The 72,089-nt window shown below is 37.1% G+C and overlaps 2 protein-coding genes and 2 pseudogenes across 3 annotated transcripts; 2 read left to right on the top strand and 2 right to left on the bottom strand.

Moving 5' to 3' along the window:
* The first annotated feature begins 1,016 nt into the window (after positions 1-1,016).
* On the top strand, positions 1,017-40,290 carry NUP107 (nucleoporin 107). Of its 2 annotated transcripts, XM_033118552.1 has the most exons (28): positions 1,017-1,198; positions 2,926-3,017; positions 3,540-3,626; positions 4,282-4,397; positions 6,586-6,730; positions 8,240-8,343; positions 10,590-10,717; positions 11,396-11,444; positions 15,714-15,785; positions 16,258-16,346; positions 19,452-19,530; positions 21,043-21,156; positions 24,102-24,192; positions 24,336-24,412; positions 26,213-26,272; positions 26,949-27,094; positions 27,192-27,240; positions 29,701-29,770; positions 30,092-30,210; positions 30,932-30,970; positions 31,246-31,396; positions 31,719-31,831; positions 32,457-32,559; positions 33,020-33,180; positions 34,321-34,446; positions 34,852-34,965; positions 39,404-39,571; positions 39,936-40,290. In XM_033118552.1, exons 1-28 carry the CDS (start codon positions 1,191-1,193, stop codon positions 40,041-40,043), a joined length of 2,778 nt encoding a protein of 925 aa, XP_032974443.1. In that variant the 5' UTR covers positions 1,017-1,190; the 3' UTR covers positions 40,044-40,290. The 2 variants fall into 2 exon arrangements, with proteins under 2 accessions (XP_032974443.1, XP_032974444.1); XM_033118553.1 differs by lacking the exons at positions 1,017-1,198; positions 2,926-3,017 and having other exon boundaries at positions 3,555-3,626; positions 4,257-4,397; positions 39,936-40,284.
* Positions 18,135-18,565, bottom strand: LOC117029341 (nuclear nucleic acid-binding protein C1D-like; annotated as a pseudogene).
* A 4,131-nt stretch (positions 40,291-44,421) lies between the features above and the next one.
* Positions 44,422-58,003, top strand: SLC35E3 (solute carrier family 35 member E3). The gene is made up of 5 exons (XM_033118159.1): positions 44,422-45,039; positions 45,872-45,982; positions 50,091-50,249; positions 53,315-53,397; positions 55,721-58,003. Exons 1-5 carry the CDS (start codon positions 44,638-44,640, stop codon positions 55,905-55,907), a joined length of 942 nt encoding a protein of 313 aa, XP_032974050.1. The 5' UTR covers positions 44,422-44,637; the 3' UTR covers positions 55,908-58,003.
* A 3,443-nt stretch (positions 58,004-61,446) lies between these two features.
* LOC117029108 (histone-binding protein RBBP4-like) lies at positions 61,447-64,094 on the bottom strand (annotated as a pseudogene).
* Between the last annotated feature and the right edge of the window lie 7,995 nt (positions 64,095-72,089).

The following is a 72,089-nucleotide window of genomic DNA, read 5'->3' on the forward strand; positions in this document are numbered from 1 at the left end:
ATGAAAAAAAAAAAAAAACACAACACATTGGAATTCAATTGCCAGGAAACATATGGCAAGAACCTGAACCACTGGCTCACTTAGAATAAACTTGCCCTGGCACTGACAAAAATCATTAGGATCACATTTCATTTTCCATAAAAGAACAAGTCCACTTTTATACAAGAAAATTAGGAGATGGGAAGAATGAGAGAGCACCACTGCGGGTCTCGTCAAGTAAGATTATTGAACGAGGAGAAAATTAACACTTCGGTGACTACTATGTGCAGTGTACATTTGACATCTTGATTTTACTCCTCAAAAGAACTCGGTGATAAAGGCGTTATTTCCATTCCACAGATGAGGAATCTGCGGTGGCAGGGAGTTCGAACCTAATGGAGACCAAAGCCACGTGTTTTTAAAAAACGTCATGTTGTCTCAGCAGGAATAAAGTATGACGTTTCCCAGGATTAGAGCAGACTGTAAATGCCTACGGCAAAACATCGACTAATTCCTTCAGGGCCAGGATGTACTACTTTTTGTCTATATGGCACTTTGAAATAGAGGATAATACCATCACCTTTCCTGCTTTTTAAGACAGGTGATCCTGTTTTCCTTACTAGGGAAACATACCGAGTAAAGAATAGGCATATGGAAAACAATTTCAAAACCTGTAGGGGGTTTACAGTACAATTCAGTGAGTACTGTGAGAGAGAGGGACGAACCCCCGAGGTGTAGGGCAGAGTCTAAACGTCTGAAACCCAAATCCAGGCTCTTTGTCACAGGACATGACTTCACATTTTTTTCTAAACTATCAGTATACGTCAAATTTCCCAGTAAATAGTCCCAGGATAACCCGGCGCCTGGACCACGCCCACAAATGCCAGTCAGGCAAAGTGGCGGCCGCGCATCAAGGCTAAACCCGGCCCGGCCCCGCCCCCTGCCCGGTCCCGCCCCCGGCCCCGCCCCGCCCTACGCCACAAGCTGGCACGCCGTCGCGCCTGCGCAGACCGGACATGCGCTTGGAGGAAGTTGCGCCGGCGCTCCTTGGGAAAGTTGTTTCTTCCCCGACGACACTTCTTTTCTCCACGGCAACTGAACGAGGACTGTTTCCGGGTCGAAGGGTTTGCTTCCGGAGAGCGGGAAGGCTGAAACGCGGTGGCTAAACTGGATCCCAATTTACAAGGTTCCCGGTGGAGAAGGCTGTAGCCATGAACAGGTCAGTTCAGGTGGTGACTGCTGAGCTTGGAAACTTGTCCCTCCTGCTTGTTGGCGGAACGAAACAAGTGGAACTCGACTTCCAGAGGAAGCCAGGGAAGGCCCGGGTGCTGACTCGAGGACTTTCCCGGGCTGGGAGATTCTGCAGCTGATGGAAGAAAGGCCGCCAGGTTGGGAGAGGGATACGGATAATGATAATCCCTTGCGTTCCTACGGAGCTCTGTCATTGTTCTGCCATTTCGCGGAACATTTTTCGCTTCTGGGGTGGGCGGGGTAGGAGGTGGCCCGGCATTCGAGATGCTAGAGTGACCTGCTCGAGATCCCAAAGCCAGTCAGTGAGGCAACTGGGAATCTCATCCCAGACTTGCTGATTACAAGTTCCAGCGATCAGATAGTTACTGAGTTGAGTTCTTCCTAGGACCCTGGTACTGCGCTGGCCGCCTGCGACACAGATGCCTTATTCAAGGTTCTTGGCCTCGGGGTAGTCGCTGTGTAGTGGAGGAGACGATCAGGCAGTTTTCTACTGCCCTGTGGGAAAGGAAATGAAACAATTAAGTCTCCCTGTTACGGGAGGTATCAGGAAAACCTCTCAAAGGAGGTAATTTTCTAGTTGGTCTTTGAATAATAATAGCTAACATTGAGTACCTTAAGCACTTTGTATCGTTAGCTAATCTTCGTAACAATCCTGTGAGGATAGGTACTCTTTTCATAGATAACACTGGGGTTAAAAGAGGTTAAGAAGCTTGGTCAAAGTTGGGAAACTATTAATAATAAATAGAACCAAGTTGCCAGCCTGTAGGGAAGCTTTTCAGTGAGTAAGTGTTCACCAGGTGGACCAAGGGGGCAAATGTCCGCCTCTAAAAGAAGCAACGTGTACAGAGATGTAAGGATATGCCAAGTGCATGCTTTGTGTAGCTGAATGGTCAAATGTATGTTTGTATGGTATGGTGATGTTTGTAGCTGAATATAAGCGTGAACCGGTAAGCTGAGGTCAGATTGTACAAACCATGGTAGGAAATTTGGACTTGATTCTGTAGGCCAGAGGTAGCTACCTATCTGAAGGTTTTAAGTGGAGAAGCATATTAGATTTTTCTTTTAAAATACAGGTCTCTTAATTCACACAATTTATTTTATAGCCCTTGGGCTGAGAATGACAGGAGATCTGAAGCATTGTGACTACAAAGTGCTGAGACAGGAGACATCCTTAGTGTATCCTAGAGAGAAATAACTTGAAATATTATTTTCTCCAGTTTACTAGAATTCTTTTTTTACTTAGCCTCCCATCTCACCAGTTAAATAAAGCAATAAATTTCTTCATAGTTTCCATGGTTTGAAGTATTTTGGAAACCACAGAAAATCCTTTTTAAGAGATATAATCCAGTAATTTTAGGGAACTCCTCAATCCAACTGAGGAAAAATTTACCTTCATGAAGCAATTATCTAAAACAGTAATATAGATTCCAAGTGTTGAAATAATTGCAAAGGAGAAAATAACAGTGAGTGCTAGAAAGTCTTAAAGAAGTCTGTGCAGGTAAAATTTAAGCAGGACTTTGAGGGATAAGTAGGATTTGGAGCCAGAGGGCACTGTCAACAAAAAAAGCAAAGACATGGCTACTGGAATGATCTGTACCTTGACTGACTTGGGTCCTTTGCTCCAGTCCTGATGATGGAGTTCTTTGCAAGTGCTACATTCTCGTTTCATTCACGTGGGCTTGATTATGCTTTTAGGAGTGGCTTTGGAGAGATGTTATCCCCTGTGATCCGGGAGGCAGAGGTGACACGGACTGCACGGAAACAGAGTGCTCAAAAAAGAGTTTTAAGTATCCTTTGCATTTTAAGCATCATTATAAAAATTGCAGAGTGTTTGGGATCAGGATTATAGAATTTTCTTTTTATGAGAGACATTAAACACTAGCTATAATAATAAAATGCTGCAGAAATTATTTTTTTGACTCCCCAGATAATGTTATTTGGTAAATACAATGCTGAAATTCAGTGAGATTAGATTTATATTTTCCTGAAAATAAGGGTGCTCGATTTTACTGCTATTATATTGTAGTTAGCTTTTGTGGAGGTTAGATAGCCTTTTTAAATTTGAAATCTGACTAGGAACTCTTAGTGTAATGTGTAGTAATCTTAAGACATATCTGAGAAAGTAAGTGATGTAATTATTTACTCTTTGCATAGGAAAAAATGGTAGCCATAAAATACCTTGTCCTTTAAAAATGTATCACATATTTTGTATAGTGTAAATGTGGGTAATTCTAACTTTAATGGTGTCTTTTTTTTTTTTTTTTTTGGATGTCTTTTCTACATGGAAAACTTTTCTTAACTTCCAATAGTTCGGGCATCCCAAGATGAAATTTTTGCTAATACTACACCAAGAAACCAGGTTCTCCCTCGAACTCCCAGCTCATTTCGACCGCCTTGTAAGATTTTTTTAAAGCATGTAGTAATAATAATAATAATAATAGTAATAATAGCAGCTAACACTTATACACATAATAAATATATTTGGTTGAAACATTAGTAATTAAGAATAAATAATAATGATTGCATTTACTATTTGTTGAACTCTTACCATGTGTAAGGCACTAATTTACATACACAATAACTGGGACATAGGTATTATCTCTATTTTGCCAAAACTGAAAGTGAAACTAAGAAGTTAATTAATGCTGATAACATAACTAAGTATGTAAGTAATAGAACCAAAATTTAAATAATGATCTGCTTACTTCAAAACTCGTGCCCTCTATTCTATACTGCCTCTTCAGTGTGCTATTTTATAAAATTAAAATACGAAGAATCTATTGACTCATTAGTGTCCTTTTTTACTGCTCAGTTATGTTATAATGAAAGCATATCTATTTGTAGTAAAATTTTTCCTGATGGGCTCAGTAGTACCAAAATAAGTTAAATTTTCATATCATGGAAATGTTAATATTTAACATGTTTATTTGATTAGAATCTAAATAATTGACAACTGAAAATTATTTGTTCTTCATATTGTTTGTTTGTTCTGTTTTCATGATCAATGCTCATGCACTCTGGATGAGTTTTTTACTAACCTTTTATTTGTAGTTACTCCACCAAACCGAAGCTTACTCAGGCAGCCAGATATTTCCAGCATTCTTGGAACAGGAGTGAGGTCTCCCCGGTTTACACAGTCTTCACTGTTCTTGGGAAATCTGTCTATGGTATGTAGAAAAATGGGGCTGAAATTTTCTCCCTTTTTGTGAAAGTGTCCTATGACACTCTTTAAGAATCACTGTGGTACGGTATTTAAAATAGCAGAAGAAATGTCACATAAACTGTGATGTAGAATGATTTGACTTAGGTGTTTAAATACTCTATAGAAAAAAAAAGAATTGGATCTCACTGAAAAGAAGAAAAAAGAAGAGTTTTATTGGAATAGTAGAGTATTATGGCACATTTAGTTCCAAAAACAATATAAAAATGATTTTTCGGTATTTGGCTTTGTGCTTATTAAAAAGGCATAGAAGTTTTACATGCACTTGAAATTGTCTAAATTAGATGTTTTCTGAAGAGTGGTTTTGCATGTTAAGCCTCTCTTTATCTTAGAAGGTTAACTCAATCTTTAATATATTATTATATTGTGGATTTTTAGAGTGTTAATATCTAATAATGATCTAGTCATTGAACAATTTTACTCTACTTATGAAACTGGTTTGTTTTGGCAAGGTTTATCTTGTACTTAAAAATATGAGTGAATTGACTGCCCCTGGGTTTAAGCAAGAGATGATTTTTATTGTTTACTGCTTCAGAATTGCAAGATTAATAGTAAAGTTGTTACTCTCTTAAAGGATGAAATAGTATGTATTAATTATTATAAAACATTTGGAAATTACTTTGTAGTCCAAGGTATATTTTTGATTTGTTTTGCTAATTTTAATATTAGTTGTAAGTGGTGGTCTTGGATATTTAGGTTTCCCTGAAGGAATAAAATTACCTGTGACATTAATTTTGCCATATGTCCATCTACTAAGATTTGATTGTGGAGCAAAGTATTTTTCTGAATGCAAAATGCCATTGCTGTGTAAGATTTTTCAGTTTTATTCTTATATTAATGATAATGATAAATACCCAGAAGGGAGTGAACTATTAATCAATCTAAGAGCTGAAGCTAAGTTCTCCCCAGCCCACAGTTACTTCCTCATGAATATATAGGGTACTAGCACCCATGTTTAGCATTTTTTTCTTGGAGAGACTGATTTAAAGGTACATTTTTGTTGTTACTCATACCTGAATTTTAAAGGTGAATTTTAAAAAGCTTTTTATTAAAAATAGAAGAACAGAATAAGCCCCCATGTGCTCATTACACAGTTTCAACAGTTACCAACATACATGGCTGACCTTGTTTCATCTGAACCCACAGCATTTCCCCTATATTACTTTACAACTCCCAGACTTCATAACCATTTTATCCAGAAATACTTATGGACCTCTGAGACATAAGGACAGTTTCTGTAACGTAAGCACAATACAGACATGTCTCATTTTATTGTGCTTCGCAGATAATGCCTTGTTTTTTTTTTTCACAAATTGATGGCAAGACTCTCCACCAGCAAAAAAAATGTTTTTGTTTGTTGATTCAAATCAGGAACCAAGTAAGATCAACACATTGTATTTACTTGATATGTCTCTTAAGTCTTTTAATCCCTAAGTTTCTTCCTCATCATCTGTTTTTTTGTTTTGTTTTGGTTTTTTAAGGAGGGGGCAGCTCACAGTGGCCCATGCGGGGATCGAACTGGCAACTTTGGTGTTACCAGCACCACGCTCGAAATAACTGAGCTAACCGGCCACCCCGTCATCTTTTTTTTTTTTTTAATTTTATTGGGGAATATTGGGGGACAGTGTGTTTCTCCCGGGCCCATCAGCTCCAAATAGTCTTTCAATCTAGTTGTAGAGGGTGCAGCTCACTGGCCCATGTGGGAATTGAACCAGCAACCCTGTTATAACCCTGTTATTAAGCTCACGCTCTAACCAACTGAGCCATCGGCTGCCCCGTCATCTGTTTGTTTTTTGTTTTTTTTAATTGCCACTTATTTGTTGAAGAAACTGGGTTATTTGTCCAGTGCAATTTCCCCAAAGTGAAGAATTGATGTGAACTTAGAGCAGTAGGACCCCCTTACTTAACTTATCACTGTCAGCTTAAATATTACAAAATACGATCTTTATTGACTTTTTGTTAAAGTATGGAGCAGTACAAAGAAAACAATCAAAAAAGCCATACTCTCCTTAACAAAATAGCCCCTCTTGAAAATGGAAAACACATATATAAGGTTTAAAAAAACAGTGTTAATATGTTTATTCACTCAATGGTAATAGCTCCATTCCTCTTCTGTATCTTCCTTTTTTTATCAGGTAACTAATCTGGATGACAGTAATTGGACTGCTGCATTCTCAGCACAGCGTTCAGGCCTCTTCACAAACACTGAGCCCCATAGTGTAACAGAGGACGTAACTCTCAGTGCTGTGATGTTACGTGAGGATGATCCTGGAGAAGCTGGTAAGATGACTTGGAGCTTTGTACCAAACTAGCTTGTCATTTACTAAGGTCAGAGAAACTATCTCCTCCTATTCCTGAGTGTCATCATTAATTTTTTTGTTGTTGTTAATCTAATTTGTTACGGGACTGGCTAAGCCATTTGATGTAGTAGCTCTAGAAGGTTAGAACTTCACCTTAGTTCCCAGTTGGAAAAGGATCTTGCCATTTTATCCTTCAGTGTAAACAACCGCCTATTAGGTGATTAGACAAGTCTGTAATATTTTTATTCTTTTCATATTTGTGCTGTTGAAAGAGCTCCTCTTTTTCTTTAGATTTAGTTTTTATCTGACATTGTTGACATGTTTTGCTTTGGCCTGGATGCTGATGCTTTTTTTTTTTTCACATAGTATGTTGACCTTTCTAGTTTTAGCTTGGTTATTACCATTCCCCTTTGGGGGAAAAAATTGACTACAGTGTGTCTCTACCTACACATTGTTACATAGGTTTCTCATCATTTTATCAATATCGTAAGTTAACATGTATGAGTGCTATATATTGAAGATTAACCCCTTATAAGGTATGTGGTTTGTAAATATTTTCTCTCATTCCGTAGGATGCCTTTTCATTTTGTTGATCGTTTCTATCGCTGTGCAGAACTTTTTAGTTTGATGTAGTCCCACTTGTTGATTTTTGCTTTTGTTGCTTTTCGTATCATATCCAAAAAAGTATTGCCAAAACCAATATCAAGAAGCTTTTTCGCTATATTTTTTCCTAGACATTTTGCTTTATCAGGTCTCATGTATAAGAGACCTTTTAATCATTTTTAATCATTTTTATGAGTGGTGTAAGATAGGGGTCCAATTTCATTTTCCTGCATGTGGATATCCAGTTTTCCCAACATCATTTTTTGAAAAGATTATCCTTTCCCCTTTGAGTATTTTGGCTCCCTTGTCAAGTATTAGTTGACCATATATGTGGGAGTTTATTTCTGGAGTTTCTATTCTGTTCCATTGGTCTATGTGTCTGTTTTTATGTGAGTGCCATATTGTTTTGCTCACTCTAGGCTTTAGTATAGTTTGAAATCCGGAAATGTGATACCTCCAGCTTTTTTTTTTTCTTTTTCTTTTTTTAATGAGGGCGCAGCTCACAGTGGCCCATGCAGGGATTGCACCGGCAACCTTGGTGCTATCAGCACCACGCTCTAACCAACTGAGCTAACTGGCCACCCCAATTTTGTTCTTTCTCAGGATTGCTTTGACTATCCTGAGTTTTAGTTTTGCAAGATGAAAAGAGTTCTGTGGATGGATGGTGATGGTAGCACAACAGTGTGAATGTATTTAATACCACTGAACTGTACACTTAAAAATGGTTACAATGGTAAATTTTGTTATGTGTATTTTACCACAATATTTTTTTGAAAAAATACGGCAGTAAAAAAGGACTCACAGCTATGTTTTTAAGTTTTCAAACAATTACCTAGAAGTACATCACTTAATGTTTTTTGTTCCTTTTCTTTTTGATGTGTTCTAGCATCCATGAGTATGTTTTCTGATTTCCTGCAGTCTTTTTTGAAGCACTCTTCAACTACAGTTTTTGACCTTGTAGAAGAGTATGAAAACATTTGTAGTGGTCAGGTAAGTTAATTCACTCCATTGTTGGTCAAACTTCAGTACTCTTTGGTTTTTTTGAACAGTATCAACCTGTGAATTTCCATACTGTATTTAAGGGAGATGTCTTGGGTATATTGGCAGGGGTGGCATGGTTAGGAGGTCAGTCAGAATACCTCTGTTTTTTACATACTGAGGGTCCATATAAGGTTTATTTGGGGGACAAAAGGATCCTGCTGCTGTAAAAAAGGAAAATCCAAAATATAAAAAGAACCCTTAAAAGTCAAAAATAAGAAAATGTACAATCCAACTACAAAATGGACAAAACGTCAATAGATGCCTCATCAGAGAAGTTACACAAATGGCAAATAAGCTTGTGGAAAGATGTTCAACATTAGGGAATTGCAAATTAAACAGTGACATGCCACTGTACACCTACTAGAATGACAAAAATGTAAAACACAAACACCACCAAATGCTGGCGAGGATGGGAGCCGCAGGAACTCTCATTCTCATTCATTGCTGATGGGAATGCAGAATGGTACAGCCACTTTGGGACAGTTTCTCAGTGTCTTACAAAACTAAGCTTGCTCTTAGCACGTGAGCCAACATTCATGCGTACTCTTTGGTATTTACTCAAATGAGTTGAAAACTTATGTTTATACAAAAATCTGCATATAGATGCGTATAGCCGCTTTATTCATAATTGGCTAAACTTGGAAGCAACCAAGTGTCCTTCAGTAAGTGAATGGATAAGTAAACTGTGGTATATCCAAACAGTGGAATATTATTCAGCCCTAAAAAGAAATAAGTACCATGAAGAGACAAGGATGAACTCTAGATGCATATTACTAAATGAAAAAGCTGATCTGAAAAGGCTACACATCGTGTGAATCCAACTATGTGACATTCTGGAAAAGGCAAAACTTGGAGACAGTGAAAAGATCAGTGGTTGCCAGGGATTCGGGAGAGTGGGAAGGATGAAAAGTGGAACACAGCAGATTTTTAAGGAGTGAAATTATTCTGTGTGGTATTGTAATGGGTACATATTATACATTTGTCACACTTACATAATGTACAACATCAAGAGTGAACCCTTACGTAAACTATGGAATCGGGGCAATAGTGACGTGTCAGTGTAGGTTCACTGATTATAACAGGTGTACTGTGCTGGTGCTGGATATTGGCGGTAGGGGGTGAGGTTGTGCGGGTGTGGGCAAAGAGTAACAGGAACGCTCTGTGCTTCCCATTCAATTTTGCTGTGAATCTAAAACTGTTCTAAAAATTCTGTTAAAAGGAAAAGGGCTTTAAGAATCTATTGCATTCAAGAATAATTGAAATAATAGCCGACATTTTTTGAGCGTTTAATATTGTTTCAGTCATCAGTCTCTGAATTGTCCGTTATAAAAAGCAGTGGCTTCATTAACAGAAGCAATAATAATCACTTAGTGAATTACTGGAGTTAGGATTCCAATAGAGAACTTAATAAAGGAATGCGAGTACAGATAATACTTTTATTAAATACTGGCCTTAAAACAGAAGTAACATTGCTTTGTGAATACTTTCTAAAGGGAGGGAAAACCTGTTGTGATTCTTCAAGTTCTGAATGAGAATAATCCTGTTTCTTAATTCCCTTTGATAAAATAAGGAGGTACTATTCATAACCTTTGAGAAAGGTTTACAGTACCCTGGCTCCTTAAACCTTCTGATAAACAGTTTGTGTGTGTTTCGGGGAGAACATTCATACCTTTCATTAGATTTTCACACTTGCCTCAGTCCCAAAAAGGTTAAGAACCACTGTTTTAGAACAAGGAGGGACTTTGAAGTTTTGGTTAGACATGACAATGTTTTAGTGCGTATCTTAGGAAAATAATTTTCTTAATGTGTGGTATCAATTTTTCAAACATAATTTGAAGATGTCTTATTTTTAATTTTCATTGGTACTCCGTTCGTTCGTGTTATGATTTTGTCAAGTACAGGTTAGATTTAGCTTATCTTCTGATTAAGGAAAATGTACCCAAGGTTGTTGAGTCTGAAATCTAGAGTATGTTAAACTTATAGATATGTACTCACATAAACACACATTACTTCAAATTAGGGCCATTTCCAATGGGAATGTTATATTACATTCAGTTAAAAAAGACAGTAGATAGGCAGGAAAAATTTTGTAATACGAATATGTACATGTAATTAGTTTTAGCACAATCTACTTGAAAAATACAAAGTTGTTACTCAAAATTATAGAAAACCTTACATCTGTGTTTGTAATTCAGGTGAATATACTGGGTAAAATAGTGAGCCGAGCAACACCTGGACTCCAAAAGTTTTCAAAAACAGCCAGTATGCTCTGGCTTCTTCAACAGGAGATGGTCACGTGGAGGCTGCTGGCGTCTTTGTATAGGTAAAGTTGTGTAGGAGTTGTAAATGAAATAACACACAGGATACCAAGCCAATAGGCACATTAATTTAAAAGTTAGAGTAGGATGTGTTTGGAAATAGGTTCTGCTATTTTTGATGTCTATCGTTTCTAATGCCTTAGTTGTGAGGATTGAGTTAGGGAGGAGGGGAATATCCGGTCAAAAAGCTGGTAGCTACCACAAATTAGGTATGTATAAAGATTTAAGGAAAGCATTAAAAATACTGCAATACTTAGGATAGATTAAGAAAAACTGAAAGATCGAGTTTATGTAATGTGCACGTTTGAAAGAAGTTGACCAAATTGTCCTTCTCTCAGATGCTCAGTGGTTTCGACTCTCATTCTGTTGCTTTCTCATTCTTGAAAGAAAATCATATTTTATTTTTGTCATGTGAAACATTATATTAAAAAGTTAAGTGTATGCCTTAGCAGGTGGATGTTAAAGACTTTGTAGTGTGTATTTTTAATAAATACCAGTTTTGTTTAGGAGTCAATATCAGACTCAGAAGGCATTTACCACTGTATCTTGTTTTTAAAGCATGATGGCTAAGTTAATGAAACTCATTTTTTAGAATGTAGGTTTGTGCATATATATAGCTTAAAAGGTGATTTTATATATTTATGTGAAATAAGGCTTTTTTGTTGTGTGTTATTTTTCTCCAGAGACAGGATACAGTCTGCTTTAGAAGATGAAAATATGTTTGCAGTTACTGTAAGTTTTATAAGCATTTATATCTTATAAATGCTTAAAAATTAAAATGTTTTTTATAGTAGTTGATTTTTGACCCTCCATCTTGAGTTTTTTCATTTTTTAAATTTTACAAGTAAATAGAAGATATAATAAAAGTTAAAATAATCAAATAGTGATTTATATTATAGATTAAAAGGTAAACGTCCTCTTTACCTCTCTTACTGTTCAGTCTAACAATTTGGTATTGCATCCAGCCAGACATTTTTGTGTGCATCTTTATATATACATATACTCAAACAGTTTGGTTTTTTGTGTGGGATTTTTGTTGTTGTTGTTGTTGTTTTTTAAGATAAAATGAGAATGTCACTGTGAAATGCTTGGTTAAACCTTGTAACTGGCCACCATGCTGCTCTAGAGATCTCTTCCTTTAGACAAAAGGCCCTCAAAGGCAAAGAAAGGTGTTCTTCACTGTCTTTTAAATCAAACATTGAATTTTTAGGGAATTTAAGGGGGTTGTCCTTCAGACTGCTCAGCAGAAACTGGGGGCTTACTTTTTATGTAATCTGGGTAAAGTGATGCAGGATTCAGTGGCTTGGTTCCTAGCAAGGATGTTAGTCAGGTTGTTAAATCGTGCAGACTCCGCAGCAGCCCTGGAATGTCTTTCTTTCCAAAGAGACTCCAAGCAGAGGGAAGATAGAGCCTGAAAGGAAGGAGTCCCCTGGCTCTGTCTCATTCTGTAAATGGTCTCCCCAAATTTTTCTTTTCTTTCTCCCATCAGACTCAAGGAACCCAGCCACTTTGCCCCTTTTCAAGAGCCAGTACCTTTTATTTATTTATTTACTTTATTTTATTTTATTAATTTTATTTTATTCAGAATCATTTTCAAGCACTGTAACTCCAACCTGCCAAAAGCCACACCCGATTTTGTCTTCCACTGGATGGCACGATAGCCAGCTTTCCAAGGAAACTGAACATTCTCTAAACTTGCACCTCTCAAATGATTCTGTGCACGAGTTACCTAGGGATCTTGTTAAAATGTAGAGTCTAATTTAGTAGGTTTGGGGCGGGGCCTAAGTTCTGCATTTTAAACAAGCTCCCAGGTGATGCTGATGCTATTGTTCTATATACTACACTTGCAGTAGCAAAGGTCTAGATCAGGAGTGTCCAAACTTTTTTCAACGTTTTTCACCAAGGGCCATTTGCGGTAAAATACACAAACAGCCGGGCCACTCACTCGAGGTGAAGTACGTATTGCCTCACCTGGTTTATTTAAGTAAACTAAATATATTTTTGGAATTTGCTGCGGGCCAATGAAAAATGGATTGCGGGCCATAGTTGGCCCGCGGGCCACAGTTTGGACTCCCCCGGTCTAGACCCTGTCTCTGTCTCATCTCCAAAATTTACTCCATCAAATCTTGTTGACTCTTATCTCTTGAGTCTCAGCTCTAACCACTCATCTCTGTTTCTGTTGCCACCACTAACTGGAGCCATCATCGTTTTTTGCAGGGATTATGACAGTAGCTTTCATCTAGTCTCCTTGGCTCTATACACACATACGGTTTTTTTAAAATATATAGTATGATTTCATTTATACATTATACCGAGAGGTTTTTCATTCATCAATATTTCTTAGTTTTTTTATGTGTTTGTTTACCTTATTTTTTCATAGTATACCAGAGACTAAATGTACCATAATTTTTTCAGACATTCGACTGGACATTTTTAGGTTGTTTGTAGTATTTTTGGTGTAGTAATCAATGATGCAGTGAACATTCTTCATACTTATTTACGTATTCGAGTATTTCATATATTTCTGGAAGTGAAATTGTTGGGTCAAAGTTTGACAGCGATTGTCATTTACCTTCCTAATAGAATGTATGAGTTTACACGCTCACAGTTTGTGAAAATGTTACTCTGATATCAATCATTTGAATTTACCAGTTGGAGGGAAGGTACCTCATTGTTTTCATAGGCATATTATTGACCTTTCATAAGGTAGAGCATTTTTCATTCTTGAACATTTATTTTATATGAATTCTATATTCATATTTTTTGCTTGTTTTTTGATTCTTTACTCATATGTTAAATATTATCTTCTCATTTCTGTCACTTATTTTTCAACTTGTTTAAGGGGTCTTTATAAAGCAGGTATTTTCATAGCTAACTGATCACATCTGTCATGTTTTCCTTAGTTATTCATTCACTATCTTCTGTCTTGTTAAGGAAGGCCTTACTTACCTATTTACAAAATATTCTCCAATGTTTTCTTCTAAATCTAAATCTTATTTTCTATATAATAAGCCCTTGAATTCATCTGGAGTAAGTTTGTCTAGAAAGAGATTTAGGTAGAAAGAGATTTAACTTTTTTCATGTGGATATCTATTTATCCAAGCACCATTTATCAAACAAATATATTTATCCTATTCATACATGGATCTTCTCTGGTTAATGATTTATGTGTAAAGCTACATTTGGCCATCTTTTGGAACTCTTTTATTAGCTCCAGTAAGTTTTCCACTTATTTTGTTGGGTTTTCTGTATTGGCAATAATCTATAAATAGTGAGTTTCCTTTAATCCTTTATACTGTCTTATTTCCTTTACTTACCTTATTCCATTGACTCGGAGCACCCATACAATTATATCAGTAATAGTATGAATTTTTTTCCTTGCCTTTTACTAAGAATGCTTTTGTTTTACTGTAGATTAAGGGTTTTTTTTTTTCCTTATAATCAGCTAAGAGTTGGAACAGATATTGAATATAGTCAAATATTTTTTTTAGCTTCTATAGCTGTGTATCTGCTTTAATTTAATAATGTAATAGCTTGCATTAACAGTTTTCCTAATGTTGAATTATCCTCAAATAGAATAAACTCTTGAGTCATGATGTATTCCTAAATATACTAAGTTTTTGTAGCTTATATTTTATCTAGAACTTTCCCAAACATATTTTCTTTTTTGTGTGTGACTTACCCTCATCCAGTTTTGGTGTCTAGAATTGTGCTAGCTCTCCAGAACCAGTTCATAAATCTTCCATTATTTTTTTGTGCTCTGGTTGAAGAATATAGGAATTACCTGTCCTTTGATGGCTTGATAAAAATATGCCTTTAAAACCATAAAGACAAGATACTATTTTGGGGTTTAGTTACTTTTTATTTTCTGATTACAAAAATAATTCACGTTTGAAGCAACTATAGTGAAAAATAGGAGAAAATAAGTATACATTTTTATAATAAATGATTTTAGCCACACGTCTATTAATCTGCTTTTTCACCTAAAATATTTTATTATCCCTTCAATCTTTTAATTTATTTATTCTACAAATACTTATTTCCTTTGAACCAAGTTATGTGCACATCTAGGAAGATTATCTTATGTTTGGCTATTTATTGAACTTATTAGTTTTAATAGTTCTCCATTGATTGTCTTTGTTTTTTGGTAGGCAATCCTATCATCTACAAATAGTGATGACTTTGACAATTTTTCTATACTTATTACTACTTAGAGTTTTTTCCTGGTTTTATATATTAACTAGAACTTTCAAAGTAAAGGTGAATAATTGCAGGAATTCTTATTCTTTTTACCTTCTGGGTTTTAAAAGGAGTGTCTCTCTTTACGGTTAAATATATTTGCAATAGGCTTTAGGTAGATAGTCTGTTATGTTAGCAAAACATTCTTCTGTTTGTAATTTATCAGATGACATTTTGACATCTATCCAGATGTTCATGTGGCTTTTCTCCTTGAATCCTCAAATAAGATGGATTAATTGATTCAGTCACCATATATTATCCTTTTAATATACTGCTTAATATTATTTGCTAATATTTTTGTCAAGTTGTCTTTTAAAGTCAGTCATAAGAGCCTTGGATTGTTAAGTTTTATCGCCTATCAACTTCTGCTGTGTAGAATAAAAAGATTTTAAAGTTTTAAAATGTTAATTTTCTAGTATGTCACATGACTGCATCCATCTCTTTGTTATGATTTTTTTTTGTTTCATTTTGTTTTGTGTTTTATTTTTCCCTAAAACAATATCTCTGGGGAAAATAGAGTTTTTAAATTCCAAGTATAGCCAAAGAATTAAAATATCAAGTAAAAGTAGCCACAAATTGATCTAGCAGTTTGAAATTTATTTATAAAAAATTTTTCAGAGATGAATATGCCAATTTGCTATGTGATAAAATGTTTATGGGTGATTAAATATACTTATTTCAGATTCGCTTTTACTATTCTATTGAAATAATATTCTTAGAACATCTTTTTTCTTTCCTTCCTGTAAATATTTTTTCTAATAGGCTTTTAATGCTAGTGAAAAAGCAGTGGTGGAAGCATTATTTCAGAGAGATTCACTTGTCCGGCAAAGTCAGGTATGACTAGAATTTTTAAATATGTGTTTATAAAACATGGAGAAAAGGCAAATGAAATAAAAGAACTGAAGTTGTTTTAATTTAAAACTTTTTTCTTAATTTTCTCTTTCTAGTCTTTTTATTTGTAATTAAAAGAAATTAAGAACCTAATTATTTGGTTTTCAAGTGATAGCCCTGGTATTTCTAGGAATAGCCTGTTAAAAATTGTGTTATTCCTATAGAAAATTTCATTCTTTTGCCATTTTATATACATATATATACGTATACGTATATATATATATATATATATATATACGTATACGTATATACGTATACGTATATATATCTTAAAATAAAAATAGTGGTTGGAAAAATTGTTACTTGGTATTTTTGAATCAGAAGCTTTTTTTGAAATTAAGGGTACTACTTCAAATAAAATACAGATTTTATAGTTAATACTTCTTTTTTTTTTTGCCTTGTTTTCCTTTTCTAGCTCGTGGTAGATTGGTTAGAAAGCATTGCCAAAGATGAAATTGGAGATTTTTCTGATAATATTGAATTTTATGCAAAATCAGTGTATTGGTAAGTCACTTTTATTCCCGAGGACACTTAACACTGATTTTGTTTATTCATCTTTCAGCGAATACTTATACACTTCTTACTGCTTATTCAGTCTGAGAGCAAAACAGATAAATAACCCTTCCTTTGTGTACTTTATAATTGTTTAAGAGAGTAAAAACAAATACATATCGTGTTGGGTATTAAGAGCTTTGGAAAAAAAAGAATCAGAGTTGATGAATAGAGGGTGATAATGGGTACTACTTTAAATAAAAGAAGGCTTCTCTAAGGATATTAACAGGTAGTAAGAGGAAGAGTTTTTAAACAAGGCAAGCCATGCAGCAATCTGAGGGACAAGTGATCTGGGCAAGAGCAGAAACTACAAAGATCCTGAGAAGGTAAATATTTGCACAGGAAGCATGTGAACACAGCAAAGAAAAAAATGGTAGGGAATGAGACTGAAGAGAGCCAGCTCATGCAGGACTTTTATGGACAGGCAGAGGTTAAGGGTTTGGGACTTTATTCTAAATGTGATGGGAAACCTTGAGAATAAAAGAATGATATGATCTAATTCGTGTTTTCAAACAGTCACCTGCTTTATTTTCTTAATCATAATTTAATTATACTTGTGCTATGTTTCTAGCTACTCTTTTAAAAAACTTTTTTTTTAATTTTTAAATATTTATTTTACCAATGTCCTTCAGTACTTCTAAATTATTGTAGGACATTGACACCAGAAAGCACCCATAGATTGAAAGGACAGTTTATGGAGTGGCCGGTTAGCTCAGCTGGTTAGAGCATGGTGCTGGTTGCACCAAGGTTGCCAGTTCGATCCCCACATGGGCCACTGTGAGCTGCGCCCTCCTTAAAAAAAAATAAAGCGTAGCTAAAGAACAAGGTTGGAGGGAAGGACAGTTTATTTCAAGACTTGTAGAAAAAGTTCAGATCGCCTTTGAATTCACTAATACATGTACACACAATTTGCAAGTCAATTATATTTTTTCTCTGCTTAACTAGGAAATTAGTGCTGCTAAATGTTTATTAAAAATTAAATCTTGAGTAGTTTGTGATTTTTCTTATTTTATACAACATTTACAGCCTTTACTGACAGGATATAACCATTATGCCAAAATTCACCCATCAATATGCAACCTCATTTCCCATCTAAAATTAATGAGAATATATTTTACTTTAAATGGGACACAGACGCAGAGGGCCAGGAATTAAAGTATAGCCTTAAAGTCTTAAATTCGCACCTCAAATATCAAAGGAAGCAATTCTTAAAGTCATGAAAACACGGTAAAGTAACTACACAGAAAAATAATGGACATTTAAGTCATTTCATTTTTCTCATATATAGTGAAAACAGATGTATTTATAACTTCAGGCTTCAGATAGCATACTTCATTAAGTCATTATTCATTTAAAATAGACAAATGTTTGCAAAGAACATTTAATTACATTTCATAGTTGCTTATAAAGTGGTACTTGAAAGGTTGACCTATATAAGGAAATAAGTTCCTGTCAAGAGAGATGGTAAACTATAAATATAAAATATACCACAGTGTTACAAACTTCATAGTGCTCTATAGGAAAATCAATAAAGATAATGTAATTTTTCTGGGGGAGAAAAGTATTTAGCATTACAAATTTAAATGTAAAGTTTATATATGAATTCAATAAGGAATACCTTATAAGGAATTCAATAATGGATTCAATAAGGCAAACCTTGCGTTGCCACATAATCATTTATTTTGTGTAAAACAATAAAAATGGTGTACTTTTTGAACATGGGCACATCAAAACCGAAGGTTAATTTTTACTTTTTTCTTTATTGGCAACTTTGGAAGCATGTTTAGGTTTTGGTTCCCAGAGGGCATTTTTTACAAATCTTGAAGTCGCACCTCGGTCCAGCTTGCCAGCCTTTTTCTTGTCTGTTATTTCCTTGACTCTGTACATGTACACTCTTGTGTTTCTTCCTAATTCCTGCTTTACTGGATGTTCCTTAGGATTAACTCCCTGAATTGCCAAATAAACCCAAAACATTGAATTTAATGTATAAGCAGAAATTAAAACCACTTTTGCTTGTTTGAGTGGCTCCAACTTCTTCAACAACTCATTTCTAGAAACAGACGTCATGGTCTTCACAGTATCTCATCTATAGCACCACTAGAATTCTCAAATGTTGATAAATAGTCATGAAGTTTTGCTGGATAGTCTTCATTAATTTCCTTTCCTGCCATTATGACCAATTCACTGGTCTTTCACTCCTGTCTCCCAGAAAAATAGTTGTGATTTTTCTGAGCAAAAACGAAATTTCAATTTTCAGGAAAAAAATTTATTTTAGTTAAAATGACCTATTAAGGTTTTTGTAAGTTTTTTATGACTTAGTCTCCCTTTTTTACTGACTAATGGAACAGAATAAAGAACCCAAAAACAGACCCACACTTATTAACTTGGTCATTTAGTTTTCAACAAAGGAGTCAAAGCAATCCAATGGGGAAAGAGATGCCTTTTCAACAAACTGCAAAAAAAGCTGGATATCTATGTGAAAAGAAATTAACCTTGACACCCCTCTGGCATCATACCGAACGATTAATTCAAGATGGATCACAGTCCTAAATGTAAAAGCTAAAACCATAAGCTTTTAGAAGAAAATATAGGAGGACATCTTTATGACTTGGGGATAGGCAAGTGTTTCTTAGGTCACAGAAAGCAATAAATCGGGACAAAAAATGATTTGACTTCATCAAAATTAAAAACTTCTCATTAAAAGACATCATTGAGAAAATGAATTGTTGGCAAGCCACAGACTAGAAAAACATGTAGAACCTATAGTTCATAAAGAACTGCATCTCAGTATTAAAAAGATAACCCAATAAAAAGGGCAAAGATTTGAATAGATAACTCACAAAAGCATCTAGATGAGTGGCCAATAAGGACATGAAATGTGCTTAACATCATTAGTCATCTGTGCTAAAATGTAAAATGCCCTTTCATACTTAGCATTTTTGCATGGTTTTTTTTTGAGTTTATGCTATTTTTCTTTGACTTTGATTTTTTTTTTTTTTTTTTTAAGTAGACCTATTAAAATAACTCCTTTAAAAAGAAACTGCTTTTTTCTTTCAGGGAAAATACTCTGCATACCTTGAAACAGCGGCAGCTGTCTTCTTATATAGGAAGTGTCCGCCCTCTTGTCACTGAATTGGTAAGTGTTCTTTGAAATGGAAGTTGTCCTCAAAGTTAGGTGATTTTTTTTATTTTTTTTTTTAAGTCTGAGAACTTCTCTTGGATTCTTGTTTTTGGTTCCTGAAGGTTTGCTCATACTATTTAACTGTAAAAACTACTAAGTTGAATTTGAATTTGGTGGAAATTGAAGATACCTACGATCTCTGAGTTGTAAATTTTAAAAGAAGGTATAGAAAGTGTCCCTGATTTGCCAGCATTAAAAACAAAATAATTTTGGTCTTATAGCAAAGTTTGATTCTTCAACTAGAAGATGGTGACCTATGAAAGATCATTTAAATAGAAAATGGGGGGGGGGGACTTTGTGAATTAGTTTGAGGTTAGAAAGGTCATTTTAGGATATGAGTAATAGGAACAATAGTGGATTTGAAAAGAACAATAGTCTATTGTAGAAATAAAGGAATAAAGCTTTGTGATAGGTGTCAGCATGTGAATTACATGTTTATAGTGAGCAGTGGGAGAAATAAGTGGTTATGAAAAAATGGATAAAATTCCATTTGGTAACAAAAGAGGTTTTTTGTGAAAATTGTTTGGAAACTACTGGTAGAGCTTAAAGTAAATTGTAGCTAAACTACGTGGTAGCAAGCAACTGAAAATCATTTCCTCTTAACATCTGGAAAGTGGTGGTTTACTTTTTCCAGAAAGAGACCATGTTCCAAAATTGAATAATTGTGTCTGTCTACAAAATATTTGTGAAAATAGCCAATTGATCTATTGTGCATTTCATTTTCTGGATTGATAATTTGTATTATCATACACAGTAATATTTGGAATAAGAATTACTTCCTTTCTTAAGTCACATTATTATAATTTTTCACTTGAAATTCCATATACAGATCATGTGCTCTTTGCTGAAAAGTGAGGACAGTATATCATCCCAGATGTTTAAAAGCACATTCCTTTCTATCTGTGAAAAGTAGTAGGTAGGAATAACTGGGGTTTTTTGGGGACAGGGAGATCTTTATTAGAAATCTGTTTTTTAAAAAACATTTTATTGGGCATTGGTGTGTTTTATGTAGCATTAACCCATCATGGGCTCTCTTCTTATAGGTTTCTCAGGAGGTACTTTCTAGTCACAGAATAAATTATGATTCCTTCCGTTCCTCCTCTGCACTCATTTCTATCTAGGCCTGATTCTGTTTGGAATTAACTTGGCCATGTAGTTGCTATAACAGGGTAAAGATCAAGTCATCTTGAATTATGAATAGCATACCTGCTGGACTGGACTAGTGGTGTTTCCACCTTTCCTGCCCTAGGCATGCACCTTTGAGGGCCAGCGGAGTCCGTTTAGAATGGGCAGTGAACAGTTGTGTGGCTATTTGGAACACTTGTGACCCTTCATTTCCTTTGTTAATTAACTCAATTGTAAATTAATTTGTTTCACTAATCAGGAGAGATTTATCATATCTTGATAGTGTTTAAATGTATGTGGATAGAAAGGATTTATAGTTGATTTTTTTTCTTTTTATTATAGGATCCTGATGCTCCTATAAGACAGAAAATGCCCCTTGATGATCTGGATAGAGAAGATGAAGTTAGATTACTCAAGTATCTTTTCACACTAATCCGCGCTGGAATGACAGAAGAGGTAAGTCATGTACACCTGCTGTCCAGTTTTTAAACGTCATAGACTCTTTAAGTTGAAAGGCGTCTTTGTGACCACCTCGTATGCCTTCTCAGTATGGTAGTAATCTCTTTCACAATATATCTAGATGTAACTGCCGTTTAAACATTTCCAGTGATAAGAACACATTGCGTCACTGTAGTGCACTGTAGTTTATACAACTCTACTAGAAAATTTCTTTATAAGGAGTCAGACTTTGCCTTTCTATTTTGTACTGTGTATCCTAGGCATATCCCCATTATTTCTAGTTCTGATGTTTGCATTAAGAATAAGTCTGACCCAAGTTGCTCTTCAGGTGACTCTATGCATTTGTAGACTATCATGGCCCTCAGACTTCTCCCTTTTAACCTCACCTCTTTTATCTTCAAAAGATTTTTATTAAATTATGGCTAGCATACAATATTATATTAATTTCAGGTGTACACCATAGTTATTCGACAGTTTAATTAAACCTCACTCTTTAAAATGTAATCTCCTTTAAAAAGGGGGGGGTGAGGTGGCCGGTTATCTCAGTTGGTTAGAGCGTGGTGCTACTAACACCAAGGTTGCCGGTTCCATCCCTCATGGACCACTGAACTGCACCCTCCTTAAGGAAAAAAAAAGTAATCTCCTTTGTGATAGTTAAGGTCTTGTATGCACAGGCAGACTTTGGAGATGTTACAGATTTGGTTCCAGAAGACCACAATAGGAGTGGTATATTTTTGCTGGTAGAGGGTCTTGCCTTCAACATGTAGGAGAAAAACGCAAAATCTGTGAAGCACAGTATAGCGAAGCACAATAAAACGAGGTGTGCCTATAGAATATTGAGCATCTAATTAGCTTACTGAATGGCTTTATTGATTCTAGATGAGCAGTCTGATGCATAGAAGCTTCAAGCTTTAGGTATTATGTTATATGAGTACTTCTTTTGCAGTACTATCCGTGATGTTCTTCTAGATGGAAATATGTTAATTCAAAGTATGGTTTGTTCTTCTGTGTTATAAACCATTAACATATATTAAGTAATTTCTTATAGTAGTAAGTCTAGGGTTATTAAGATCGTTCTTATTTTTTAATTAAGAGAAGTTCATATCACATATTCATTTATTCAGAAAATATTTAAGTCCCAGCCGCTCTGCCAGGTGATGTGCAAGATACTAGGAATTGCAATGGCAAACAGGGATGTATTTTTTAAAACAAAACAAAAAATGATCACATTCCCGAAAGGGTATAAACAAAAACTCTCTAGGTCCCACTACCTTTACATAACCACAGATAATGGTTTTTTTGTATTTACTTACAGCCCTTTTTCTTTTATACCTCTTTTTAACATAATTGTAATCATAGTATACGTTCAGAGTTTTTTTTCTTTTTTAACATCTTTATTGAAATCTAATTCACATACCATACAGTTCACCCATTTAAAGTATACGCTAGAGTGGTTTGGGTATATTAATTGTTTTTCATTGTGGCAAAATCTGTATAACAAAATTTGTCATTTTAACTATTTTTAAGTGTACATTTCAGTGCATTAATTACATTCATTGTGAAACCATCACCATAAAACTTTTCATCACCCCAACCAGAAACTCTGGGACCATTATGCAAAATAATTCCCCATTTCCCTCTTCCCCCAGCGCCTGTGACCTGTAATCTGCTTTCTTTCTCTATGAGTATGCCTGTTCTAGATATTTCATATAAGTGGACTCAGACAATATTTGTCCTTTTGTGTTTGGCTTATTTCACTGAGAATATGTTTTCAAAGTTCTGTGTTCAGTTTTTATCTCCCTTTTTTAGATAGCATATCAAAACATTTTTCCATGTTTCTACATAACTTTCATTATTTATTTCATAATTTTTAAAGCCATAAATCCAGAATGCTGTCTGAGATAGTCTTTAACTGGTTGTATTAATCAGGTTTTCTACGTTCAAGAAACCCAACGGAAATTACTTACAAGGGGGGGATTGATTGACTCATGGAACAGAGAAGTCTAGAGGGTTATATCTGACATTAAGCAGGATCCTGGGACTCAAAAGATGTCATTAGGATACTGTCTCTTTGCTGAGCTCTTGGCTCTGCCCTCCTCTTCTCTGGCTTAATTCTCTAGAAGCCACTCCTGTGTAGCAATGTCTGTGGTAGCCTCCAGCAGTTTACATCTTCCTGCCAGCTAACAATCCCTTCAAAAGGGGTGTATCTCTCTCTCTCAATGTCTCCAGCAGAGCCCTGGGGGTGATTCTTATTAGGTTACTTGCCTAACCCTAGAGTTCAGAGACGGGATTAGGCCTTCCCAAACCATATGAACTAAAAATGGGGAAGAGATGATAGAACAGCAAACACATATGTATCTTACTGGTATATCAAGTTCATCTGATTGCTCACATTTAACATACAGAAATATCATTGGTAGAGTGAATAAACAATAGCACCCTGTCATTCTAGAGACTAACAGTGTTTTTGTAATTCTTTTACATAAATCAAGGGTCATCAACCTCTTTAGCCCTATTTGTCTCTAGCAGAATTAAATGCCTGTGGGCACCATAGGAACCTGTTGGTAAGCCCAAAATCAAAGAGCAAAAAAAAAGGATTATTTAGTAAAGGAAGGCAGGGGAGTGGCCAGTTAGTTTACTTGGTTAGAGCGTGGTGCTAATAACACCAAGGTTGCTGGTTCGATCCCCGCATGGGCCACTGTGAGCTGCACCGTTCTTAAAAAAAAAAAAGAAAAAAGAAAGGCAGAGAACAATCACAGAGAGACATGCATTTGGTGATAAAGTGGAACACCGTTACTAGTTGTCTACATCATTTTTTGTAATAGCTGTACCATAAGTTACCTAATCCTGTCATATGCTGCTTATCACTTTTCTATAAGGCACAAGCACTTTTCCAGTACTACACTGGTTATATGACTAACTGCTCTTTCTTGTTTCTGAAGGCACAACGGCTCTGTAAGCGCTGTGGTCAGGCATGGAGAGCTGCAACACTTGAAGGCTGGAAGCTCTATCATGACCCTAATGTGAATGGAGGTATTTTAGTGGATTTTGTTCTGAGAGTTGGGGGTATATTTAGCTCTAAATGCTCATCTCTGTGAAGTACAGCTTTTGTTTTTAGAAATCAATGAAAGATACCATTTTAAACTACATATTTGTTTTCTTTTGCTGTTTTATAGGAACAGAATTAGAGTCTGTTGAAGGGAATCCATACAGATGCATTTGGAAAATAAGTTGTTGGAGAATGGCCGAAGATGTAAGATATAATCAAATATTTATTGACAATGATTTTTACTCTAGTTAATTAAAGGCCTGAAGGTACTGTAGTTTGGGCTAAAATTCCTGTTTTGAAAGAACTTCCAATCAAATTGAGGAATAGGAGTTGGCTGACTTAACCACTAATCAGAATTATTCAGGCACTTAAGTAGTAAGAATTAAAAACTGACATAAGGCAAAAATATAAAGGAGGCACCAAATGAATTCTAAGAATAATAAGCCTTGAGCTAAAGCTGGTTCCCAGGAAAAAGAATTGAACTTTTAAAAATTAGTAGGATATGGGCTGTTGGGCATGAAAATAAAAAGGAATTCTAGGTAGGATGCATAGGTTATGACATGACCTATGCATTCATAAAAATCATTGCAGCATGCAAAAAATTGTACAAAAACCCACAGGACTTTTGGGGGGAAAGGAGTTAAGAATACAATACTCGAAAACCATCAGTGATACATAAAAAGATAAAAACTTAATAGAAGCAGCACTGTTTCACACTGTTAAATGGTTAGGAAATATATAAATATTACAATAAATGTGGCATTTACCTTGAAAGAGACCTGAAGTCTGCTTGTGGAATTGGGTGTCAGGGTTGCAGCTTGTGAGATATTGGGAAGTGCTAAAAGGAGGTTATCTGAAATCAAACAAAACTGTAACACTTGATGTGTATCAGTTTAGCTTATAAAACACCTGATGAACTGAGTTAGCTGGTAGATGTTTGAGATGTGTTACTTTTGGGTATTTTGGTGACCAGTTTACCTGGGTGTAGTTTTCTGCATTCACTTAGCATTTCTTGTGGATGAAATTGTGCATAAGTAAATGGGAAATTTGCATTATGTTCAGATTGTTCCTTGATATGTCAATTGCTTTGGAACAAATTTACATTTTTAAAACGAGCTTTGTAGAAGAACTGACTATAATGGGAAAGGTGATTGAAAGAGGTAAATTAAGAACAGGCAATGGTGGTCCTCAAGTGTAGCTTAAGGATTGAGAACTTTTTTAATCGTAGATAGTGGTGAACCATTAAAACCTCAAGGGCACCTGACAGCAGTGTTTTAAAATTTGTGTGGCGATGGAAAATAGGCTTAAAATTGAATGGACCAAAGGCTGAGAAACTAGGATAGGAGCCTCTTAGAATTATTCAGACACTAAGTAATAAGGGCCTCATCTAGGATAATATTTGAGAGTGGAAAGGAAGGAAGCGAGAATAGTCAGGATGAGTAATCGCAGACAGAAGGCAGAGGAGCACTTAGTTACATAGTAGCAGTCTCTGAAGTGTGTTGTTTGGATGATAAGAAAACTGGAAGTGCCATTAATAGAATCTGGAAGTAAAATGGGATAATTTGATGAATATAATTAATTCAATTTAGGAATTTGATACAAACTGCTGCCTGACAACTTCCATGTGTCTTGTTTTGATGTTGTTTTTAGGCCAGTGTCAGGTAGTATTAGGTATTTAGAAACTTTCTAGGGAAAAACACCTATACAGGTTCTATCTGGAATAAAATTTGACTATTATAAATCATCCATTAGAGTTGGATCTGCTTTTACACCCTGTATTTGAAATTTAGATCTTTGACTTTTCCTGAAGATTTCAGTATAACTATATCATCAAACTAAGGGGTCCTTCCTTCTTGTCACCCCACCAGATCTTTCACTAAAGTTTAGAAACTATCGAATAAATAAGTTCAGTTTAGAAAACATTGCAAAATTCCATATTCTGAAAAAAATTGACATACTAAGAAAAACAGTATTCCAAATTTATTTGTATTTATTGTATTTCAGGAGCTTTTTAATAGATATGAAAGAGCAATTTATGCAGCTTTAAGTGGGAATCTCAAGCAGGTATGCAATCTATTTAATCTTTTCCTGTGGAATGAAATCATATACAGAAAATATTCTAATTGTATATAATAAATCTTATAAACTTAAACTACTTTTTAAAAGTAGCAATGATAGAGATAATCATGGAATAGAATAGTGACTTGAGCTGCTCAATATGATGTATCCCATACACCAAATGATGTTTTACTACGTGAAATCAGACTTCAGTTTCTAAGATTGTAAATTTAATTACAACATGCGTTTATTGAAGACTGATAGTACCCATAATTTTATGCAGCAGTTGCCACTAAGGCACAGTGACTATTTGGATTGTCTCACGTGTGTGTGCTTCTCACGACCCCATTACCCTCTACATTTTACAGCTCTTTTGAGGGATTACATTAATTAGTTGAAACACCATCTTATATCAGCATGGAAAATTGATGCTCTTGTGAACTCAGTATGGAAAAAAATCATAATACTGTGTTCCCCCGAAAGAAAGGTCTTATTTTCGGGGAAACAGGGTAGTTCAGACTTCTTAGAAGATGTGGTTGGTGAGGAGGTGGGTGGATTATTCAATATGGTATTTTACAATCCACAATATTCTGTGTCATTATAGTGCCTTTATGCGATTTTGGTTATCCTTTCTTTTTTGTTGACTATGTCTATGTTTTTCTGTTTTGGAATGGGGGAAAAGCTTCTTCCTGTCTGTGACACCTGGGAAGACACAGTGTGGGCCTACTTTCGGGTGATGGTGGACAGTCTGGTAGAACAGGAGATCCGGACCTCAGTCATGACTCTGGATGAAACTGAGGAGCTCCCTAGAGAATATTTGGAAGCAAAGTGAGTTTGTTGGTTTGTTTTAGTCATGGTGGTTTGTAGTATGCTTGTCAAGTTTATTAATACTATTTTATCCTTTATCCTGTTCTTTCTTTCAAAGTTGGACCTTAGAAAAGGTTTTCGAAGAACTTCAAGCTACTGATAAAAAGGTAAATATTACTATGACTATTTTATAATAACTGAAATAGGAAACTATAAACGTTATGCTGTTGTGTACTGTAGCTGAAAGGCAGAAAAAATACGTGAAACCTATTTGTTTCATCTAAATATGTGATATGCATGTAATCTAATTTGTATCTTTCCTTTTGAAAAATTAAAACACGTAATGATAAATTAGTAAGACTTTCTTTTTCTACATCTCAAAATAACCTTAAAAGTACTATTTTTTAAGAATTTTAAAATAACCAAAGTAATACTGTATGTTCTTGGAACAAAGTAATCCAAAGATGTATAAATAAAACCTTTATGATAACTTTCTCCTAATCCCTTTATGGTGTTTCTCATTCCCCTGAGATGATAAAGCATATTGACATGTATCCTTCTATATTTTTGTCCATACTCTTGCAAATATGTATAAATAATGTAGATATTCTGCTGGTGTAGGACTTTGTTTTTTGTTGTTTTTCACATCATACCATATACATCACAACTTGGAGAGGTGTTTTTTTTCCTTAATTCAATGATATTGTCTCCAAGTTCATGGATATAGATTTGACAACCTAACGTTCTTTTTTAATAGGTACGTAATGTTTTATATGTAATTTTTAAATCATTGCACTTTTGCTGATATTTAGGTTGTTTTTAGCACTACAGTGAACATTCTTATATACATATATGCTCATCTACCAGTTTTGTTTCTTTAGGATAGGTTTCCTGAAAGCAGGGTTGCTGGGTTGAAGGGTGTATGTGTATTAAGTTAATTAACAAGTAATTTATTGTGTCCATTTCCCTGCATTCTCACCAGTCCCATGTGTCACCCTTTTTATTTTTTGCCAATCCATCAGATTAGGTGAGAAATGAGAGTGCACACTGTTCTACTCACATTTTTCTGTGTATTCATAAGGCTGAGCAAGTTTTCCTTTGTTTATTGACCATTTGTGAATTTCCTGTTCAGACCTTTTACCCATTTTTCTGTTGAGTTTTATCTTTTCTTTATTATTGTATATGAACTCTTTGTATAGTAAGGAAATTAATTTTTTTTTCTGTCAAGTGTTTGTTTATTATTTTGGAGATTCTAACTAATGAAAATAAAACAGGAATGTCAAGGAATAGATATAAATGTTAGAAAAGGGGGAACATTTACATAATGATGAAAGTGTAAATCTAGAAACTCAAGACTCAGAAAGTTACTAGAATTAATAAGATAATAAGAACTTGTTAAAGTATTTAAATACAAAACAAAGTTACAAAAAATCGTAGCCTTTCTGTACTTGTTATAACTAGTTAGAAAAGTATATAGCCCTCTCCAAAAGTCCCGTTTAAATTATTGACTAAAACTCTAAGATACCTAGGAATAAAAATTACCAAAGGTTTAAGAGCCTTCATAAAGAAAACTAGAATTTTATTGAAAAAGATGAATAAATAGATATACCACGTTCCTGGATGAGAAAACTCAACGTAAGTGTCATTTATTCCAAAATTAACACAGAAACCTAAACCTTTGGGGATTATTTCTAGGCAGAAAATTTCCAAATAGATGAATGAGTAAGAATGGCAAGAAAATTTGGAAAAGAACAATAGTTATGGGATACTGTCTTAATAAAACAATATAAAGATATAGCAAAACAGTATAAAACTGGCACAGGAATAAATAATAGATCAGTGGAACCAAAAGTCCATGTTAGATGTAAGAATAGATGAGAAATGAACAATGACAGAGGTGACCTTTCATTTTAGAGGAACTGGGATGGTTTATTTAGATACATGAAGTGGACAAAATTAACTTTCCATTTGGAAAGACAACAAAGCTAGATCCCTACCTCATGCTATGTATTAAAATAAATTCCAGATGGAACAAAAATTTGAATGTTAAAAAGAGATGTTGCAAGAAAATTTAAGTAAAAATTTTAAATTTTGACAAAAAATAAACTGTTAAGCTTCAAGAAACCCAGTTGAAGGTTACTTGTAGATGTTTTTTTTCCTACTTTGTGCCTATTCACTATTTTGATGGTTTTTCTTACTCTTGGTGCCTTGTGCAGAAGAGAATATCCAAAGAATGCTTTTAATAACTACTGTTCGTATTGAAAGAAATCTTTATAGTTTATTTTGCTTAGGTCACATATGCACTTCCTTTCTGGTCCATCTTGGATTGTCAAGGAAAATAGTAGTAAAATATAAAAAAATAAAAGTTTAATAACATTCACAGAGATTAAATTGTTTTATCACAGTTCTCTGCTTTCAAACATATTGTTCAGTCCTGGATTTGTAAGCCTTGATTAAATCCCAAAGGAAGTATCTTTCCCATGTTTTATTTTGATCTCCTGAGATTATTCATTTCCAACTTTCTTTATGTGTGTTCCTTCTGAAGTTTGGCATTTTTAGTTTAACAATAAGTACATACTACAGAATGGCCACTAGAAGATTTATGGAAAATGTAAAAATTTTTTCAGAGAGTTCTGGAAGAGAATCAAGAACATTATCATATAGTTCAAAAATTCCTTATCCTGGGAGACATTGATGGTAAGATATTATAATTTTATTTTACTTTGTATGAGCTCTTTGTTTTCTTATAGTAATTTTGTAAAAAGTTATCAAGTCAATGCGTATGACTCACTACATCTTTTAATCTTTATAAACAGCCTATTTGGATGCAACCATCTACTTAACTGTTAAATATAACAGTTTGGATTTAATCCAGAGTCAGTTTTATATGACGGTTGTTAACAATGAGATAGTGACTAAATAGCACTATAAGAATGTGGTAAATGTTCTTGGTAATGTTTATTTATCTACTTTTGATTCTTGTCCCTATTGTTGAATCTTTGCTTTGATGGCTCGTAGGTTTGATGGATGAGTTTAGCAAATGGCTTTCCAAAAGCAGAAATAATCTACCTGGACACCTCCTGCGCTTCATGACTCATCTCATTTTGTTTTTTCGCACTCTGGGACTACAGACCAAAGTAAATAAAAGTGAACAATTTACCTTCTCTATAAGACAGATGCTTTAGACCTGTCGTCAGGAAAACACTGCTTTTTTGTTGTTTTTTAGAAATGGTCATAAGGGTGCCAAAGTCTTCTATATAGTCTCATATGGTCACTCAGTGGTAGCTCGCTGTGGGTGACCTGGTAGGATTCTAATCTGTGGCTGAAGAATGCTGATGGTCATCTGGTTTTTGGCAAATTCATAACTTTAATCTTTATCAGGACCCAACTCTAAATCTAACTCAAGCAGCTAGGCTAATTGAACCAGACTGAGTTCGATGTGAGATTATAAATCTTTGTTTTCTTTTTTTTTCTTTTTTCCTAAATGATAACATTTTGATCAGAGTACATGTTGAAGGCAGAATGATACAGCAGTTGAAAGCTTGGGTTTTGCAGTAAGAATCTTGGGTTCACAGCCTTGCTAAGCAGCTTATAGCTTTGTTGTTCTGGATAAATAAAACCTCCGTAGGTCTCAGTTTCTGTCTCTGTGAAATGTGACAATAATAGTAACTACCCACAAAGAGTATGGTAAGATTAAATCAGGCAATATATGAACTTGGCTAAGTAAGCACTTAGCCTTGCATATAGTTTTTGCTCAATAGTAAATATTTAAAAATTTAATAGAATTTTTATTAGACATATTTCTGATACACAAACAGTTGTGTTTATAATTGAATTATATCTTTTTTCCCATTGAAGGAAGAAGTTTCCATTGAGGTTTTAAAGACATATATACAGGTAAACTTTGAGAATTCACCATTTGATTTTTTTTTTTTTTTTTTTTTTACTACTTTAATGAAAATAAAAATTAGAATGATGGTATTTTAATATCCAGTGGCAGGAAATTCATCAGAATCTGTAAGAGATCTTTAATTATCATAAATTCATTTTTTAAGAATTTTTCTGTTTAGCAGCACAAATCCGTGTTTGTATGAATTTCTCCTAAATATGTTTGAACTTTTTCAAACATTTGTTTTATTATTGACATACTTTGATCTTTTTCTATTTTTCAGCTTTTAATAAATGAGAAGCATATAAATCTCATAGCATTTTATACCTGTCATTTACCTCAAGACCTAGCTGTTGCCCAGTATGCACTGTTTTTGGAAGGTGTGACAGAACTTGAGCAACGCCACCATTGCTTGGAGCTGGCTAAAGAAGCAGGTAAAAGTAGTTCGAGAACTTCATCATTGGGCTTTGTAGGCAAATTTATCATTTTGGCTTTAGTAACATTTATCCTTCTAGTTTTAAATCTTATTTCTCTTAAGAGAATTTCAATGAAATTCTGTTTTAGGAATAAAATATACTGTAACTCGTGTAAAAATCTATCTTTAAATTTTGGCATTGTCTTTCATAATGTCTTTCATATTTTATGTTACAGTTTTTAAAAATTTCTATCCCAAATTTACCAAATCATTGTTACTGTTTAGAGAATATTAGTGTGAACAATTAAGTCTTGTTTTCATCTCTTCAAAAAATTCTTTAGATTTGGATATTGCAACTATAACAAAAACTGTAGTTGAGAATATTCGAAAGAAGGATAATGGTGAATTCAGTCATCATGACCTGGCCCCAGCCCTAGATACTGGCACTACTGAGGTAATATAAGGGTGAGGGGAAGTGTGTTATGTGTAACTCCTAATAATCCCTTGTGTGGTGACATTCTACCTTAAAATTCTCTGGCTTCTTTTCTTTATTTAAGAATTTTTCTTTGTCAGCCAAAACCTTTTAAATTACAAAAATTGAAAGCAAACTTCAAGTCTTATATAAGAGATTACTTATAGTAGTATTATGTTAGAGGAAGCTTCTTTAATTGAAAAAAATCTGAGCTTTGGGTTTTTGCTCATCACATTATTCTAGATACTTGATCAATCACTAACTCATGATACTTACATATTCCTATTTTCAGGAAGGAATTGAAAGTTTTATCTAGGAAAGAAAAAATTTTTAGAGTAACACTTAAAGGAATCACATGGTTAAGCTGGTGGGACATAGAATATATAATTCCAGATTCACAGTCCAGTAGGTTTATCCATAATTTAATAGAAAGCTATTAAATACGAAAATAAGCTAAGGAAAGCTGGATTCTTTCATAATTTTGTATAATTTGAGGGACAATGATGTTCACTAGAAGTGCAGGTGTAAGTTAATTCTAATTTGCAGAATATCTTAGAAAACAACAAAATTGATGTTTCTTTTTTTTCTCTCTCAATTAAATGAATAGGAGGACCGTTTAAAAATTGATGTAATTGACTGGTTGGTGTTTGACCCAGCACAGAGGGCCGAGGCACTAAAACAAGGCAATGCAATAATAAGAAAATTCTTGGGTATGTTGTATTTTTATATTCTTTTTAAAGTTTTTTGTTCAAATCTATGTATTCTTCAACTTTGTTTTGTTTTTCAAACTTTTCCAATAGTGGAGGGCACAAAAAGCCACTCACATATATATCAAACCTGGTATTATAAAACAAAACATATTTAACAGTGAATTTTCATGTCCTACTCAATTTTGTGTATAATCTCAAGGCTTTGAAAAATGTAATCCTTTTTTTTTAAGACTCAGAAGTATGTAAAAGTAACTGCATTTGATGAAACCTTTTGTGACTGTAGCATTGAGATAAGGAAAAGGCCCAGCCGTTAGGTAGAAAGATCGCCCAGACCTTTAACTGAAGTACCTGAAATGGTTATAGCTGACTGTAAAAGTTGCAAACCAGTGATTATACTTCTTTAGAAACCATTACACAGAAATCCACATATATATTGAAAAATTGTATATCTTTTTCACAGCATCAAGAAAGCATGAAGCTGCAAAAGAAGTATTTGTGAAAATTCCTCAGGATTCTATAGCAGAAATCTATAATCAATGGGAGGAACAAGGAATGGAAAGCCCACTTCCTGCTGAAGATGATAATGCTATCAGAGAACATTTGTGCATTAGAGCTTATTTGGTAAGACTGTAAAGAAAAAGACAGGGGCTGGTCTGGTGGCTCAGGTGGTAGGAGCGCTTTGCTCCTAACACTGAGGTCAAGGGTTCGATTCCCACGTGGGGCAGTAATCTGCGCCCTCTACAGCTAAGATTATGAACAACAGCTCTCCCTGGAACTGGGCTGCCGCAGGTGATGGGTGAGCAGCCCACCGATGACTGGCGACCGACTGCCTCAGCTGGGGGGAGCGCAAGGCTCATTATACCACCATGGGCCAGGGAGCTTGTCCTACACAACTAGACTAAGAAACAACGGCTTGAGCCAGCATGTGGGTGGGGGGAAGGAAGAAGGGGGGGGGTTGGAAGAAAAGGACAAAGTGCCTGTCTTCACGATGGTCTTTCTGATTCACTCTCAGACTTGGAACTGTTTCCAGAAGTGGTGATTGACTCATTCATTATCTTACGTTTCTTGTGACTGTGGTACTGACTGATCCACAAGGGCATTGAAATCATGACCTGGTCTTCATTAATATGAGCCTCACTGACTGATCCACAAGGGCATTGAAATCATGACCTGGTCTTCATTAATATGAGCCTCTAATCAGTGCTAACCAAACAAGACACCTCACATGGGAGATAGTGTATGTGATGTCTGAAGCTAATGTTTTCTTTGAATGCTTATCTCGACTTGAATATTCCTGCCTTTGGCAATAACTGAGAAAAGCAAGATATTCTCTATTTGTTATGACTAAAAAAACAACATGCTCATTCAAAATTCATTCAACAAACAATGAAATGATTACATGGGACTAGTCTGTGGATGGCTTTCTGTCCTTGCCCCCTAGAAGCTAATAGATCAGTCAAAAAGACAGGCAAGTAAACATGTGCACCTCACAGGGTGCTAAATGTCAAGATACGTCTGTGAGCAGGGTGCTGAGATAGGAGTAGGTGCCAGAAAACGATGTGTACACACACGCGTACACGTCTTGCTGGTGTTTGTCACTAGACAAAACATTCACAGTGATTTTTTTGCATAAAAACTTAAATATTGAACAGTTTTGTTTCTTGATGCTACAAAATTATTTCTAAGAACCAAATTTTAAAAGCTTTGTTGAATGTATATAAAAAGTTTTCCTTTTTTGTATTTTTCTATTTTCTATTTTAGGAAGCCCATGAAACGTTTAATGAGTGGTTTAAACATATGAATTCAGCTCCACAAAAACCTGCTTTGATACCTCAACCAAGTTTTACTGAGAAAGTGGCTCATGAACACAAAGAAAAGAAATACGAAGTAAGTTGAATATGGCCGAGACCTGTCTGTTGCATTTTTATACATGCCATATATTTAACGAGATCATTTTTTTCAGCAACTATATTTCTATTATAACTGGTGATCTTCCTGTTAATGTTCTGCTTTGAAAAAAAGCCATCTGTTTAGTTACTTTTCTTTCTAAAGTAGATAATTAGCCAGGGATGAAACATACCTTCAGATGACAGTAGTATTCATTTACAAAGCTATTATTTTAGTGTTTTATTTGAATGCACTCTGTTGCTGTTTATTTTTATATTTGGCTGACTGAATGTCAGCTCTTCAGAATGATACTCCATATTATATATATATTCTTGTGTGCACTTTACAAATACATTATTTATTGGTTTTAGTCCATTATATATCTGCCTTCTGTTTGTCTTACAGATGGATTATGGTATTTGGAAAGGGCATTTGGATGCCCTAACTGCTGATGTAAAGGAGAAAATGTACAATGTCTTATTGTTTGTTGATGGAGGATGGATGGTGGATGTTAGAGAGGTAAGTTGTGTGCATTGTTTGTAGCTAAAAGCAAAAAATATATGTATCTCTTTTTTAAAAAGTTTTGTCTCTGAATAGGAGCATCTATAGTTCTTACATAACCTTTGTATTTAAAACTGAACATCCCATAATTTAAATCTAAACTGAAAATACTAGCTAGGGAACAGGAATAGTCAACTCTTGGGCAAACTGTTTCTTCACATTTAATATCTTCACTCGGGATACTAAAATCTAATTTTTTAAAATTCTGGGCCTACAATTTTAATTACACAAGTATTCAACTCAATTTAGGGATATGAGGATAAGTCTGGTAGAATGAGTAAGACATGTAAAGCAGTGACTCTCACTTCTGAGCTATCCATTTATCCTGAAAGCTTTTTAAAAATGCTGGGTTCCGTCCCCAGAGGTTCTGGTTGAATGGGTCTAAGGTAGGGCCGGGCTTTTTTTTTTTTTTTATTAATTGAATAGCAAGCTTTAATATGTACCCTGGGTTGAGAACCAGCTACAGAAGTACTTAATGCCATAAGAAAAGCACAAATTAAGTATTTTGTGAGTTCAGGGGAAAAAAAGGTTTCCTCTGCCTGGAAGAGGTCTGGACAGGATGCTTGAAAGGTACAGCATTTGACTGAATCTTGAAGGAATCGGGTAGAATTTGGATGAGCTGAGATGGGGAAAAGGAAGGTTACTGCAGGTGATAATCAGTGAGGGAGAGACACTGAAGCTTGAACCTGGGGCACGACAGAAACAGTCAGTAACTCAGTTTTGCCTTTGCAGACCTGATGGTCTATCCAAAGAGACTTGGAAATGCTGAATTCTGGATAGTTGGCACGTTATTTTGAATAGAGAAAACCATAGGAGTATTCCTAGTATCTTCTACCATGACCTAATAATATATTCACTATTTTTTTTTAGCCACAACATTTTCCCAGCTTCTCTGGCTTCCCAGAAGCAAAAAACAATAGGGCTAGGAGATTAGCTTTGAGCTCCTCTTTGTTACTAATCCCTGATACAGTAATATCTTTAAAGTCTTTTCTTCTTACCCTAAAATTCTTAATAGAACTCTGCTGACTTCATAAGTAATTTTGAAGTTTTAGCAGGTTCCTCAGGCTCAACTTTTCTAATTTGTGCTCACAAAGATAAAAGTTTTAGTGTTGCTAAATGCTATTTAAATTTTAAAAAGACTTGAGTGCCTTGTTAATACACAAATCTTTGTTATACTAGTTATTAATTAATCTTAGTAGATTAGATAATGAAAGCCACAAAATAGGTTGGAGTAGTGTAAAAATGGAGGTGGAATAGAAGGCAATGAATGATACCATTTTGTTTTATCAAACATTTAAAAATCAATGTTCAGTCTCAACCGCTTCAAATAATCTAGACAAGAAGAGATTTCTTGAACAATCAAATGGTAGATAATGACATTTTGAATCACCGTGGTTGAGTTTAGCTTAACACTCTTACTTGTTCAACAAAATAGGGAATTATCAGGGCTTCTGCTACCACATGTATCACTTGTATAAGAAGTAGGCAATGACACCCTTTCCCTTACGCAGATCAATTCCATGCCAGGTAAGCATGACCTGTAGAGTGGAGCACAGCCGTGACTCAAGCCCCCACTCACTTGCCTGGCCAGCTATTGGGCAAAGCACAGATGTACAAGATAGCCAAGGCATGATATACTGTCTCTTCTACTGACACCTCCAAGTTATTATGTAACTGTGGAATGGTTCCATTAGTGTTGGAGGCTGGTGGCGCACAGGGATGGCAGGGGGTGGAGCAGGCAGGCCATTTTTACCTACTTTTCACCATCTCTGCTTACACTGCATTTTAGTTGAAGCTCCAGCAGTCTTTCCCTTGCTTCCCACTCTTCCTTACACAGTCCCTTCCTCATGTAGATCAGCTAGTAATCCTTTTAAAATGAAATAGATGTCACTCTCCTACTTAGAACCTTCTGATGTCTTCTCATTACTCTTTGAATAAAACTCAAAGTTCTTTTCTTGATGTACAAGGACACATGTACACTGGAACGTGTCTACTTGTCCTACAGCTCTCCGCTCCCTACACTCTAGCCTTCTGAACCTCTTTGCTGTTCTCCCTCTGCCTAGAATGCTCTTTCCCCAAGGTATCTGCATGGATGGCTCCCTTCCTTCCTTGAGCAGTCTGCCCAAATGTCATCTTTAGACTCTCCCCGGCCCCAACCACCCTATCCTAAATAACATATACATATATGTACACACACCTGTCAACGTTCTGTCTCCTTATCCTGAGTTAGTTTTCTTCATAGCACTTACCACAGTCTGATATAATGTATATCAATTTATTTGTTTTTTGTATGTCTGCCCCCGTTAGAACATAACCTTCATGAAGGGAGCAACCTTGTTTTCTTTATTTCTCTGACCGTGGCACTTAAAATAATACCTAAAACGTAAGAGGCTTTCAGAAAATATTTGGTTAATGAATAGTACTACATTATTGGGGTGAATGCATTGTCTTCATTTCAGGGGTCCCTGTCACCACAGGTCCACTTCTTCTATCAACACTTAGAGTTAATGAGTTTTTCTCATATATAAGGCACTGTATGTCCCTGATGGAAAGAATCGTCTTGTTTTCTATATTTATAGGATTTTTCAAAGCTTTTCCTCACTCAGATAAGAAAAATATCCTAGGTTGTAGCAGAGCAGTTAATTCCCTTTGCCTTGTGGTAAATTGCAGGGCCCACCAGGCCCATCAGGCATGGTTCTGGATAGTTGATAGCAGCAGCCCGTCTGCTGGTATGGGAATCCATTATGTAATAGTCAGTTGAGGAGATCACTGGTAACATACCCTGATATTTGGCAGCAGAAGGATTTAGGAGAAGCGGCTCCCGGAATCCGTCCTGTGAGATGAGGTTATTGGTAAACGGAATCCATCCTGTGAGGTGAGGTTATTGATGAACCTGCTGCTACTTTCAGGGGATAAGGAGTCTAGGAGCCAGGGGTACTTGGTCTCTGTAGTGTAGGGGAAAAGACTACATTGAAGCACAAATGGAATGACCCAGAAAGAAGCAGTCCTCTCATTCTAGGCACCAGGTAGGAATCACTGGTAAGAATTACTAGTAAGGTGTTTTAAATATCCCTGTGAAGGTAGTGATGAATTCCTATTTGAGAAAAGAAATGAAGGTGCTAACCCTTTTAAAGCTAAGAAAACGCAAAGCACACATTTTTAGTATTTGCTTTTATGTATTTATAGCTCAAAACAAGACTAAGAGATTGATGGTAATTTTTCCTGTGTGGAAACCTGACCTAGGTCAGACTAACTTAGTACAATTACTCATTGGTAGAATTACCAGGTTACAGTTTGTTGTTTCACACCTCCACTTATATCTACCTTTGAAAAATGTTCTAGCAGTTTAATATTACAGCCTCACACATGAAAATATTTTTAGAGATTAATATAATTGTCATAAGGAAAAAAAATCCAAATTTCTAAGAAAGTACCCTTTTAAAAATTAATTGTATGTATCTTTAATAGGCTTTTCAAAGAACCAGTTATTGTTTTAACATGTCCTGTTTTCTGTTTTGTTTTACACTATGAGTTCTGTGGATTTCCTTCCTATTTTAAAGATTATTTCAGAAATTTTAGTGTGGTTGAGTACCTTTCTATTTTAATTACTTTAGTTTTCAAATTTGTTAGGAGGCAATGTGAGGTTTATTCTCCTGCACTCTTACATAATTTTTTAGAAAGATTTATGCATACTCTCAAAAGAAATGTTACTTGTTTTCTCCACATTAAGTTTTCCTCACATAGTTATTAGCTCTGTCTCATGGGTTATATTATTCAAATCTATAGGTTCTTTCAATTTTTCTATTTAAAAAAAATTAACACAAAGACATCATAAATTTGTTCTTTGTTTGAAAACAAGATGTTTGCAGTGAACTTGTCCTTCCCTGCGTGCCTCTCCCTTGCCACCCCTTCTCCCCGCCCTCCATCCTGACCCTTCTTCTCAGCCACAGTCTTTGCTGCCAGTCAGGTACATCCTCTCAGACCTCCTTATATGTCTCGGTTTCCATCTGTACTCAGATGTCCAGGGGAATGGTGATTGTTTTCCGTTCTGAGTTTTGCCTGGTAGTATTCAGTCTCTAACTCTTACTTACTCCTATTACACGTTTTTATTCAAGACATAGTAAGTTTACTAGAAATACAAATCAGAAGCATTTTGTTTTCATTATCAGACCTGTGACTCCTCTGTAGTATATTTTGTTCAGCTTCATGCTGTTTTGCTAAAAAATCTTGCCTACTAGATACCATGACTGAAAGCCTACCTTGTTTTACGTTTAATGGGCATGATAAGCTTTAGAGAAATTCTTTAGCTTCTCCCTGTTGCTTTTTGGTTTTGATTCCGTGCAGAGTATTTAGCTTAAAGTTGTTAAAATGACTACTTGATGTTGTCTGTCCCTAGGATGCTGAGGAAGACCATGAAAGAACACATCAAATGGTTTTACTGAGAAAGCTTTGTCTGCCAGCGTTGTGTTTTCTGCTTCACACCGTATTGCATAGTACTGGTCAGTATCAGGAATGCCTGCAGTTAGCAGATATGGTGTCCTCTGAGCGCCACAAACTGTATCTGGTAAGTTCTAGAGCATTTACACATTTACATTTTAGTGATTTGATAAGCTCTGTAGTAATATTTAATTGTGTGAGATGTGTTTATTTTTTTTTAGCTGTACTTAGATTTTCTTAAAGTGATAGTCCCGTTTTAATGATTGTACTTTTCCCCCAAAATGTGTATACATTCCTAAGCAGTTAGAAGTATTTAGACTGACTCAGAGAAATAACTTTGAAATTCCTAGGCCGTGCTATCATACTGGTCTCTGTCTACGTAAATGTCAGAGAGGGATTTCTTCTTATGTTAGGCTCATCAAGTTGACTAGGTGACTAAAAGTTCTTAACTTTTCTTTGTTCTCATTCTTTTTCTCTTTTTTTAAAATCAGGTATTTTCTAAGGAAGAGCTAAGGAAATTGCTGCAGAAGTTAAGAGAATCCTCTCTGATGCTCCTAGATCAGGGGCTTGATCCATTAGGATATGAAATTCAGTCATAATTCATCTACTCTTTGTAATCTCACTATTTCCATGATAAATGGAGTTTTTTGTAAAATATACATATTTGTAATTACTGGGTTTTTTCTTTTGCATTATGGGAAAAATGTTCGTAAAATTTAAACATTTGAATTTTGTACTTTTCAGAATATTATGGTAACACTGAAATTTTAGTGTATTAGGTAAGTTATTTCCCTGTTTATTAATAAAATTATATAAAAATTAAAAATTTCTGTTCTTTACAAATTCTGTTTGTCATTCTGTTTTGTAATAAGAAATTAAATTTCCTGTTACCCTATTTTTTTCCTATGATCATAAGTATTCTGAAAAGAATGGAAAGTAGATTTAAGTCAGGTATGTAATTTCTCATAAAATTTAGTATTTTTTAAATATTAAAGCTAAGAAAATGAATATAGCAAAAATGTTTTCTAAAATAATATTAAACTATTGTTCTCTTTATTTTGAAGACATTTCTAGTTTATTAACTTTCATTTAGTGAACCTGCTATTAAAAAATAAGTTGGAGCTTGGAAAGAATTAATGTAATATCTGGCACATGGTGAATGGTGAACACTGAATAAATTGAGGAATACAAAATGAGTAAGATCTAATCCAGCCCTTCTACTGGGGGAAATAAAATAAACTTTTTTTTTCAATGCCATTAAAAAATACAAGTAATCAGAGCACGAAGAACTATTTCCAGCTTAAAGGTCTCTGAGGAAGTAGCCTTTGGGTTGTGGTTTGAGTAATGTACTGAATTTACAAAGGCAAAGATACAGAACAAGAATGGTGAGGCACTACAGATTAGGAAATCAATGAGCAAGGCCTGCAAGTGCTGATGCATGTTTATGAATCAGCAAGTATGCCGAACTGACAAGAGCGTAGGACTTATAAAGGGGAAAAAATTTAAAGAGAATGTGACTAATAGAAAACGTGGTCTGGGTTAGTAACTCCCAAAACGGGCTAGTCATCTGAATCACCTGAGGAATTTGTTAAATACGACTATGTATTTATAGATGGCACCGCTAAGATGTCTGGCTCAGGAGTCCTGGCATAGAGTCATAGAATTTGTATTTGTAAATGTAATATGTGTAGATGATTCTCACTAGCAAAGCATGGGCCATTCCAGCTTAAGCCAGAGATGAGTATCGGCCGTCCTCATGTACCCAGCACAGACAGCGAGAGTTGATAATAACATTATAACATTGTCTTCCTGGCATCAGTTGGGAAGAGGGATAGAGACAGTGGAGTCGGCCTCAAATTTTTATTCTAGCTAAAGTGATCCAGTGATGAAATATTCAGTCATCTAAACCTTTCATTCTTATATCTTACTATGTATCCACTATAAAAACGAGGTAGAGCAGTATGAACTGATAAAAAGGTGTAAATCTAACATGTACGGGAGTTGTATGTTGAAAACTATAAAATGCTGCTGAAAGAAACCAAAGAAGAGCAAAATAAATGGAGAGACACGCCATGTTTATTAATTGTAAGACTCAAGCTAGTAAAGATGTCTCTTCTCATATTGATATACAAGGTTAACACAATGCCTATCAATATTCCAGCAAGAAAATAGATTGTGTATTATTTGGGATGATTGAATTAATGTTAATTTTGTTAGGTGTGATAATGGTATTGTGGCTAGGTAGAAGAGTGTTCTTATTCTTAGGAGATGCATGCTGAAATATTTAGAGATGAAGCCTGTACTTTGAAACGGTTTAGCTTTAAAACAAAAGTCTACAGAGATAAAGCAAATATGGCAAAATGTTAACAAGATTTAAAATTTTTCAAAATCAAAATTTGGGTGAATTTCAATAAATTGTGGCAGAACAACTGAATATCCGTATGGAAAATAAACTTTACCCCCACTATACCTTACACTGTCAGTAGGAGAATTGTGGTATGTTCATAACAAAAATACTACTCAGCAATATACAAAGGAAAGAATTGATCTATTCAACAAAAGAACTTAGACACAAAAAGAATACATAGTATGTGATTCATTTATATGAAGTTCTATTATAGAATAATCCAAACTGGTGAAAACAAATGGAACAGTGGCTTCCTCTTGGCGGTAGGGTGGGAATTTTCTAGGGAATTTTCTGAGATGATGAAAATGTTTTATATCTTAACGGGTGTGGTGTGGGTTTCATAAGTGCATCCATTTGTCAAAAATTATAGTTTAAGATTTGTAAATTTACCTTTCAAAAATCTAATGGAAGAGTGGGGAGAGGGTATACATGAAACAAGAATGGCAGTCGGTACAAGGGGGTTCACCATCCTGTTTTAACTTTGCACTTTAAGGTTGGAATTTTGCATAATCAAAAAAAAGGAAAGTAGGCAAGGGAGCCAGAGAAATTGGGGTTTGAATCTTACTCTCATCCCATTTTAGCTGCAAGATTAACAGCCATGAATCTCTATTTCCATCACATAAAAATGAAAATAAGGATAATCACATTTCAGGATGAGTAAGGGTTATGGCTCCTGGACTTTGATGAAAGAAGAGAAAGCCACTTAACCAACTAAATCAGCCTGGAGAGGTACAGGTTCTGGAACAGTGAGAAACTGGATGAATGTCAAAGATGGGGATAGACTGAGAAAGGCCTTGAACAACAGAATTAGGATCAGTAACCCTAAACCAACAAGCAGTTGGAATACACTAAATCCACTAGATATTTTCATCTCTAACCCAAATTTGAGTTTATATTTTAACTGTTTTGAAATATAAGAGAAATAGAGGAATGATAAAAAATATAATTTATCCATGCTAAGATTATCAGTCCAAATCTATAATTACAAGGTGACAATGGAGTAGGTTAAATGAAGATCAGCTAAAATAGGCTAACTGAAGCCTCCGTTCTTACCTGGGGAGTAGGTGAGAGTAAATGTGATAAAGCACTGATCAGGTAGGGTTCTTAGATCCAAACTGGAAGGGAGGATGATAATATAAACACCAGGGGTTTATATACATGACTTGTAGTCACTTTTGTTATCGGTATAGAATATTACAATTTTCATCCAGTTTTTTCCTTTCTTAAAATGTGTATAAATTTTTTCGGCACCCTCTGTATACAACAGAAAAGGCACACAATATAGTAAGATGGTCGAGTTTGGTGGCATGATAGGAAGAAAAGCTTATCAGAAAGACCATGTTAAGAAAGGTAGATTTTAGACTCTGTCTGCCTAACCAACTTCTGACTGAAATGTTAAAGAGTTATTTCATTAGGGAAGTTCTTCACTACCTCTCCCTCCCTAAGTTTAGATCAGGTTCTCTCATATATTCATAGGAACATTCATTTTTTATGATTTATATTAGGTTGGCGCAAAAGTAATTGTGGTTTAAAAGGTTAATAATTGCAAAAACCACAATTACTTTTGCACCAACCTAACAATTGCTTAGTGAAGAGTCCTCTCGTTAAGTTCTATGAGAGAGGGTCTTGATTTGTTTTACTCCATTATCTCCCAAGTGCCAAACACAGTGCCTGACACAAAGCAGGTGCTCAATATTTGAATAATTCTTACATCAAAGAGGAAATTAAAACTGTCAATCAGACTGGTTAGGAATTATGGACAATGAGGATATTACATTGTCCTGAGGACTGTGGGCAAAGCTATCCTCGGGGAAACAGCCTTAAATCCTTTTTATTTTTAAATGAACAAACTGAACATTCTATTTAAGGAATTAGGGGGAAATGTCAGAATGAAACAAAATCAGTAGAAGTAATCTTTTGAAAAGTCCCATAAAACAGACAAATTACTGGCAAGGCTAGCCAAGACACAAAGAAAGTTCAAATGCATGATGTTTAGAATAAATGTAACAACAGATATAACAGCAGATGAAATAAATTTAAAATATGGTAGGATACTATGTACAACTTTATATTAGAACATTTAAGTAAAATGGACAGTTTTCTAGAACAATAAAAGGCCAAACTGATTCAACAAGAAGAAAGTCTGAATAGTTTGCTAACAGATGAGTATATGAAGTTTCATCATACTGTTTACTCTTCTGCATGTTTGGAGTTTAAAAATATTTAAAAATGTGCTTTCAAGACGTAATGCTTTCTCCTCTCCAGCAAGGACTACAAACTGCTCTGCACCTGTCTCATTCGTAAAATTGACCAACGGTGTCTGCACAGCCCACTGCACCAGCTTGAGAGCAGCTGTTTAGCAAATAGTCAACTGACACACAGGAAACGTCAAACATAAAGAAAAGGGTCCCAGATAGGCCTAGCCAGGGTCGGGATTAGGCGACCAAGGGCTGTAGAGAACCAAAGAAGCCACTTTCTACAGCTAGAACCCAACGCGCCTGCGTAGGGTAGAGGCTGGTCTTAGCCAGCTGGAGCCGGAAGTGCCGCTTCCCCGAGTCACGTGACCGGGGGCGGGGCGCGTGGGACGTGCTGCCGCGTAGTCTCAGCCTCTGTGGGCGGCGGCAGAGCATGTGTGCGCGGCTGTTGCTCGCCTGGGGCCCTCTCCCCAGCCTGAAGTTGAAGCCAGCGGCTGCGAGGACGCGGCAGCTGAGGCGGAGGGCCAGGGCAGCCAGAGACAGGCCGGGCGTCCCTCTCGGGGGCTGAAGAGCCCCGGCTACGTGGGCGCCATGCCCTCGCTGGCTGAACGAGTGCGGGGCAACGGGCGCATCGCTGCGGGGCTCCTGCTCAACTTGCTGGTGTCCATCTGCATCGTGTTCCTCAACAAATGGATCTATGTGCACTACGGCTTCCCCAACATGACCCTGACCCTGGTACACTTTGTGGTCACCTGGCTGGGCTTGTACATCTGCCAGAAGCTGGACATCTTTGCCCCCAAAAGTCTGCCGCCTTCCAAGCTCCTCCTCCTGGCCCTCAGCTTCTGTGGCTTCGTGGTCTTCACCAACCTCTCACTGCAGAGCAACACCATAGGCACCTATCAGCTGGCCAAGGCCATGACCACGCCGGTGATCATAGTCATCCAGACCCTCTGCTACAAGAAAACCTTCTCTACCAAAATACAGCTCACGCTGGTGAGTAGCTTCAGTTGGCAAGGCGCACCTCTTAGCAACTCACCTCCTGGACCGTCTTTCTCACCGGGAAATTTGAATGTGGAACGTTGTGCCACGCTCTTTCCCATCAGCTTGAAATCCACACATGTATCATCTGTGAGCATGTGAATTTAAGGCTTATTGGGGGAGGTGGAAAAAAGCCATCTTGGCACTCTGTTGGGCTTTAAGCCTAGAAGTGTGCTTGTGTGTTTTTAATAACTACGGTTTGATGGAAATCCTTAAATGTTGTGATCGGTAAGAAAAGAAAACTGTATTGGGTGGTGCAATTCAGTGTATCAGAATATCTGCAAAAGCTCACACCTCCCCCACGTATGTCAAACGTTCAAGGTTTAGCATAAGTTATAAGTCTCAGACTATGTCAGTAGCAACATACTGCAGAGGTTTCTGCATCTTCAAATAAAAGGAAATGGACTAAAATAATGTTAGCCCTTAATAACTTACAATATTTAAGATCTGAATGCTGTTTATATTTATGTTTACATGTTGTTTAGACACTAGTTTGGGGGTTCTTTTATTCCTGTGTGCCTGCGTGTGGTATTCATATCTTGCAAAGTGCAATGCCTTGACTCATTTACCCAAAATTTTATATAGAATTAAATGTGAACATAATGTAGAATTATTATATTTCACTCTGAGGAAACAGGATTAACAGTTTTTTTCAAATAGAAAAGAAGAAAAATGTATAGAGGTTCATTGTTTCCAAGTGATGTTTTTATGATAAACCTTGTCAGACACTGCGACAGGAATGCTCTTGAATTTAATCTGAACAACATTTACCTCTTTTTCTTTACAGATTCCCATAACTTTAGGTGTAATCCTAAATTCTTATTACGATGTGAAGTTTAATTTCCTTGGAATGGTGTTTGCTGCTCTTGGTGTTTTAGTTACATCTCTTTATCAAGTGGTTGGTAATTTTTTTTTTCTCTATGTGCCTTTTTAGCAGATTTCATAAATTTTGAAGCTGTATCCCAAGGTTTAGAAAATACAGTATAGAGACAATAGACTGTTGGGAAGAAAGCATAATTGCATAAATTGACTCAAGGTGAAGAGAAGAAAGGAGACAGAGAAACTTGGGTGTGTGATGCTCACCAAATACCTACCTACCTGTTTGTAAGTGTATAATACCCATGCTTAATAGTCTGAGTTTGGGGTGATGTTATATTATTTTCTTGGAAATCTTTACAAAATGAGTAGTATGACTTTTTACTTGAGGACTTAGTTCATTGGTTACATTTGCCATTTACTCTTTAAAAATTACAACATTATAGTGAAGGAGTAGTACACTTTCAAAACTGAATGGGAAAGGAAATTTTCATATTTATAAATCTTTACCTGAAAAAGTATGCTGCTGTTACAACTTGTATATTGGCTTTGAATAATTTGTCTATATCAATATTTTATAGCAATGGGTATTTCAATTGTACGAGCACAGTGCCTCGCCTATAGCAGGCGTCCATTAAAAATTTGTTCATAGATCTACTTCATTACCATAAAATCCAAACAAGGATGTTTTTTGTTTCTTATATAGTGAGGATAAAAATAACTTGGTGTAGGGTACAGTGAAACAGTATTTTCTCTATACTGAAAACCTTGGACTGGAAATTCTGGGTGTGCCTGCATGGGGAAATAAGAGTCAAAATGTGTAACCAATTTTACTTTTTTCTCAATCATCCAGTGGTTATAAACTAAGACATTCTTGTTGAGTGTTAGGATTAATAATAGAGCCTTAGCATCTATTTTTTTTTTTAATTTTATTGGGGAATATTGGGGAACAGTGTATCTCTCCAGGGCCCATTAGCTCCAAGTCGTTGTCCTTCAATCTAGTTGTGGAGGACGCAGCTCAGCTCCAAGTCCAGTTGCTGTTTTCGATCTTTGGTTGCAGGGGGCGCAGCCCACCGTCCCATGTGGGAATTGAACTGGCAGCCTTGTTGCCCATAGCTCCTGCTCTAACCAACTGAGCCATCCGCCACCCCAGCCTTAGCATCTTAAACTTTCTAATACTGATCATTTCAGAAACATTGTTATGTAAGAGTTCTGGGGTTGAATATTACAGCGGCAGAGAAGCAGTCTAAATAAGACACCAGTGGCATGAAAGGATGGAGCACCCACTCCGTCTTGTCACTTGGCCCCCAGATATCGTCTTTTTCTGCAGACAATAATCAGAGGAAGCTCAGTTTTGTGTGTTAAGAAAATTGTATTTGGGTGTACGTCAATGAGTTTAAATATTGTTACTAGATACAGTAAATGAACTTTCTTAATCTTTTTTGCTAAGTGAACTTTTTTGCCTGGTACGGATTAAGTATTTATTGAATAGTATAGCAAGAAATTTTACTTGTTGAACGTTAGAATTTACTGTACATAATTCATTATACATAATTTCAATTCAGAGTACTCAACTGCCCGTGCCGATATGACCATTTTTGTTCACACTAGTCTCAAAATTGCTGTAGATTGGAATCAAAGGATTCCATATCCCTCAGGTAGATATTTGAAATGCGATTGACCAAGGAATGACTGTAGACCAGCTAATGGGCAAAGTTCTCCATTATTAGTAAATGGTAAAAGTACTGTTACAGAATAGATATATTCCCAAAAAATTCATTTTAAAGACAGTTCGAGGTGGCCGGTTAAGCTCAGTTGGTTAGAGCGTAGTGCTAATAACACCAAGTTTGTTGGTTCGATCCCCGTATGGGCCACAGTGAGCTGCACCCTCCTTAAAAAAAAAAAAAGAAAGAAAGTTCTATTTTCCCATTGTATCCAGGTGTAATTTCTAAGTGATTTCTTCTTATACTGCTGTGGCATTAAAAGGAGTTAAAAGATGAGTGATCAGCTGTTAGCTTTAGTTGTAGAAACCCTGTTGACGCATTCATTCATTCAGCACACATTTCTTGTACTTTATGCTCAGCCTTGAGGATACAATGATGAAAAGCAGCTACAATCCAGATTGTAGAAAGAAACACAGGTAGACAGCTGATCACAAGCAGGATAGCTCAGGGTCTACAGAAAGTTCTGAGGTACACCAGGGAGGAAGTGGCAGTTCTACAAGAGGGTGGTGAGGTTAAGTGTTTATGGAAAACTTCATTTAAATTGAAGGACACTCATGAATTTGCTTTCTTTGCAATGATGTGAGAAAGTATGGAGCATTTGGAGGACTTGATTTATTTGCTGAGACGATTGTGGAAGAACAAGGCTTTGGGGTGAGTGAGACCCCATAGCAGAGTCTTATTGTCACACTAAGGACGTGTGCTCTTCATCCTGTGGCACCAGGGAAGGGGTGCAGGTAGGGGTGTGACTCGATCATTCTCCGTGTTTTAGAAAATTCACTCTAGTGGCAATGAAGACTGAACAAGAGAGGAAAGAAAGGGTGACAAGCTGAGCAGTTAGAAAGCTCTCGATGATGCAAGGGGAAGACAGGAAGGCCCTATACATGGACAGTGGCAGTGGGCGTGGAAAGGAGAAACAGATTCCAGAAACCTTTTGGAGAAAGAATTAGTAGGACCTGACTGAATGTGAGAGCCAGGAAAGTCAGGAGTCTGATCCTTGGAGGAGGTTCTATAAAGCATTGTGGCAACACAGGAGGAACTAATTTGGAGAAGTAATGAGCTTGATTTTAAACAAGTCTCTGCAGATTATCTAAGTGAAGACGGCCAGTAAATGTTGAAGGATGCTCAAGGAAAGAGGTCAGAGCTACAGATGTCAGTGGATAGTAAAAGAGATCAGAGGGGGTGAAAGAGGAAGGCCAGACATCTACCTTAAAAGTAGTAAGTGAAGGAAAAGGTGAGTGAGGCAACAGTGGAAACCAGAGGTCAAGTTCATCCGAGAGAAATTTGCAGGTTCTGCAGAGAGCTCCAGCAGGGGGAGTGTGGAGAGGAGTCCTCCAGATGTGGCCAATGGAGATGATGGTGCCCTTCCGGGGAGCAGTTTCCTCAGAAGGGTGATGGGCAGAAGCCAGGCTGCACTGCAGGAAGGGAAAGTAGAGGCCTTGAAAGTCACTGCCATTCCAGGTGGTGCTGCTAAAGGAACACAGGGGCAGGCATACACTTTTGCTCACTGCGGTGCCCCAGGAGCTGGCAACAGAAAAACCAGTTCTTTGTCCTTCATAGTCACAGAAGACTCTTAGTTACGGCTGGCAGGAGTATGTTTCAGATTTCCTGCTCTTCTATTTTTGTCTCAGTGAATTTCTATAGAGTTAGAGTATATGGAACAAGATACCCAGACCTACAGGAAAAAGAATTGTGTAGGAGCAGTTACTCAAAATCCTGGCTGTTTTTGCCAGATCTTATTCAAACAGTCCTGTCAAGCTTTCTTTAAACAGTCATATTTGTGAAGCATTTTGAGGACTGATGGGATTTGACACTTTGAGATATTGGTTCTAATGAATGATATAGTCATTTAGGGTTTCTGATCATCTAATTTCTTGAAGTGTATTGGTGCTGTAAAAAAGAAAATGCCTTCTACCATTGGTTGGGTTTTCTAAAGTGAAAGGAAAGGCTTCTCATACCTTTCTAGCCACACACTGTGGCAGCCACCCGGAATACCTGAGGTTCTCAGTCTCTAATTAGTCTGCCCTGCCCCCCAGTCTTCTTTTTGGGGGGGGCATTTTTAGACAGAAATGAAGTCTGACACTGCATCTGTATTCCTACTTACCTCCTAAATTTCCATTCCTGCCCTATTTTCCTAAGATCTCTGATGCTCGTGGGCCCCTGTATGCATTGACTTTCCTCGTTTACTAGGATCGGGAGGGAAGAGAGGATTTTTTCCCTCCTTCTTTATCATGGAGAAGAAAATATATGACTAGACGTAGAATTTATAAAGCTCCTTTCATCCAAGGTGCTTCAAGGACATTTTCAGATGCTTTTGATCTTTGAAATCTTGTAGAATGACTAGGCATTTCCTCTCCCCCCAGCCCTGTGCCCCCATTCCCATCTTTGTGGCTAGCGTTGCTTCTTTCCTTTATTGAGTAATGCTATTTTTTTTTTTCTGCCTAACGGGTTTTATCTCTGAATTTTCAGTGGGTAGGAGCCAAACAGCATGAGTTGCAAGTGAACTCAATGCAGCTGCTGTACTACCAGGCCCCGATGTCCTCTGCCATGTTGCTGGTCGCCGTGCCCTTCTTTGAACCATTGTTTGGAGAAGGAGGTCTGTTTGGTCCCTGGTCAGTTTCTGCTTTGGTGAGTTCTAATTGTTTTGGTGTCTAAGGAACAAGATAGTAATAATCCCTCCATTAGGAATGCAATTTTAATTTTCAGAGCACTGTCAGATCCATTCTCACATTTAATCTTCGTAATCACCCTTTACGGGAGGCAACGTGAGGATTGTTTCCTAGATGAAAAAACTGAGGCACAGAAAGGTTAAGGGACATGCCTAAGGTCAGACAGGTAGTCAGTGGTAAAACCAGGGCTAGAGTTCAGGTCTCCTGATACCTGGTTATTGCTCTGACCTTTGCAAGCTATAGCCCACAAATAATTTGGGCATCTGTTTTTATTTTTTTACAGTGAAAATATAGCCTTATTGATTTTGTTTTAATAATATAAATAGTACATGCTCATTGTATAGATTTTGAACATACATAAAAATATAAAGAACGTGAAGGTCTCCTAGAATCCTGCCAAACTTTATGATAAATTACCTTTACCATTTTGGCGATTATTTCATGGATCTCTTTTTTATATATCCAGACACACATATGCATTTGATTGTATGTGTGTATGTGTAATTTTACATACATGGAACCTTGTCGTATATGCTGTTTTTATCATATCTTTCCTTTCCCCAGCCCTCCTACCCTTACACACTTCAACATCTCATTACCCCATCCCTGCCCCTTGAAGGAAATCATGTCAACAGTCTAGTGTTTGTTCTTACATAGTTTTCTCCGTGGAGTATACACCCACATACCAACACACACATGCATGCACACACGCTTATATACATTGTACATATTGAAACCAAAGTAAACATTGGTTTCTTTTTACAAAAGTGGGATCGTATCACGTAATTTCCTGCATCTGACTTTTCTCAGTATCTCAGGAAAGTCTGAATTATCCCAGCTCGTTCTCTTCATTGTGTCTGTCATCGCTCCATCTCCGGTACTTGACCACTGTGCACAGTGAACATCCTTGTACGTGTGACCCCACGGACTGGTCCTTTTTTCTATGGAATAGAGTCCTAGGAGTGGAATTGCCAGATCAAAGGGGTATATACTTTGGGGACATTTTAAATTAGAAAATATAATCCCCCCACTTTGGGAAGGAACGTCTGCTTCCGTAACTTCCCATGACATGTCTTTTTGTTGGTGGTGTTAACTTAATCAAGCTTACGTAGCCCTTTCTTTGTTCTAGGCACCACTCTAAGCAGTTTGCAAATATTAACTTACTTAGTCCTGCTGGCAACTTTATTGTGTGGGTACTATTATTATCCCTATATGTACTGATGAGGAAACTGACAGGCCAAGAGTTAAGTAACTAACTTGAGATCTCACAACTAGTAAGCAGAGCTACAATCCATGCATTCCGGCTCCAGAGTCCATGTTTTTAACCAGCCCGCTATGCTGCCTCTGAGCAGATTGATAGTTGTTTCAAATTCGTATGCTTTGGCATATAATCCCTGGACCATCTGTCAAATGATATTTCCTCTTAATTTTACAAAAGCTCTAGCCATCTTGGTTATCTGGTTTTCATACCATTGCAGCATAAACACCTGAAATTAGAAAGGGAGAAGCTGTTTGTGATAGACCCTCTGACAGATTTGAAAAAGAGGAGAGCAGCAGAAAGGCTGTAAAAAGTCAAAGAAATAATGCACAGCCATCTGAGGCCATTTAATGAGGGAAAGTCATCTTGCTTCTTTAGTGTCCCTAGAGGGCATCATCGCCTCAAAATAGATCTTGAAGTTGTGTTTTCAACGATGTGTTAAGTCACCAGGAAATATGTATGTAACATTCTGTGAACTCAGGAAAATGAATAGTGATATATTTCTAGAAACAGTTTTTAAAATCTTTAAGGAGCAAGTTCCTTTTTAGTTGAAAATCTAACGGGCCTCACTTTTATAAAACAAATAAGGTATTATTCTTTTTACCTAAATAGGAGACAAAATGGTGTGTCCTACATATAAATTCACATAGTACCTGTCGTCTGTCTGCCTATTGATGAGATAGCTCATTTTCTTTCATTGCCTGAGCTAGAAATTGTGCATTGCACTCTCACTTCCATGTGGTTAAGAGGTAGCATAGCAGAGTGGGTTAAGAACAAGGACTCCAGAACCAGATTGCCTGGATTTAAATCTCAGCTCTGACACTTACTTGCTGTGTGATCTGAGGCAAATTTCTTTACCTCTCTGTGCTCTGTTTTCTTTTCTTTTCTTTCTTTCTTTCTTTCCTTCCTTCCTTCCTTCCTTCCTTCCTTCCTTCCTTCCTTCCTTCCTTCCTTCCTTCCTTCCTTCCTTTCTCTTTCTTTTTATGTTTTCTTTCTTTCTTTCTTCCTGTCTTTCTTTCTGTCTTTCTTTCTGTCTTTCTTTCTGTCTTTCTCTGTTTTCTCGTCTGTAAAAAGGGATAATATTTTGCCACCTCATGGGTGTTTGTGAGAAGCAAATGAATTAGTATATGTAAAACATTTAGAACAATTCTTGGTACTAATGAGTACTGTGTAAGTGTTAAGCTTGGTTATCATGACTTATTATGTCCTTAAGTGGTTTCTGAGCTCTGTGAGGACAAGAACGGATTGTGATCCTCGTAAGGCATGGCCTAGTTTTGTATTTATCCAATGAATGCGTATTGATTCAATTTAAATAAGAATAATATGAGCAAGTCAATAGAAAATATATCTTGAAGGATATATGCTGAAGTATTAACAGTGGTGGGTAGTTGGGATTATAAGAATTCCGTATATTCTTTTTGCTTGTCTTTAGTTTCTGATGTTTCTATAATGAACATATATAACTTTTATAATAAGAAATTATTACAAAATAATTTTTCTTCAGATGGATAAGAAAAATGAACCTGGAAATGCACATTCAGAGGCAGAATATTAATGGAGAATTTTCCTATGAGTTTTGTAGACAAAGTTACATTTCTGAATACTGTTCATTCTGCTCTTTTTCCCTGAATTCTTGTTGTCTTTCAAATTGATCTTGTTTTAAATCTTGCTCCTAATGTTTGATATTTGAGTTTTTAGAAATGTCTAATGAAATGTATTTTTACCTGATGATTCTAATGACTGAAACTGTTTTGGTTTGCTTGTAGCTTATGGTGCTGCTCTCTGGAGTAATAGCTTTCATGGTGAACTTATCGATTTATTGGATCATTGGGAACACTTCACCAGTCACGTATCCTTTTCCTAATCACTTACAAATGCGTAGTCTTGTATCGTTTCCAAAACTCCACCACATTCATTTCCTTGAGTCTCACACTTGCTATTGAATGGCCTAAACTGAATCGAGTGAGTTATCTTTAATATTTTACTATCTCATTCCACACTAGAGTCTGTAGAAATTTAAAGAAATATGAACTGAGAAAATGGGTTAGCTTTCATGAACATTTTTTAAATTTTCTTAATAGATGACCTTTCCCCTTGTCAAAATTAACATAGAGAACCATTCCTTGCGCATAGTGGCGTTAAATAAATATTTGTTGAGTGGATAATGGGATGGCTGCTTGGGTTGTCAATCAATTCTCAGTTATCCATAATAATAAAGTAGAGGTGTGGTTACCCAGATAACAAAAGATCATTTCAGACCTTTGAAATCGACAAGTGACCTCTGACTTTTTGAGTATGTTTTTGTACTTATTTGGATATGGGTGTGCCTCTTTTTCTCAATGTTACTTCAAGAAATGAAATCCTGCCTTGAAGGTCTGAATCCAACTCAACTGCCATTCTTAACGTTCTGCTTGTCACTGTGTTTCTCTGCTCATTTCACTCTGCTCCATTCTTAGGCAAAGGCAGAGAACGGATTTCCTTAAATCAGAGTTTAGTAACATTATATCAGAGTGTACTGATTTATATAAATGAGTGAACACTGAGATGTCATCAAAGCAAAAAAAGCAGCATATTTGCCAACTATCAAAAAATAACAGCAATAATATATTTTTTTAAAAAAACCAACACTTAATAAATGTTTATTTTGTGCCAGGCACTTTTTGAAACACCTTGTGTATATTAGGCATTTAATTCTCACAGCAGCTCTGTGAGGTAAAGTCTATCATTTTATTTTGCGGAGATGAAAATGAAGGTGCAGAAAGGTTAAATAACTGAAGGTCATGCAGCTAAGTGTGGTGCCCAGGTTTCAAACCATGCAGTCTGGTCCCAGACATCGTGCCTTATGCTGCCAAGTCAAGACATCCAAGTGTGCCCTGATTAAGAAGATTTGTTCATTCAACAAATATTTCTTGAACACGCACTGTAAACCCTTTATTGACTTGATATTTACATACTGAATAAATACTATATGTCAGGCACTGGAGATACAGTAATGAGCCAAATCGATAACAATCTTTGCTCTCACAGGCTTAAATTCTGGCGAGGAAGACAGACTATAAATAAGAAAAACAGAAAATATACATATGCAGTGTTAGAAAGTGTTAAGTGCCAAGGAGAAAAAGGAAAGCAGGAAAGAGGATATGAAATGCTGGACACAGAGTAAGTGCTCAGCTGTTGGTCAGCACGTCTGAGAGCTCAGGGTCACGTCTCAGCTGGAGATAGTCCAGAGAGAGCTCGTGGTGTGTAAATGTGGTTTAAAGCGGTGAGACGGGTTGAGATGACCAAGCAAACAAGGAGAAGAAGAGACGCCGAAAGATTGAGTCTTGGGTCACTTCAGTGTTTCGTTCAGAGAGATGAGGGGAGCCAGGCAGAAGAGGCAGGGAAGGAGCACTCGAGGCGGGAGGAAGGAGAGGGGTGTGGAAACCAAGCGAGGGGGGAAGGGTCGTAGTGTGGGATGCTGCTGAGTTGTGAGCGCTCTCCGCTCTGACTTGTCCCTACGAGAACTCTCGGGTCTCGTTCTTGTCACATATTCTCTCAGACAATGTTGGTTTGTTGTGTTTGAGAGGATATGTGTTAAGCACCTGGCAGATGTTTATTGTGCATCTTTACTGCTGCTGATAACTATTATCCTAGCTGACACGTGGTGCTCAGTGCCTGGTGGGTCATTCTGCTCGGTGGTACTCCTTCCCCTTCCCGCATTTCCCACCTAAACTTAAAGCGTACTGGATGTGCTCACCTTGAGTCAGCTCTCTGGTTGGACCTTCCACCTCTCGCCTCACTCGCCAAGGGAAGTTTATTAGAATTGGCACTCTAAAACATCATAAATTGCTGTATAAATTATTTTCTCTGTACCTTGCTTTGAATTCCTTTCTCAACCTGATAGCCCCTTTTCTCTTCTTTGGAGAGGTCAACAAGGATAGTTGAGGCTGTCTCCTGTCTCTGGTTAATTGCTAAAACCTACCTGTGGAAACTAGGATTGACCCAGCACCTCACTGAAGTTTCGGTTGTTTTTTAGGTGGGAGGCTGCTGTTTAGTTTCTGGTTCATGCAATTCTTTCCAGCCACAGGGAGCCATTACTCTGTGTGTGTGTGTGTGTGTGTGTGTGTGTGTGTGTGTGTGTGTGTGTAACATTTACCTTGTCACTCCTTTTTATCCTTATCCAAAAAACTCAGCTATAACATGTTCGGACACTTCAAGTTCTGCATTACTTTATTTGGAGGATATATATTATTTAAGGATCCATTGTCAGTGAATCAGGGTGTTGGCATGTTATGTACGTTATTTGGCATTCTCGCCTATACCCATTTTAAACTCGGTGAACAGGAAGGAAGTAAGAGTAAATTGGTACAACGTCCTTAATTGGGTTTTATGGAGAGAGGAAAGTCACCCCAAGAAGATTAAAAGATGTTAAGTGTGTAAGTTGCTTTCAAATAAGAAAAGAAATTACACCGCAAAGTTCATTGAATGGTAATTTACGAGAAGTTAACACAAAGGAAATAATATTCATAAATATGACTTTTTCTTTTAAAAAGAGTACACTGTTTCAAAAATGTAATCCTCTAAAACAGTGGTTCATGCTTTTTTTCAAAGATGATTATATGAAGTCAATAGGATGGTTTGATTATACCAAACGAAGTACGTGAAATTAAAGTTCTATAATAGTTATAAAGGACTTCACTGAACTACAAGTATGTCGTGGTTTTTAAATATTCAACTCTTCCGAGGAAGGAAACATAGGACTCCTCTACTTGCTCGTAGGTGGTCCCCAATGTGAACTCTGTTATAGTTTTGGCCAAAGTGTTCCAGTCAGAATGTAAATCTAGCATTCCTATTTTAGTTGGTATAGTATAATTTCCTTATTTCATTTATGGAAATGAAATGTAATTTATAGAAAGCATAGTATAGTAAAGAAGACCATAAGACAAAATCCAATTCCAATAGTACCGTTTTTCTAGTAGAAAATTGATGTAAGAAGTTATACGTTATCCAAAAACCTTCAGTTTCTATAGGTACTCTCTTGTTTTTGAGCTCTCAGTGAACTCTTGAAATTACACGTGAAGTTGAAAAAACAATATCCTCGTAGCTCCATATTTAAATGGCCCAACAAAAGACTATAGATGGAATTGAACAGGTTTTGTATTATCTTGGTAAGTGTTCTCCTGGCCTCTGAGCCTTTCATGTTGGTAATCTTAATTCCACTTTCCTACGCCACACATTTGAGGTGTGTGGAGCTTTGGCATTGAGGATTTGGAGTGAGCTGTGTCCAGCCTTTCTGAGGTGGCTGAGGAAAATTCTTACGCAACAAGTCAGGCTAAATGTTATCCAAACACTAAGCAGAGACTTACTGAAAATGTTAGGAAAGATTTGAAAGAGAAGTAGAAAAATGGTCAATATTAAACTAGTTCCATGAGTTTTTAAAGGAATAATTTTTTTAGCTTAGGGTATAGGGGAAATTCATGATTTCCACTTAAGGAAATATATAGTGCCGCATATTTAATTGCAAAAATGTATTTCTGCCTTTCAGCGTCTTGACATTAAAGCATCAAAAGTATTTGTTGATAACCTCACACAATAAATTGACTGAGACAGATAAACCCTCTTGTAATAAATAATTCTTTTTAAATAAATGTTATTTATAAACTTTAAATGAGAAAACAACTCTTAAGAGGACAAAGAGCTACATGTATAAAATACATCTTTTAGGATTTTTTTTCCTGAACCTGTTTAAAATGAAAGCCTTGTGGAAAATATATTTTGACAGAATTTCAATGTATCAGTCAGTCTGTTGTGTGATTAGTATGTGTGATTTTCTGATTTTGTTTTAAATATTCTTTGGTTTTTCTCAGTTTCCAAGGATATATTTTATTGTGCTAAGAAGTACAAAACAATTTGTCTTACCAAGTGAGCCTCAGGCATTGTTTAACTAATAATGCCCTCTGTGTATGTTTAAATTAACATATAATTATTTCCCAAAAGCTGGAGAAAAGTATTTCAGCACAGGGAGGATTATGTGACTTCCGTGCACTAACAGCTGAGTTGATTTGTGCCATGTACAATTTCTTTTTAACTGTAAATACAACTTGGGGAGGTTTATAATAAATGTTGGGGGAGGGCTATTATAAACGACTGATGTCAATGCATTGAGAAGGTTGGAGAAAGATAGGGTGGGAGTACAGATATATAAGTGAATAAAATATGTACCACTGGAACTAGAGGCCGATAAAAACTTCTTGCCCTGAAGACGATCTTCCCATTGAAAAGGAAAGTCCTGTGGGGGAAAAAATGTCCCAGCTGACCAGGCCAGCCACAGAGACAGACCGGAAACACGGTGCTGTGGAAGAACGCACACTGTCCTTCTGTTAACAGATGTAACTGCACTTTTTTTTTGTATCCTACGTTAAATGACTGAACTTCAGTTTTTACCTGTTACAAATAAAGAGAACCTGATGCTTTTACTTTCGTGTTGCATGTTAGAGCTAGTGGGAGAACGAGAGCATCTCTGTGTATGTGCCCTGGTAATGCTGTCCTGTCCAGTTCCCAAATAGGAAAATCCTCTCCTCCCTTTTAAAAATAACTTAAAGGACAAATCTTTCTCTGTGAAATGAAGTAAGCTTTCTCCTGTTTCAGTTTTTAAAATACTTTTTAAACCTTGCTATATTTAAATCATTCGTTGTCATCTTTTTTTTTTTTTTAATTTATTTAAAAGCAGCAGCATTCATCCAGCATTCCACAGGAGTTCCATCAGTAAATAGTTGTTGGGTGAATGAAGTATGCAGAATGGCCAAAGGTGAAACTCGGATTTAAAAAATGGAGACCAGATTTATTAGACATGTTGTGTTCTGCATTTCTGTTCCCAAACTTGAACTGGGTTAAACTTGTTAACATCAGACAGTGAAAATTCCATTCACTCGACAAAGTTTTATTGAATGTATATTATGTGCCAGGTACTGTGCAAGGCACTGCAAAGGCAATCCTTTCATGTAAAGCAAGTCCTATGTTCCCAAGAGACAATTGTCTAGCAGAAAAGATAGGCATTAATTAAATAAAAACAAAGTGAGTTTATTCTTCTAAAAGGAACATGGTTCTCTGGAGCCTTTCACCAAAGAATCTGGCCCAGGATTGGCTTTCAGTGATGGTGTCCATGAGGAAAGGATGGCTGAGCTGAAATCTGATGAATACGTAGAAGTGGGCTAAGGAAAGGAAAGGGATTGCATTTCTGGTAAAAGGGAACAGCACAAAGGCCCATTGGTTGGAGGAATTATGATGAGTGTAAAGAACTGCAAAAAGGATGGAGTACAGCAGAGTGGGGGGATAGGGTGTGGTATGAGCCTGGGAAGGCTCATAGGTTATCTGGTTATTTGGTAGGCTACGTTAGAAGTCTGGTAAGCAAAAGGGAGTCTTCTGAGCATTGTCACAGTGAACCCCTTTGCTTTGAAACAAATGAAGAAAAACCAGAGAGATGCCATGAGACCAATTGGGAGATTACTGTATTGAGATGTGATAATTGGAAAGGTGGTGGTGGTGAGATGCTAGAAGTGAATAGAGTCAAGAAGATTTAATACATGGAGTCAGCGGCCTTGAGAGGGATTGGAAATGAAGGGCCTGGGAAGGGGTGGAGTCAACAATCACGTGTCTGGTTTGCACAATTTGATGGAGAAGGGTGCCGTGCTCTGAGGAAACACAAGAAGAGAAGGGGAGGGAGGAGGAAGAGTATGAGTTTACACATAGCCATCTGGATTTTGAGGCTTCTTTGAGATATCCAATTCAAGATGTTAATCAAATCAGATATACAGGTCTAGGAGTTAGGACATTTTTGAGTTGGAGTGGAGCTAAAACGGGGGGAGTTACTGGAGTACACCTGATAAGCATGAAAACACCAGGATGAGCTTGCCCTAGAAGACCATACAGAGCAAAAAACAATCTACAACTGATCCTTGAACTCCAGCATATACTGGTAGAGGAAGATAATTCTGCAAAGGAAACTGAGAAGGAAGAGAAAGCGGTAGGTGGAAAATGAGGATGATGATATAATGGGAGCAAAGGTGGATGAACGTGACATATTCCTGAGAGGTCAAGCTAGACATGGACAGAAAAATAGCCATTGTATTGACAGTTTATTGTTGACCTTAGTAAGACTTTCAGTGGAATAGTGGAGGCAAAAAGCAAATTGGAGTGGACTGAGTCGTCGGTGTGTGAGAGGTAAAGATACGGAATCCAAGAGTATAGAAAATTCCATTGCTATTGCAACATGCAGTATTACAAGCAATATTGAATGTTGCTTGACATGAACTGGGTGTATTTTGTGTGTGAGTCTAAGACTGATTGTAATTTATCATTACAAAAAATTGTAAATCACGAGAAATCCTTTGTACTTCTAGAAGAAGTGCACATGTTTCTGTAACAGGGATGAGCTTTCACTCTGAAAAGAAGTTTTATGTTTGACTCCTAAATGTATTCTTGTCATATGCGTTGCTATTAATAAAATCAACAGTTACTTTTGCCAACTGTAGCATATTTTGGAAAAACAATTTTGCAAGCACACTAAGGGCTGATCCAGTCATGCATTTTCTTGTATCTAGTATTGCTACAGATAAAAAGAAAAACCTGCCGAGAAAAGGTCATTGTCAGTCTGAGAGCTAGTATGGTGCAGTGGGACAGGGTAGCCTGGACGTCAGGATCGCGGCTTCTGGTCCAGAGTTTGCCATTTACTAGCATAGCCTAGGGCAAGTTGATTGACATTTAGTTCTCAGTTTCTTCATCTATAAAATGAGAACTTGGATCCAAATGATTTCCAAGGTGCTCTCCAGCTATAAAATCCCGTTTCTGCTTTCTCAGTTTAAAATTGTGATTTCTCATTTGTTTATATTGAGAGCAGATTTGATTAATGAGAAAGAACTTATTTGTTTCACCCTTACAAGAACTGTTTGTTTGTTCATGTGCATTTGTTTACTCATGAATTCTGTTTTCATGTGCATTTCTTTCTGTTTTTTTTTAATGTAGAAAAGCAATTTATTCCATTATAAGCACTTACACAGTTAGTCATGGAGAGTAACAGGCCTGCTGGTGAAACAAGTCACCCAAGATAGAGATGATATCAATCTAGTGATCAAGGACTAACTCCTAAAAGAAAAAAGAAAAAAAGAAAAGAAAAACTCTTATCCAGAATGAATTTGACTTTAAAAATAAATACAAGCTATCAATTAATCATCTCAACTTAACTGGACAGTCTACCTGTGGTATACCTGTCAGGTAAAAACATGCATCTTTACAAGTTGTTGGTCCCAAGTTCTTTTAAAAAACCATTTCATAGAAAGAAAAGAAATAATATAAAAACAGCTCAAGAAATGCAGTAAAAAGCATATGGGGAAAGAGAAGCATGTAGTTTTAACTGTAGAAACTGAGAGAAGACTGGTCTACATAGGAAAATGTGCATCCTGGAAAGTCAGGTGTGAAATTTTAAGAGTAGGAATTTATATGACTTAAGTCTCCCCTATTTCCTGAATAACAGTGATATCTTGCAGTACTTGTACTTCATGGTACTTACAGTACCTACTTCATTCTATTCCTTACTTCTAGCCTTTACTTAAATTTTAAGTCTGAAAAACTGAGGGATATAGCATAAAAATAAAATAACCATACACAATATTCCATTTTCAGTGGTTACTTTAGACATTTGTTACTAGAAAATTTCTGAAGAAAATTTGTAAGTCGGTAGCTTTGCTGAATCAAGTCTCCCAGTTAATATTTATAAAACACCCTCAATTTGGTCTAATAGTATTGTTGATGGTACCTATTACAGCGGGGTAGCTGAACAAATTCTGTGTCTCAAAACCAGTGTTAAATCAACCTCAGGGTTAGAGGGAGAAAAGGGGAGTCTAAAATTACAAGAAACATGTATCTAAGACCCTTGTCCTTCTGGATCCATGCTTCCTTGGGAGTCTTCATCATTATAAATGTTCTCTGCCATTTGCCACACTTGCATGAATTTGTCTTCTGATACAAAAATCAGATATCCTGGCAGTTTGACCACCACAAATAAACAACTACAGTGACCCAGCTTCTGCATCTTCCAGGGATTATTCCTCTGCAATTTTACTTAAATCCCAGCCATTCAATCTATGATCCGTACCACTGGAAGCCAAAATAGTCTCATTGTGAGGTGACCACTGAACCTGATTTCTTCTTTATGTGATTCAAAGGAATGCAACTTAACCTTCAGATTTCTCAGATCCCACAAGGCTGAACCAAATCCTATCAGCTGATCCTGCAACAAGAATGAACTAACTCTAAGGACTGAAAGAAAGGACTTAGGGGAGCCGGCAGGTGGCAGCAGGCCTCCAGGTGTCCTGAATTTTTGCAGAGCTACCCTAGGCCTGGTACTGGTGACAGACATATTTGGTTCACAGCGTGGCCTCTCCCACACACCTCTAGGTCCAGCATCGGCAGTGACCAACCTTAGATCACTTTGTAGCTCCTCCAAGGTACTCCCCAGCCAGTCACAAGCAGTGGGTGACCTGGGCCTTCACTGGAGTCCCTCTCAAGAGGCCCCAGAACCAACATACCTAGAGGCTGGCTTCAGACACAGCATAGCACCACCCAATTAGCCTCACAAGTGGCACACACAAAGAGCACCCTGGGGCAAATCATGCTCCATGGGGTAAGCCACCTGCACAGCAGCCTATAAGCTATGGATGTGGACAAACCCCACAGCCAATCAGCCTGAGGGTCATTCTCCCCTGCTGATGTGCCAATAGTAATCAAGGCTCAACTATAACAAAAGGGCACACACAACCCACACAAGAAACACTGCTGGAGCACCCAGAGCAGGTGACCAGGCAGACTGTGTCACAGGGCCCCACAGGGCACCTACTACATAAGACCACCCAGCCAAGACTGGGAGACATAGAAGATCTACATAATACATAGAAACAAACACAGAGAGGCAGCCAAAATGAGGAAACAAATATGTCCCAAATGAAGGAACAGGAGAAAACTCCAGAAAAAGAACTAAACAAAATGGATGCAAGAAACCTACCAGATACAGAGTTCAAAACAATGGTTATAAGGATGCTCAAGGAACTTAGTGAGAACTTCAAAACAATCAAACAAAACAGAAACAAACTCATAGATACAGAAAACATTTTGATGGTTGCCAAATGGGAGGAGGGCTTGGGGTATGTGTTAAAAAAGAGGAAGGATTAAGAAGTACAAATTAGTTATTACAAAGTAGTCATGGAGATGTAGGGTATAGCATAAGGGATATAGTCAATAATATTGTAATAACTATGTATGGTGTCAAATGGGTACTAGACTTATTGGGGTGATGGATGGAAGGGGGCTGGGGAAGGATGAAAAAGGTGAAGGGATTAAGTACAAATTGATAGTTACAAAATAGTCATGGGGATGTAAAGTAAAGCATAGGGAATATAGTCAATACTATGCAATAACTGTATAGTACCAGGTGGGTACTAGGCTAGTCAGGGGGATCACTTCCTGAATTATATAAATGTCTAATAATTTTGCTGTACACCTGAAATTAATATCAAATAATATTGAATGTCAAAAAAGTAAAATAAAATTCAAAAAAAAATTTTACGAGGAAAAAAAGAAAGAAAGAAAAAAGAAAGGCAGTTCATTTCAGCAGTATGAGCATCAACTGACTGGCTTGGTTTGGCAGTATTGTTTGAACGAATATCCCAGATAAGTTTCTGATCATCAGTAACTGACCCAGAGACTCATGGAGCAGATGCCAAGAAACATCTACTATTTCTGTATGCCCTGTAAAGATGGTCTTCACATCTACAACTTTTCTTTCCTTTAGAAGAGCAGCGATGTCCCATAGGCAGATGGTGTGGTCATCTGAAGCACTAAGTACCCACTGAGATTTGGGTTCTGTCTACGGCCATACCACCCTGAATGCGCCCGATCTCATCTGATTTCGGAATCTAGGCAGAGTCGGGCCTGGTTAGTACTTGGATGGGAGATTTGGGTTCCAAGGAAGCCCATAGCCTTCCTTCTGATGTCCACGGAGATGCAAGTCTCAGTTGCACTGTCCAGAAGGATCTGGTTTCAAAGGATGTTTTGTATAGTCAAAAACAAGAACATCATTGGATGGAGTCTTTGTTGCAATGACGCAAGGGTTCTGGGGCACATAATGTGCCCTGTTTACTTCCTCTTTGTGGTTGTTCTTGGTTTCTATTTCAATTTTTCCACTAATAGAGCCAAAACCTCCAGATTCTCCTTTCTCACTGTCGTAGTGTGAGGCGTCAAACTGAGCATCCTCGTTAGGGAGCTGCACACTGGCTATCACAACGTGGTTTTGTTCATCCAATATGTGTGTCCCCAGGACAAGTCAATGAATGCTGAGATGTTTCCCTTCTAGTATGGTTACATCTGGAAGCCCTGCGCAGTTAGGCTGGGCCACACCAGACCATGGGCCATCACCAAATTGTAAAGAAAAGTGGTGTTCTTTTTCCATATTTTGTACTCTTTGTTGGTCACACGTTTTTCTACTGCATCACCAAAGCCTGCTTCTTTATTGGCCATGGTGGGCAGGCAAGCCAGGGACATCCTGGGGTTGAGCATTGCAGGGATGCTGCAGCTCATTTGTATTTCTTTACCCGTGGAAGCATAATGAGAACATTAAATAATTTATTGTCATATTTGTTATATTAGAAGACATGATTTGATTCATTTCATTTCTCAAAGCTGCTTCATACATCATATGAAATCATTGGGAGCTGAATTATTGATAATTCCATTAATTATTTATGGCTATTTGCGGGATATTTTTTGCTGTGCTTTTTTAATTTGGAAAACAGCACATCACCCAAACCATAGTGTGGACGGAAAGGGGGCCCTGACAAGCTCAGGAGATTGAAAATAACCACATGGTATGGCATGAACGTAAAAATTCCTAACTAAAAGCAGGTCATGGCCCGTAGTCACATCCTTGGCCTGTAGCTTCCTTGACAAAGGTCAATCTTTACCTTAAGTGAGCCTGTCTATTAGTCTGTTTGCATCTAAGATAACACGCCCTTGGAATATCAGAGTAATTTCTTTTTTCTAGTCCAGAGCAGGAAGCTACAGAATCTCACATTATTATTCTTGTTCCCTGATTACCATCTGTATGTGCTGTAAAAAGTGAACTACTAATTATCCTGTACCCACCTATGTAAAAGTCTCTCCAATTTACTTTTATCCAATCCCAGACACTTCCCCACTTTGCTTTCTCCCATCCCCTTAATCTACCACCAATGGATTTCGGGTAACCCTCCTCGTTTGATTCTACATATAAAATAAGCTGCAAACTGCCATTTTGTGGAGCATTTTCTCAATCTGTTGAGATTTTGCTTCCCGGAAATTGTCAGTCAGTTTGGCTCAAATAAACTCTTACAAGCTATCCCGTAGGCTGGATGTTTCTTCATCAACAATAGTAATTCACATTTTTCTATTTAACTAAAAATATCTCATAAACACTATGTGTGCCACAAGAATAAGCTTGCATATTTATTTAACCAGCCAGGGCTATACACTTTTTAAAGTCAGGGGGATCATTACTTTAAGAGCAGTATTAGGTTCATATGCATTTCTAAATTTTGAATTTTTTTGTTATCCATAAGAGATTATTTTTTCTTTTAAAATCAAATGATCTGTATCAACCAAATGTCATTTTCCTTTTCCTGTTTGTTCTTACACTCCCAAATAAGTCAGTTTCCTGTTTTCTCAATTTAAAATTAGATCTGGCCGTTTAGTGCAGGAGAGTGGTGGGTGGGCCTTAGGCCAGGAGTTGGGAAGTCTCAAAACAAATTAGTCGGTTGAAATCTCCTGGGATCTCTAAAACTGAGATTGACTACAGGAATTATCTGGCTCTCCGGGTCTTTCTCTGCCTGGAGTTTGGAAACAAGACTAACCTCTTTGCACTGAAGTTCTTAGAGAATTATGGAGTAACTCATTGGCCATATTTGGTAGTATAGAATGGTATATATAATTTACCAAAAAGTTATACAGGGGAAAAAAAGACAGCAACACTGTGGAAGACACAGTTGGTTTTCTAACCAAACATCCATTCCTATTTTTTGTTCACCTCCACTCTAGAGGCACGAAAAGCTAAATTCTCTCTTTTTTTTTTTTTTTTTTAAAGATTTTATTAGGGAAGAAGAACAAGACTTTATTGGGGAACAGTGTGTACTTCCAGGACATTTTTCCCAAGTCAAGTTGTTGTCCTTTCAATCTTAGTTGTGGAGGGTACCATTCAGCTTCAAGTTGTTGTCCTTTCAGTATTAGTTGTGGAGGGCGCAGCTCAGCTCCAGGTCCAGTTGCCGTTGCTAGTTGCAGGGGGCACAGCCCACCATCCCTTGCGGGACTCGAGGAATTGAACTGGCAACCTTATGGTTGAGAGGATGAGCTCCAACCAACTGAGCCATCTGGGAGCTTAGCGGCAGCTCAGCTCAAGGTGCCGTGTTCAATCTTAGTTGCAGGGGGCGCTGCCCACCATCCCTTGCGGGACTCGAGGAGTTCAACTGGCAACCTTGTGGTTGAGAGCCCACTGGCCCATGTGGGAATCGAACTGGCAGCCTTTGGAGTTAGGAGCACGGGGCTCTAACCGCCTGAGCCACCAGGCCGGCCCTAAATTCTTTTTTTCACTATGTTGCTTTATAGTTAGGGGTAGTCATATGAGATCTCACCAATGAAACATATTTGGAAGTCTGCTGAGGATTTTTGGGGAAGCTTTTGCTTTCCTGATAAAAGGGATGGGTATGGTTGTTACTGCCTCTTCCTGCCTTCTTCCTGCCTCCAGTGTAGCTGTAGATGTGTAGAATTGTGCTAATTGTTAAAAAGAGGTGAAGAGAACCTGATTCGAAAGTACTGACGTGCTAACACAATGCCATCAGGTGCCTATTTCTAGGATTCTTGTTCTAAATGAAAAGCAATTCCTGATTTAAGCCACTTTTAATTGCTACTTGCAGCTGAAAGCCTGCCATTGAGCACTTGAGGGTAAAAAGGGATAAGAATGGAGGGCTTGCTTTATCGGTTAGACTTTAAGACCCAGGAAGCAACGTGTAAATATAGCTGGTTAAAACAAAAATAGAGTGGTGGCTACCCTGACCCCAGCCATCCTTACACCAAACACCAGGGAGGAGGTGGATGGAGAGTGGAAGTGGATTGGTGGACATGGGAACTCATAGATAAGTGTGACCCGAGGGTTATTGCTGGCTTGAGGTGAGTGAAACAGTTCCAACCAGGAGCAGAGTTTCCCACCAGGGCTAGGTAGGAGGGCCTACCTAGCCCTCCACCATCCTCTTTATGCTCTCTGATTTTGGTCACCCCCCAAATACTCCCTTTGCCCCAGCCACCGTCTTACACCTCTTCAGCCACGAACCAGTACTTCCCCTAATTCTGCTTGAAGTTGAGTCAGTAGATGAAGAAAGAAGTATCACCAATGACTGCAGGGTAATGCCTAGGTCTTCGGACTGGGCGTCAGAATGAAGATTCTACAGGTATTCAGTACAAGGACCTAGGAAACACTCATTGTAATAATGCTCCAAGACTTCCATAAAACTGTAGGAGAACTGAGCTTCACGAGAGGGCCTCCCAGTGCCCACACACCCAGGACTGTGGACATTGGTGAGAACCTGTGTGCTGGGAGCAAGTGTCTGCTTATCATCATGGAATGACTGTCATGGAGAATTCAGCCAAATGCAGGACCATTCTTCTGAGAACAAAGAACATAATGAAGACACCCACGACGTGCACTCAAATAGCATTCCTCACAGGGATGTCAAGCCTGTGAATCTCTCTTACCTCCAAAAAAAGCTCAATGCCATTGTGAAACTCAGGCAGTTTGCCAAGGAAATGATGAGCTGTAATTTCTATCCACTCCTTGCCCCTACTGTGGCTCCAGCGAAATATGACAAAGGCCTGTGTTCATGGGTTCTCGAATGTTGTCATGTCATGTACCTCCATTCTAACCCATGTTTGGCCTCACCCTCTTTCCAGGTGTGAAGATGCACTGAATTTCCCCACTGTCAGGGGTCAGAGAAATCAGAGGAAGTGAAGATGTTCCTCTGGAACCTGCTGGAAATGGAGTTCACACAAAGAATGACCATCACAGGGTTGATGAACTACTCCTGGATCATGCAATTGATAACAGTCCTCTAGACCAGTGCCACTCAAGGTATGGACCAGTGCTGGTCCATGAACAATTTGTTACCTGTTCCAACAAGGTTAAGTACAGAAATTCAAATTAAGTAATGTAAAACTTTTATAGCAGTTTGACATTTCTGTGACAGCCAAGTAAGTGAGTTTGTGTTTTACAAAAGTATCACTCTGCAATGGATTGAAAGTAAAATCTGGGGGTGACCGGATGACTCAGTTGGTTAGAGCCACGAGTTCTTAAGAGCAGGGTTGCTGGTTCGATTCCTACATGGGCCAGTGAGCTGCGCCCTCCACAACTAGATTGAAGGACAACAATTTGAAGCTGATGGGCCCTGGAAAAACACACTGTCCCCTAATACGCCCCAATAAAATTTTTTTTAAAAAAAGAAAGAAAGTAAAATCTGGTCTCCCAATAGTTGGAGGACTGCCTCAACCCATGAGAGGAGAATAAGAAAGAAATGGCCGAAGGTTTGGCCACGAGGTAAGTTGATTACAAGGAGCTTTGTATTTAACTCAGTCTGGCCCTGTTGGTTCTTCACTTAAGGCAGGTCTCACGTTACGGGCTTTGGATTCCCAGACCTCCTCAGTCCACTGGAGCCTTGGAGTTTATGAAGAGGCAAGAAGCCGTGTGTGGGGAAATAAGATTGGGGCGTCTCCTATACAACTCACCTACCCAGTGGACTACTCAGCATTTCCACTAGGAAGTCTAATTATTCAAATTGAACACGCCCAAAAACTGAACCCCCCGCCACCCCAAACCCACTCCTTCTACATTATCTTACCATCTGCTCAGATGAAAAATCTTGGGGTCATTATTGACATTTCTCATCTTCTTACCTTATCCAACCTGGCAGGCTGGTTGGCTGTATCTTCCAAACATATCCAAATCCAACCTCTTCATACCATTTCCACTGCTATTGCAATGACCTCCTAAAGGAGCTCCTTACTTTTACTCTTGCTCTCCACAGTCTGTTCTCAGTGTAGCAGCCAGAGGTCCTGTCACGTCACCGCTCTAGTCAAAACCCTGCAATGGCGCCTCCATTTTATTCAAAAAGCCAAATCATCACAGTGGCCTCTGGGCCACGTAACATATGACTTCACCTCCTCTCACCCTTTACCTCCTCCTCTGCCCCTGCCACCTGGTCTTAATGCTGTCCCTGCACACTTCAGCATGCTCCCACCTTGGGGCTGTTTCCTCAAGTTCTGCCTAGGAAGCTCTTCCCCCATTGTCTGCATGGCTAACACTCACTTCCTTCAAAACTTCACATATTCAGTGAGGCCTCTCCTGATCTTGTTACCGCAGCCTACCTCACCCTCACTCCCAGCACTCTGGGATCTCCTTACCCTGCCCTGCTTTTTCTTCCCTCCACCCCCATAAAACTTATATATTTATATTGCACCATTTTAATGTACTCATGTAGTTACTGTTTACTGTCTCTGTTACTCACCAGCATGTAAGCTTCATGAAGTTAGGGATCTGTATTATTCATTGATATATACAAAGCCAGGCACTTAATAAATACTTGACAAATAAATGAACTCATCTCCCTACAGCTGTTCTTATTAATTTCCTTAAAGAATCCCCCTGAACCTCACTGTTGCTTTAGAAGAAGGAAAGCAGAGGGAGAGGAGGAATAAAAGAGCTATCATTAAAATTCAAGGTTGAATTATCTACTAAAAACTCCAAGTCTTGTGCTTTGGCATCAGCCTCTCACTCTTCCTGCCTTCCTCCTGTTTTTCTTCCTTCCATTATGGGTGGGCCAGAAACACAGAGGTGACAGGTGAAGGATCAGAACTCACCACTTACAAATCTCTCTGGATATCAGGTAGGAAAAGTGTCAGGGAATGGCGGGGTGTGCATGAATGGCTTAATCTATTTCTCAACTTTTAAAATGTACATTTGTGCCAGGAATTACTGTGTTTTTTCCATCAGAGCAGGAGTTTAGAACAAGGCATCCAGACCCTCCCTCTCTTTCATCTCTTTAACAGAAAGTTGGAAAGGAAAAAAAAAGAAGCAAAGAAGAAGTTTAGCAAAGAGAAAACAAAACAAGGTGACATAATTACATTCAAACATATCCATAATCATAACTGTATGTGTATTATATTCATATTAATTAACCTATCTAAAGACAAAGACATTAGATAAACAAAATCTATATTCATTCTGTAAGAGAGAAAAGAAAAAAAGAAATCTAGGGAAGTAACATCAATATCAGACAAACTAGAATTTAAGGCAAAAAGTATCAATAGGATGAAAGAGGGTTTTTTTGAAAGTACAGTCCACCAAGAACATAAACAATCATGAATAATATAACAAACAGTAATAAAATTAAAAGGAAATTTGAGGTTTTAAACACACCTCTATCAGAAACTGATAGAGCAAGTGGCCTGAAAGTTAGTAAGCTTGTCTAATAGGTTTATCAAGGGCCCTGCACTCAGCAAGCAGAGAACACACATTCTTTTCAAGTACTTGTGGAACACTGACAACAGTAAAGATAGCAGATATGATATTAAAAATTGTTGGTAGGTTTCAGCGAAGGGTTTTTTGTTTTCTGTACATTTATTGAAATTATAAAAATAATTTATTTAAATTACCTTCTATTGTTTTAAGATACTTAATGCTGAAAATGTACAAGAATATTGAATGATTAGATTTCAAGATACAGGTATTGAACCAGGTGATGTTATGGTTTCAAGGTGGCTTCGGAAATCACTGCAGGTGAGATTAAAAGTGTTAGGACTGGATCCTGCCCCAAGATATGTGGCTGGAACCAGAAACAATGTAACCATGGTATAAGGAGAACAGCTCAAGAGGAGGGAGGGAACTGATGAAGCCATTTGTAAAACTTCTCAGGAAAGTTAAAAGAATGAATGAATGAATGAATGAATGAATAAATAAATAAATAGATGTGAGTAATAAATACAGTTGACCCATGAACCACATGGGCTTGAACATGAGTCCACTTATCTGTGGATTTTTTTCACTCAATATTGTAAATGTATTTTCTCTTCCTTAATGACTTTTTGAATGATTTTCTTAATAACATTTTCTTTTCTCTAGCTTATGTTATTGTAAGAATACAGTACACAATAGATATAACATCCAAAATATGTGTTAATCGACTGTTTTTGTATTGGTAAGGCTTCCAGTCAACAGTAGGCGCTGAGGGGGACCAAAGTTGTACCACCCCAAAATATGCCTTTTGGGAAATTGATTTGAGGCTGGTTATTAAGAAACAAAAGACTCAGAAAGAAATGTTGGCCCTCCCCATTACCTGCCTAAAGGAATTCAGATAGAAAATCCTCCTTAAAGGAATGGAGCATTACCTTAGCATCATAATATAAACTAAATGTGGCAGACAGAGAGAAATCTAGCAAAGCCTGTTTGTTGAACTTCCTTCTGTGTCCAATCGTTTCTGGATGACCCAGCAAGAATTTAGTACATGTTTGCTCTTTTCTTCTTTTCCTGTGAATTGCCTACTTTCCCTTTGAAATTCTAGACCCCTGCCCCTCTTCTTTGTCTAAAATGGCACATAAACCTTAACTGCCCAATGTGTCCTCAAGACTTATATTCTTATGGCACCCCTGCATGTACAGCTATGATAAATTTTGGACATTTTCTTCTGTTAATCTGTCTCATGTTAATTTGATTATTAACCTAGCTAGAAGAATTTAGAAGGTGAGAGGAAAAAATATTTTTTGCATCCCCAGAGCTATTAGCAGTTAAGTTTTTGGAGAGACAAAAGTTATACACAGGTTTTTGACTGTGCAGGGAGTGGGGCATAGATAGGCACTTCTCACCCCCGCTTTGTTCAAAGATCAACTGTAAATATGGGTTGCTGCTAAGAAACATACAGGGAGTGACCAAGAGACACACTTTGGGCCACTCCTCTGGCTCCAATTTCTAATATCTAATATTTCTTTACAATTTTTTTACTGTGGTGAAATACACATTGTTAGGCACGGCTGAAGGAATGCAAGAGACCAAAATTGGTCTATTAGAATTTATTTGGCATGGTTGAGCTGCGGGAGGTCAGGTTAGAAAAGACCATAACCTCCCTGAGCAAAATGGGATATGGAGTTTTAAAGGAGGGGCTAAACAAGGCTGTTCCCCCTTCAACGCTTCAGGGGGTTTTCATTGCATAGTCTCTCACAACAAAGGGTTTCAGGGCGTGACCATGACCTCCTGCTCCACGTCCTGGCTCCCAGGCCACCATCTGGAATGCCCAGGCCCGCTGATCATAACCCTAGGAGACAAACACAAGCCAGCAGGTACAAGGTACAAAGCAAGACAGGATGGCTTTTAGGATAAGATGGTTTCTATATTCCAGGTGGTTTCTCCAGGCCTAAGGCAAATACAAGACAGCAGGTACAAGGTACAAG

The sequence above is a fragment of the Rhinolophus ferrumequinum genome, chromosome 10 (assembly GCF_004115265.2).
Source record: "Rhinolophus ferrumequinum isolate MPI-CBG mRhiFer1 chromosome 10, mRhiFer1_v1.p, whole genome shotgun sequence".
NCBI classification, from domain to species: Eukaryota; Metazoa; Chordata; class Mammalia; order Chiroptera; family Rhinolophidae; genus Rhinolophus; species Rhinolophus ferrumequinum.

Excerpts from the sequence above, each read along its gene's own strand:
- NUP107 (XM_033118552.1), top strand. Across the intron at positions 11,445-15,713 it reads AAAATATGTTTGCAGTTACT|GCTTTTAATGCTAGTGAAAA; the intron begins GTAAGTTTTATA and ends TTTTTCTAATAG. Across the intron at positions 24,193-24,335 it reads TGACCCTAATGTGAATGGAG|GAACAGAATTAGAGTCTGTT; the intron begins GTATTTTAGTGG and ends GCTGTTTTATAG.
- SLC35E3 (XM_033118159.1), top strand. The coding sequence starts at position 44,638 with ATGCCCTCGCTGGCTGAACGAGTGCGGGGCAACGGGCGCATCGCTGCG. Across the intron at positions 45,040-45,871 it reads CCAAAATACAGCTCACGCTG|ATTCCCATAACTTTAGGTGT; the intron begins GTGAGTAGCTTC and ends TTTTCTTTACAG. Across the intron at positions 45,983-50,090 it reads TTACATCTCTTTATCAAGTG|TGGGTAGGAGCCAAACAGCA; the intron begins GTTGGTAATTTT and ends CTGAATTTTCAG.